Below are 72,089 nucleotides of genomic sequence, written 5' to 3'. Positions count from 1 at the left end.
AATTTTTTCCCTCCTTCCCCCCACCCTCTTTCCCAGATGGCAGGTTGACCAATACATGTTAAATATGTTAAAGTATATGTTAAATACAATATATGTATATATATATCCATACAGCTATTTTGCTGCACAAGAAGAATCGGTCAGGTTCCCTTTCTTTCAGCTCTGACTCTCCCCTGTAAAAGCTTTTTATTGCCTCTTTTTTATGATAGATAGCATTCATTTTTATAAGATTTTAAGTTCCAAAGTTTCCTCCCTTCTTGCCTCTCTTCCCTTTTATTTTCCAAAGAACATAGAAAGTTTGATTTAGATTATATGTGGACTATCATGTAAAACACATTTCCATATTTGTGAAATATTTCATATTTGTAAAAGAATAAACAGATCAATTGGAAAAAACTATAAGAAAGAATAAAGTTAGTGAAAAAATATGCTCTGATCTTCATTCAAAGTCTATTAGTTTTTTATTTAGTTATGGTTGGCACTTTCCTTCTTGAGTTCTTTGTACTTGACTTGGATCAGTGTTGCTGAGAAGAGTTGAGCCAATGATAGTTTGCTGGTACTATGTTTTCTTTGTTCTGTTCATGTTGCTTTTCATCAGTTTGTAGAAGTGTTTCCAGGTTTTTCTGAAATCTGCTTTATTCATCATTTCTTATTGCATGATAGTATTCCATTATATTCACATATCACAGCTTTAATCATTCCCAAATTGATAAGCATCCCCCCATTTTCCAATATTTTGTTAGCATGAAAAGGATCAAGGATCAAGGACTTTCCAAACACAGAATCGATTTCCACAGGATGTGGTAGAATCTGTTTCAAGCCTAAGAGGATGTGCCCTGGACAATAATAGAGAAATGGAGAAGACACCTTTTTTTTTTTTTTTAAGATTTTTTTTTTAGGGGGAGGAGGGCAGCTAGGTAACATGGTAGATAGCCTTCTAATCATTTAATGTGGAAGCTGCTAAATCTTGTGTGATCCTGACTGTGGCTCCATTATACTTGAATTGTTTCTTTCTGTATGCTTGCAACATTTCTCCTTGATGTGGGAGTTCCAGAATTTTACTATAATATTCCTAAGAGTTTTCATTTTGATATCTCTTTCAGGATGTGATTGGTGAATTCTTTCAATTTCTATTTTACTCTCTGGATCTAGAATATCAAGACAGTTTTCCTTGATAATGTCTTGAAAGATAATGTCCAGACTTTTTTTAAAAAACATAACACAATCATATAGATCAATAATTTTAAAATTATCTCTTGCATCTATTTTCTGGTCAGTTTATTTTTCCAATGAGATATTTCACATGTTTTTTTATTTTTCCATTTTTTGATATTGTGTTATTGTATTTTGATTTTTTATAGTCATTAGCGTCCATTTGTTTAATTCTAGTTTTTAAGGAATTATTTCCCTCAGTGAACTTTTGTACTTCCTTTCCCATTTGGACAATTTTGCTCTTTAAGGCATTCGAGTTTTCCTCATTAGCTTTTTATATTTCCTTTTGCATCACTCTCAATTCTCATCTTCATTTTTTCTCTATCTTATTTGATTTTCAAAATCCCTTTTGAGCCCTCCCAAGGCCTGAGAACAATTTCTATTTTTATTGAAGATTTTGGATATAGGACCTTTGACTTTGAAGTCTTCTTTTGAGTGTGTCCTTGCCACTGTAGTAACTTTCTACGATCAGAATCTTTTTCTGTTGTCTGATCATTTTCCTAAATTATTACTCAGTGTTTAACTTGTTAAAGGAGGGTTCTGTTTCCTAGGTGGAGGGCACATTGTCTCAAACTTCAGGGTTTTTTTTGCAGCTTTTTTCAGAAACCCTTCCAGGAATTTGACTACAAGCACTCTTTTTTATCCTGAAACTATTAGACATGCCCCTGCCTCTTTGTAGCTAAAAGATCTAATGTGTTAGAGCAACAGAGTCTTTTCTCAATGCCAGTAAAGAGACCTCTGGGAGCTGAGGCTTCTAGAAGCTGCTGCCACCAACTATAGTACATACTCACTCTTGGTTTGCTGGTGTCCCAAGGTCCTCTCACCCTACTGACAAACCTTTCCTTCCACCTTCCAGGTAATGTTTGGTGTCTCTAGGCTGAAAGATCTGGAAGTCACCATTACTGCCACTGATTCAGAGGTTACTAGGCCAGTTCCAGTTTTGGTGGCTCTGAGGCTGGGGCTAGGGCTGGGATTGTGCTGGTGCAGCATGTATCAGGACTGCATGCTAGATTTCCACTCTGTTGCCACAGACCTTTCCTGTTGACCTTCTAAGTTGTCTTTGGCTGGAAAATTGCTCTATTCTTTTTTTGTGTTCTGACAATTCTAAATTTTATTTAGAATTATTATTTATATAAATGAATTTGGAGAGTTTTGTGGGAGAGCCTTTACTCTGCCATCTTGGTTCCACATCTTCTCTGTAAAATCCTTAGGCACCAGACACAGATGTGTATGAAAGGGTAGCTACTCCTTATAAGTCTGAGAGCCCTGAGAATTGAGTTTAAGATTTTGGTTTTTTTTTTTTTTTTTGTCCTTTCCTTTTGTCCTTCCCTTTTGGGGAGAGGCAAGGGAGTACCTAGACCTGGGAATTTGAATCATATTGAACTTGGAGGTCAGATTTTAGGTTAGACATTTCTTCCTGTTCATTAGAATTCTGAAAAATCAAGATGCTCAGATAAAAGCCCAAGCGGTTTTGGATTTGAAATCAATAAGATAATAATCTCTAGGAGATGTGGAATACCTCTGGCTAGTTGGCCTTATAAGGTCTGTGAAATGATTTGGTCTGGCCCTACCAAAGCATCCACAGGAAATGAGCTGAAAGCTAAGTATAAGCAACTTCCTTGTGCTTGAATTCTATAAGTTGATAATATTGTTTGGCCCATGAATGATGTTAAAAATATCCAAAAGGCCTTTTGCAGAAAAAAGTTTTCTTACCTCCTGATCTATAGAAACTGAATCAAGTTATGAATCTAATCACGCAGAAAACAAGCTAGTATAAGGGGAGCATTATACCCTCCAGGTATTGAGGGAGAATGTTTATATATTGTTTTGACTAAACTTTGAAGTAAATGTAACTTTGTAAAAGCTAATTTGATTAATGAATGGTTAAATGGAACTGGGGTTGAGGGGATGCCTAAAATTGAGGGAACATAATTGTTGAAGCCTTGATCCAACAATAGAGGCTAGGAACTCCCAAATCCATTAAGGGTAGGCTAGAATCCTGAAAAAGGTTGAATCAACAGACCTGCTATTCAGTCATATGCAATAAGGGTAGTCACTGTTTTTTTTTTTTTTTTTTTAATGTTTTTAATAGTAATCTTTTTTAAAGAAATGAAAAAAAAAGTAAGGCTCCTTTTAGTAAAAGTTTTGTGAATCAGGAAAAATTTGCCAGAGATAACTAGCTTTGAGTTGGATTGGATTGTGCTAAAGCTGTAGTTCTGTGACTGGTAGTGAGGAGAGCAGGGACATTCCTTTGCACCCATAATACCTTTCATAAGAATTTGCCTCCACCTTGAGGACTGTTATAATAGTGCTGCCTGACGCTACTGAATACCAATTGTGTTTTCACCCTTAGCATATATGCCATGACATCTTCTCTTCTATTCTAAAGAAACTTTTGGGGAACTTTTGATTCATCCTGGAGCCAGATAAACATGGGTTTGGGGTTTATAGCTGAATGAGAATTGGTGGGCCCCTTCTTAACCATGGCCCCTTCTTTCAAAGAACTTTCAGGCTGGTGGGGGAAGGGGAAGGGTAATAAAGGAGGGAGAGACAAATCATACAAAAGTATAAAATGTGGGACAGGACTAGGCACATAAAGCCAAACAAATTAGAATGCAATGAGGGATTGAGGAAAGAGAGGGAGATCACTCAGGACTGGGGGACTTACCAAGAACTTTCTGACATTCCTCTAGGGGGAAAAAAAAGAAAAGGGCCAAGAGCTGAAGAGATTAGGCTGGTGGTCTTGAGAGCACCAAGATACTTTTCCCCTTAAGGGAGGCTGTAACTCATAGAATCTATGCATGAAAATCATTGTTATAAGATGATGATTTTGAGACCATCATGGCAGTTTCCCCTTAGGAGAGGCTGTAAACTTATAGAACATAGTCGTGGAAAAATATTGACAATATTTTTTGAAGGTTAATACTTCTGTATTCCCCAAGTAATATTTTGTCTACTACCATTTGTTTTATTTCCAGGATATCAAGTCTCTCCTCAACTCTCGATATTTGACCCTGAGGGGATGTTGTGGATGATCTCCTGATCTCCATGTTGTCTAGTGCTGCCCTTCTCTTGAGGAAGCACTGTGTTTGCTAACCTCTATTGGCACCAAAAAGATCAGGGACAGGCCTTGGGTTGTGTTAGAGATTGGATTTTAAAAAGAGAAGACTTCTTCTGCTCCCCTCCCTGAGTAACAGGGAAAGGAAACAAGAGAGCTGCTTCTCGACAGGAGCCTTCTCCAGACTCCAGATTGTAGTACTGGTCCTCTTTGAGAAATACAACAAAAACAATGAGTCCTTTCAAATATATGCTTTGGAGCAAAGAACTGACGCTTCACCCTAGTTAGAGCTTTGATAGCCTCCTGCCTAAAGAGTTTGAGTAATATCTTTATATTACTGAATTATGATTCAATCCAGTTCAAAAAACATTAAGATGACCTTAAGCAAGACAAGAGCCAATATGACAGAACAGATAGAAAGCTAGACTTGAAGTCTAGATATTCTATAACAAACACATTCTAGAGCAAAACTTCTTAAATTGGAGGTAGTGACCCCATGTAGAGCGACATAACTGAATGTGGGGATCACAAAACATTTGGCAATATTGAATGAGATGAGGTGAGATCTCTCAAGACAGTTGTGAAAACTGAGTAAGGCTTCATCTACTTCAGAGTTGGAGTAGACCTGAAGGTCCTTGAGCATTGACCTAAGGGTATATATACCTAAGTCCCCTTCTTGCAATCCTCCCATGACATAATTTTCTCCCTATTTCAATCAAATATGGGCAACTATGTACTTACTGGCCAAGTTCAATTTCTTGGGTAGTTCCCACATTTAGAATGTAAGACCCTCAGCTAATGAGGATGATGGTCAGTGGTGGGAGGAGTATTTGCATTAGGGACTATTTAAAGTGTAAAACCTGTCCCCAAAGGTGCCTCCTCCTTTCGATTGCTTGCTAGATGGAAGGGATGCCCGCTTCTCCCAAGAATGTATAATAAACTTTTGCTTTGCTCCTAAAGATCTCTGCAGCTTTTTATTTAATGGTGACCACTCACCATTCTGAACCACACAACAGTAAAAAGCTTCTGAATGGCAAAGACCAAAAATTAATCCAAAATCAAACTTGTAATGAATCAGAGGTGCTTTTGGCAGCACTTACCGACCTCCCTTGTAGTCACTATTCTTAATGTAACACATTAATAAATACACCTGTCTAAATAAGCTGCTTAAGGCTAGTGATTAAAATGATTCTCAATTGAAATATTTCCAGACACTGGAACTAATGGCATTAGACTCCTGAGGAATTTTCCCAGAACTCTAAGGGGTAGATATAATCTTGCTCTGGTATGTAAGACCCATCTGTGAGAATGAGAGTTGGGAAGATAAGGTCCTCAGAGCTTACATGAGTTTGTGCTTGAATCTCTTATAATATACAATGCACATTCAATAACTTGTAATAATTGTAATTTTTATATTGTTTTATTTTGTTATTGTTTAAGTGCTATTCAACTCTTTGTGATTTCTTTTAGGGTTTTCTTGGCAAAGCTACTGGAGTGGTTTGCCATTTCCTTCTCCAGCTCATTTTACAGATGAGGGAACTGAGGCAAACAAGATTTAGTTTTGCCCAGGATCACAGAGCTAGTAAGTGTGTGAGGTTGGATTTGAATGTAGGTCTTTCCAGCTAGGCCTAGCATTATAACACCTAGCTGCCCTATATTATTTGATATTATGATTATTAGGGTCATATCCTTATAGTTCATCCCATTCACATTTACAATGAAGATCACTAACTATATTTCCCATCATCCTATTTTTCCCAAGTTAGACTTTTCTCTCTCCTTTTCCCTTTTCCCTCCCTCAATCTACTCTCTCTTTTTTTCAGACCTGCCCTTTCTTATCCCTTTTCCCATTTACCTCTGCCTTCCCTTCTATTAACTTTCCTTTCTCCTTCCTACTTCCCTATAGGATGAGACAAAATTCTATGCCAAACTAAGTATGTATGCTATTCCCTCTTTGACCCAAATCTGATGAGAATAAGGTTCAATGTTCATTCTCCCTCCTTTCTTTCCCTCAGCTGTAATAAGTTTTTTGTGCCTCTTTATGTGATTTAATTTACCCCATTTTACCTCCTTTTCCTCTTAACCCAGTACAATCCCTTTTCCACCCCTAATTTCTTTTTTATATCACCACATTAAACTCACCCTTTACAAGTATACCCCTTCTAACTGCCTTGATAAAGATACAGTTTTGAAGAGTTACATATATCATTTTCCCATACAGGGATGTAAACATTTTAACTTTTAAAAACATAGCTTTTTTGTTCCATTTACTTATATATGTTCTTCTTGAGTCTTGTATTTGGAGATGAAATTTTCTATTCACCTCTGGTCTTTTCATGAGAAATGATTGAACATGTCCTATTTTGTTGAATTTTTTGAATTTTTATTGAATGTTTTCCCTGAAAAATAATCCTTAACTTTGCTGGAAACTTTGCTGCTGATTTTTGGTTGTAGTTCAAGCTCCTTTGCCTTCTAAACTATATTCCAGGCCCTCCAATCCTTTAATGTGAAAGCTACTAGGCTTTATGACTCCTTAATATTTGAATTATTTCTTTCTGGATCCTTGCAATATTTTCTCCTTGATTTGATAGTTTTGGAATTTACCTGCTATATTCCTTGAAGTTTTCATTTTGGAGTCTTTTTTTCCCCATTGTTATTTCTTTAATTAATTATTTATTTTTTATTACAGCTTTTTATTTACAAGATATATGCATGGGTAATTTTTCAGCATTGACCCTTACAAAACCTTCTGTTCCAACTTTTCCCCTACTTCCCCCATCCCCTCCCCTAGATGGCAGGTAAACCAATACATATTAAATATCTTAAATACATTATACATATACATATCTATACCATTATTTTGCTGCACAAGAAAAATCAGACTTAGAAATAAGGTAAAAATAACCTAGAAGGAAATAAAAAATGCAAACAGACAAAAACAGAAGGAGTGGAAATGCTATGTTGTGGTTCACACTCATTTCCCATAGTTCTTTTGCTGGGTGTAGCTGGTTCTCTTCATTATTGAACAAATGGAACTGATTTCGTTCATCTCATTGTTGAAGAGAGCCACATCCATCAGAATTGACCATCATATAGTATTGTTGTTGAAGTGTATAATGATCTCTTGGTCCTGCTCATTTCACTTAGCATCAGTTCAGGTAAATCTCTCCAGGCCTTTTTGAAATCATCCTCCTGGTCATTTCTTACAGAACAATAATATTCCATAACATTCATATACCACAGTTTATTCAGCCATTCTCCAATTGATGGGCATCTACTCAGTTTCCAGTTTCTGGCCACTACAAAAAGGGCTGCCACAAACATTTTTGCACATACATGTCCCTTTTCCTTCTTTAAGATCTCTTTGGGATATAGGCCCAGTAGTAACACTGCTGAATCAAAGGATATGTACAGTTTGATAACTTTTTGAGCATAGTTCCAAATTGCTCTCCAGAATGGCTAGATGCATTCACAATTCCACCAACAATGTATCAGTGTCCCAGTTTTCCCATATCCTCTTGGAGTCTTTTTTAAGGAGGTGATTAGTAGATTTTTTTTTCAATGACTATTTTACCCTCTGGTTCTAGGATATGAGGGTAATTTTCTTCTGCTATTTCTTGAAAGATGGTGTCCAGACTCCTTTTTACATTGTGACTTTCAGGTAGTTCAGTAATTCTTAGATTGTCTCTCCTGTATCTATTTTTCAAGTCAGTTGTTTTTTCAATGAGATATTTTGCCTTTCCTTCCTTTCCTTCCTTCCTTCCTTCCTTCCTTCCTTCCTTCCTTCCTTCCTTCCTTCCTTCCTTCCTTCCTTCCTTCCTTTCTTTCTTTCTTTCTTCTTTCTTTCTTTCTTTCTTTCTTCTTTCTTTCTTCTTTCTTTCTTTCTTTCTTTCTTTCCTCCTTCTCTCCTTCCCTCATGTCTCATTGAGATGTTCACTTCTATTTGTCCTATGCTAATTTTTAGTGATTTTTTTTTTTTTTGGTTAGCTTTTTTCCCCCCCCAACTTTTTGCATCTGATCAATTATACTTTTAAAGGAGTTGTTTGTTCAGTGAATTTTTTTCCATTTCTCCAATTCTATTTTTGAGAAGTTGTTTTCTTTTTTCATTTCACTAAATTTTTTAAGAAATTGTTTTCTTCAGTATATATTTTTACTTTTTATCAAATTTATTTTTTAAGGAGTTGATTTCTTCACTGTATTTTTTCTTCCATATCATCAAATGTATTTCTTTAAGGAGTTTTTTTTCTGAGAAGTTGTTAGCTTCTCTCCTCCAAACTTTCTTTCTTTTTTCCCCCTGAGGCAATTGAGGTTAAGTGACTTGCCCAGGGTCACACTGCTAGGAAGTGTTATGTGTCTGAGGCCAAATTTGAACTCAGGTCTTCCTGACTTCAGAGCTGGCACTCTATCCACTGCGCCACCTAGCTACCCCCTCCCCTTCTCCAAACTTTCATAACTCTCCTGCATAGCTCTTATTTCTCTTGCCCCCATTCTCTCCTCTCTTTTAAGATTCAAAAGAAGAAGACTTCAAGAGAGCCTTTTGAGCTGGAGACTAGTTCATTTTCCCCTTTGAGGCTTCACCTGAAAGGATTTTGCCTTTACTGTCCTTTTCTGGATTTGTGTTCTGAACTTCCCTGTTTCCATAATAGCTCTCTATGATCAGTGCTCTTTTTTGCTCATTTTTAAAGATTGAGGTTTGCTTCTAGGGCAAAGGGGAGATTTCCCTGAGCTTCTTCTACAGAGTAACAGGGCTTCTCACTGACTGCACTGCGGTCACTGATGCTACAGGATTCTCCACTGCACTGGGTAGGCCTGGCCAAGTCCTGTTTGTTATGCTAGGGTTTGCTAGTTATCAGAGTCCAGTGACAGGACATAGCTCAGGGTCATAATTGATGGCCTAGGATACAGTTGGCAAGACTAAGGTCTTTACCAGGTCTCAGTTTTTCTGAGGCAACACACATTCCATGATTAAAGGCTGTGTAAGAATTGAGACAAAACATGGCCTAGTTTGTCTTCACAAAAAATCAGTCTGGGAAAGAAAGGCCCTCAAGGTTTTTCTCTTAATATTCATAATCCTGTAGGCAACATCTATTCTCAACCTGGGCTAAATTCTGTCTAAGCTCAAGGCAGCAGAAAGTTGCTTCCGGCCTTTGCCTTGTCAACTCTTCACTGCAACAACTTTCACTTATTCTCAGTACCTACCTGCCTTACTAGATCTAGGAAGAGAGATGGAGGCCAGGTTTCCCAGGATATCTACTCTGTTCTTATCATTTTGTGCTTAATAAGAGGCACAGAATCAACAGTGTCAATGAGATGAATGTCTGATAAAATCTGCATCCCAGTTGCTTTGCTTTTAAAATACCAGCAATGGCCATTCTCCACTTCTGTTTTTCTTTGATGGCAGACAGCAGAAGGTGCTGGTGTCCATACTAACACTTGCCCTCGTGACCTATGTGTGAAGTTGTAATAATAAGTGCCCTCCACAGATGCAAGAGTTGTATTACTTTTGGTCCTGACCAAGAAAATAGGAAAGGAAAGGTTAAAATGGATCATCAAGTAGGCAGTTCTTTCTCATCTTCTGACAAAGAGACAAAAAAAAAATCTAGCTTTCTTTGTGGATTCTGTACCAAAGAACCATAGGAAGATTCTCCACAGTAGCACATACAACTGAAGGCAATACAAAATTAAAACCATAGTGTTAGAAGTGGAAAAGGCCCCAGAGAACACTAGTTCCATTCCATTATTTTACTGACTAACAAGTTATGCAAGTAGTCAATAGCAGGGTTATCATTTGAACTCAAATCCTATCATTCCATGTCCAGTAATGCAAGATTCCATCTCCAAAAATGAGAAGCTTCCTGTGGGCAATACTGTAGCAAGATTCCATTGCTTCTCACTTTTCCATAACCATACTTCTCCTCCTCACTGAGCTGTACTGCTCTGTCACATAGAGGTCTTACACAAACCTGTGGTCCGATTTCTTTCTAAAATATTCACCTGCATAGTCACAGAATGAGGGTAACCCAAAAAAGCCTGATCTTCCTTTGCTAGAATAAGCTATCAATGGGTGGCTGCAGTGGTGGGGCAGAAGCTGGTCCCACCATAGGATCATTGACAAGAGCTACCTTCCTGCCTCTACCCCTCAAAACTTTCACCCCCAATCAGCTGAATATACATGGTAGTAAAGAGGGAGAATATCTTGTCTCCATCTCATAGACATAGCACATAGTATGAAGAGTAATTTCTTCCAGCAGAATTCAAAATAGAATAGTACCTAAGCAGGAACATATTCAGAGCTTCATGATCCTAGGCTGCCCTGAGGCATTGAAGGCTATATTAACTCCACTACTTCAATGTTCTCTGCTCTCTTCTGTTTTGTCCCTGGGTCCCTACATAGAAGCATTCACAATATCAGGCCCTCGAGTCCAGCCTACCCTGGCCTGGGTAGGGGATGATGTCATGCTCTTCTGTCACCTCTCCTCCAAGATTGATGTTCAGGGAATAAATGTGAAGTAGGGCAGAGGTCCACCAGTTGTGCAATATTCTGTATGGGACAAGAGGTGGAGGAAGTCCTGGATCCTACTTTCCAAGGGAAGACAAAGATGTTGAGAAGGGATATGCCTGAGGGAAAGATAAGCTTGAGGAGCTACCAGGTCCAACTTTCTGATGCTGGTCAGTACACATGTTCTTTCCAATTAGACCCCTTTTACAATGAAGCTTTAACCTTGAGGTAACAGATATGTCCTACCGGGGTCATGATAGAGTTGGAAGTTTCATTCAGACTCTTGACATTGGCACAAATCTTCAGAATATGTAATGTTTTCTCAATGGAGTGTCACAAATATCTTGTGAGTCAGCATGCTGTAACATTGACTACCTAGGCCCCCACCGATGAATGGCCAGGTCTGTTACATTTCAGCCCTTCAGGGTTCTTTGGTACCCTTATGGAGACAAACAGAGATTTAGAAAGGGGCAGAAACAGAGACCAAGACCCATCCAAATGTTAGGGAAACACAGAATGGTTTTTCCCATGCTCAAGTCTCTGCCATCTTGTAGGTCAGCTGAGCAGGCACAAAGTAAAAACCCCTTATGTTTCCTGCTCCATTTCAAATATTTGTAACCTTATTCAATAGGCAGGTGTGCATTTTAAATCCAGTTCTTGTCTCTGGTGCAGAATATTCTTTTAGGGTCTTTGGAAAGCCATGCAACTTCCATTCACCTCCTTCCCTAGTGCTTTACAGGAGGGAATGTCAGAGCCAGCAATGGTACAAAATTATATATGATACCACAGGTTCATATGAAAACAATCATTCCACAATTCAAAGTTTTGCTGATTCAATAAAGCAAGGAACATTTAAGGATGATGACAAAATATTAGTACCTGTTTTGCCTTGGCCTTCTGGGGCCTTTCTAAACCCTCTATCTCATAAATAAAATAAATTTGTCTCAAAGACAAAAAAAATCTAGATCCCTCTGTTGGATGGAAGTCCAGGTTCCACTGAGTTTTTTTTAACCACATGGAGCTCTCCAAACTGAGAGATCATTCAGGCCTGGGGTTTTCACACTGACAGGTTGGGGAGATCTGCTCTTTGGTAGAAAACCAAAATAATTATTAATTATTCTCCTTCCCCTAAAGGCATCAAGTCTGGAGTGACATCCAAGTCTCAGACACTGAGGAGAGTATGGAATATCTAAGAACTTGTCTCAGTTTTCTGACCACCTTCTGTGTATATTAATCCAACCACACATATTCACTAAGTACTTCCTACATGCCCAGGTTAGTGCTATTGGGAAGACAAGAGAAGGCCACATGGTCCTTGTTGATAAGGAATTTGTTGTCTATGGGGAGAGGTTCAGAGGTGATGAAGGTACAAGATAATATAAAAACTAAATAAAGTATTAAGCAGAGGCAGCTGGGCTAGGCTTTTTGAAATATCTTTTCCAGTTCTTACATTGTAATTTGTTGAAGTCCTTGAGAACTTCAGTTTTGGGGGAATGTTTATAGCAGGGGTAGGGAATGTGTGGTGGGGCTGTATAAGGCCTGTGAAGTCATTTGCCAAGGCAACTGCAGGCAATGATGAGCTCCCACTGCTTGAGTTCTAGAAGTTAATAATTTTGTTTGGCCCATGAGTCATATTATAAATATCCAAATGGCCCATGGAAGAAAAATGATCCCCTACCCTTGGTTTAGAGAATGGTGGAGAAGAGGAAGATTGCATAATCTATGCAAAAAGCTACTATTCCTTGCCCCAGATTTCCTGAATCTTGATGCCCTCTAAATTCCCATTCCTAAGCTGAGTCACAGGGATAAGGAATCAGTATTATTATTATTATTATTAGTAGTAGTAGTATCTGATTTTCACAATAATGAAGTTTGGGAACCTATTTTCAGAGAATCTTGCCATGTCTCAGAAGACACAATAATGATTGTTGCTGTATTCCTGGTGGTATTCATTGTTGTCTTAGTGATTTATTTCTCCTGGGGAAAAATACAACTGAGAATTAGAGGTAAGAGAAAGATCCCATCCTTAAGCCTTTAGTTCTTCCATTATTTCCCAGATCCTTTAATAATTGTATGAGAAGGATCTGAGCATCCCCTGATTTGCTAGACTAGAGTACATCCCTTGAGTCTGAACATATCATCTGACCCTAGGCTGAGGCCTTGGGCTTTGCTATAATGGCAACAAACTCTAGAATGGTCCCTGTGCTGTGGGTTATGTCATAGATAATGACTATTCACTGAGAGTCAGGAGGATGGACACTTGTGGAAAGATCACTTAGGTATGTTCTCACCTTGGGCTAATCCTTCACACAGACTCATCTAAGAACTGGTTTTTGGGTTACTTTCTAGGTGTTTGTGGAGAGATGAGGCTTGCTGGGGGTGCCCTTTTTCAAGTAGTCTGTTCCCTTTAATCCTTGAATGTGGACTTGGGCTGAAGAACCAGCCCCAGTTAATTCCTGGATGTCCTAATCTGCTATCCCTTACCACTCAGCTACATGGCCCATACCCAGTCCCTTCCCAGGCCTACTCTACCCCTGGCTAACTTGAGAAATAAGTAATTTTGACTTGAATAATTTTAATCAATGATTTTTAGGTGTAGTTTAGATTTTCCCTCATTTGAGTATCACTTGTGAGAGAAATGATTATTTCTTATATTAATAACCAATTATTAATTGAAAATTTTTTCTTTTTATTTCTCTATTCAGAAATAAACTCCTTTAGGTTATGCAGAATTACATTACTGACTTTGGTCCAAAATGTTCTCTATTTAGACTATGTTATTTAAGTGGAATTGTTACCCCACGTAACTAGAAAATCTTACAAAGAGAATCTTAAGCCCATTATGTTCTACTCAGATAAGCTTGGGTGGAAAAGTTTTGAATGCTGCCAATAAGTTCACATACTTTGGCAATATACTTTCCAGGGATGTTCACATCAATAATGAGCTAGACATTGCCAGCACTAGCTCAGTGTTTGGGAGGCTCAGAAGGAAATTATGTGAGATGTGAGACCTTTAAAATGAAGGTCTAGAGACCTATTATGCTGACCTCATTGTTGTGTGTCTGTGAAACCTGAATGGTATACCAGTACCATGCCAGAAAACTGAATCATTTCTATTTGAATTGTCTTAGGAAGATTCTGAAGATCATCTGGAAGGATAAGATACTAGATCCTGAGAGCTTTTCTTGAACTAAATATCAAGTATTCAAACTCTACTGTAGCGAGTGCAACTCCATTGGGATGGCCACATATCCTCTGTCCTGAATGAGGTAGCTTCCTCCTCATGCTCTTGATCCTGGTAAACTGAATCGAGGCGGGATAGCTGGGACTTCCTCCAAGAGTCATATCCTGAATGTAGCTGGAAGCTATTTGGAATCCGGGTTCCTTTGGTTTGTTGCTAGGGACTGTATCCCTTCAATTGTTGGGCATTTTATTCCACCCTCTGCCAGGATGGTTTTTATTTGTTCAGTTTAATTGGTCTTTTCAATTCAAATTTATTTTAGAAAATAACATTTCTATTTTAAATGTGTTTCCTTAAAATTGTATTGGCTTAAAATGTTTGTGGCAGCCTTGTTTGTAGTAGCTAGAAGCTGGAAAATGAATGGATGCCCATCAATTGGAGAATGGTTGAGTAAATTGTAGCATATGAACATTATGGGATATTATTGTTTTGTAAGAAATGACTAACAGGATGAATACAGAGAGGACTGGCGAGAGTTACATGAACTGATGCTAAGTGAAATGAGCAGAACCAGGAGATCATTTTATACCTCAACAATGATACTGTTTGAGGATGTATTCTGATGGAAGTGGATCTCTTCGATAAAGAGAGCTAATTCAGTTTCAATTGATCAAGGATGGACAGAAGCAGCTACACCCAAAGAAAGAACACTGGGAAATAAATATAAACCTCTTGCATTTTTGTTTTTCTTCCCGGGTTCTTTATACCTTCTGAATCCAATTCTCCCTGTGCAACAAGAGAATTGTTCGGTTCTGCACACATATATTGTATCTAGGATATACTGTAACCTATTTAACATTTAAAGGACTGCTTGCTATCTGGGGGAGGGGGTGGAGGGAGGGAGGGGAAAAAGCGGAACAGAAGTGAGTGCAAGGGATAATGGTGTAAAAAATTACCCTGGCATGGGTTCTGTCAATAAAAAGTTATTAAAAATAAAATAAAAAATTATTGGCTTATATCACTTATTTTTGTCTTCTCTCTAATTTGATTGTTATGGAACTTTTCCCATAAATCCTGGCTGTGTGACTCTATGCTAGTCATCTACCTCTCAGTGCCCTTTATGACTAGAGACAGCAGAGGAGGCAGAGACCAGCACTGATATTGGAAACTCCTCCTCTAAAATTCCCTAGACCAATGAAATCCCAAACTGTTCTGTTATTTTACAAATCAGTTATATTTAATTTTAAAATGTTCCATTATTTTAAAAAATATTTAACTTAAATTCATATTGTTTAAAGTGGTTTTTATTATTTTTTATTTAAAAGCTATTATACTTATTTTATCAAGATATTGCTAATCCTTCTAAGAAAACTAATTTTGTTTCATTGACTGCAGAAGTATTTCAAAGAAGGACAGAGAAACAACAGGGATCAGCAAGAACATGGCCATATCTCCTGAGAACTTCAGCTTCCTCAAGGACTGCCAGGCCTTGTTTTATTGATGAAGGAAGGATAGGGTGAGGTAACATGACAGAGCAGAGCAATGACTATAAAAAGTCTTTTCTTTTGTGTCCCCTTTCCCTCTCTGTGATTTGCAGCAATGATAGAAAGATAGCCTTCTCTCCACCTACTCAACCTCAGCATCAAAGATAATAGATTGCAGCTTATAAATGTATAGGGAAGCTAGAGGGAACCCAGAATCTCAGGCTACTTTTGCCTTTCCATTTCCTTTTTAAGCAGAAGTCATTGACTAACCATATAGAAAAGTGAACATTTTCCTCCTCTGGTAGTGTCCTGAAGGATGGAGACTTCCTGAATTTAGGATTTGGTTGAGTCTCCAAGAAGGAGATTTCTGCAAGAGTCCCCTGCCCACAAGAAAGGATGACCACAACAAACTGCAGGATTACAGAGGGCCATGCTAGGCCAACCAGGAGAACTGGACCCATTTACAAAATCATTCAGTGCAAATCCAGGGTTCAACTGAAATACCTGTTCAGAGTGCCCATGCTGGATCTTTACCTTTTAAAGTCAATTACCATTTAATAAGTTCCTATCATGTAGCTGGCATTGTGCTAAGCTCTGGAAATCCAAAGAAAGGCAAAGAATAGTCCTTGTTTTCAGGGTGCAAATTATCTAACGGGGAGACAGCCAGCAAGCAGCTATAAATAAATAGGGTACATGCAGGATAATTTGGAGATAACTCTAAGAGAAATCAGTAAGATTAAGGAAGACTGATGGCTCTAGAGATGAGAGTAAAACTGAGGACTTTTTGCTATTCTGCTTCACTTAAGTCAAATTTATTAGCAAGTTAAGACAAAAGACAACAAAGCATTCTGCATGAGGTCTCTACAGAGAGAGGACTTCCAGAGCAAGTACTATGAATTAAACTTTGTCACACATATTTCTTATATCTGTGTCTCATGACTATTTTAGTTTAAGTTTAAGCCTAGATTTCCTATGTATGCTGTTTGTATTTGGGAGAAAGAGTGAACCAGGTATTTAGGAAAATGTTTTGGGCACAGAATCGGCCAATCTGAGTTAAAGAATGCTGTAATTTGTCTTGCTCCTCAGGCATACAAGATGATCTTATTTAAGAAAGCAACTTGAAAATGCTTTATTTTATTTCTGTGAATTATATACTAGAACTTAATTGTTATTTGTATAGGCCAATCTGTTAAAGTTTTTTTTTTAATTGCTAAGAACCTCTTAACCAGTTTGATGCTATTATAATCATGTCTTTGCTTTTTTATCTTGCAGCAAGTTTCTATATTTAGAGCAAGAGGTCAATAAAAAATATGAGCACAATGCAAGTATATAAGATCTTGTGGTTTTCAGTATAAATGTCATTCCATATCCCAAACAACTAAATTAATTAGTACTCAGGCTTATCATCAACCTGTAAATAATTATATAATGATGTATAATATGTTCCTGGAATGGCTCATTCTTTCAAAGTACTATGGAAATAATTAGACAAAGGTAAAAGAAGCTTGTGAAACAAAGATACAAACACAATGTTAAGTCATTATCTCATAGACTAAAGCTGGAACACATCTGAGCTACTATAATAAAATCCATGTGTGCAAGATCTGAAATATTCAGTTTAGAATTATAATCTTTTTCTACATTCTAAACAACTTAGTAAATGAGTATTTGGCCTAGCCATCTGCCTGTTACTAGATTTATACTTCTGTATAAGATAAGATCCTTAAATGTTTCAAAATTATGTAACAATAAATGGATATTGATGCAGCAGTTTTAAAAGTTTTGCTGGAGAGCCCCCTACCTGGCCACAATAGCATCTGCAAGAACAGTAAGCAAAACAATAGCCCCTGAGAGATGAAGCAATTGGCTCAGAGAGAACAGATTTGTCCTAGGTTACACAAGCTTAGCTTCTAAGTGGGGAAACGAGAGAAAAACTGATTTCAGATCTTCTTATTCCAAGACCCAGTCTCCTTTCCAAAGGAACAATCCCATTTATATAAATAGCCCCTTGTGAGCTCAAGCTTCCAACCCTTTCTGAATTGTCTGGTTGAGTAATAAATGTAGAAAATTATGAGATAATATAGTACCTAAACAGGTACTATATGGAAAATATATCAAAGCCTCCTTTATTTTACAGAAGAGGAAAGAGACACAAAGAGAAATAAGTGACGGTCCAGGTCACACCACTAGTAAGTGTCAGAGGCAGGATTTGAACCCACTTCTTCTCACTATACCACTTTCTTGGGAGAACAGCTGATTCTACTGCTCTCTGGGTTCTAGAGATAACCCTGAGGGGTTGGATTTATAGCAGTGCAGTCAGAGGAATGATACTAGCTTTCATAAAAGCTTACTTTTAAAAGTTTACTAAAACAGTTTGGTAGGAAACATTGTTACAAAGTAATCTCTCCAAATTGGGTGCAGAGTGGAGAGAGTGATTCCTTTGTCTACCTGAGGTGAGTTTGACATTTAGTACAGTAATGCTGGGGGTCATAGGCAGCCTAGATCTATGAAGGACCTGAAAATGATTTATAGAGTGACTAGCCTGAACTATAAGGACTATATAAGGAGGGGGAGATAAAATTGAATAAGCACAAATGGGGTCACAGTTCCTACATCCTTTCAGTATGTGGTTACCCATCTACTAAGGCATCAATCCAGGACTGTTGGGCTAAAGTTGTTTAAGGATAAGTTGCTTAAAATTTTTATTGTGTGAACACTTATATCCAAGACCCTCAATGTGTCACCTTGGGACACTAAGTAGGGAATGGATCTCCACAGTAGCTAGGAAAAAAGGAGGATTTGGAGTGGAGCAGTTATTAATGAGTTTGGTTTTTAAAAGCTGAGTTAAAGACATCTATGGAACCCTTTGTAGTTTTTAAGCATAAATCTCTCCTGTCTCTCTTTTGTACTTGGGTACATTTGTACTTTTTACAGGGGTGCCTAAGCATTAGTATCTGATTTTCTTTCTAATAAAACTTTTGTGCTTTCAATTCAGCTTGGACTCCTCTATATTTTGAGGAGTGAGCTTTGCCTGGATAACATTTTCTAATCTATTCCACTGAGCCAAAACTCTGTTTCTTAGCCAGTACCAGATTGTTTAGATAATTACTATTTTATAATACAATTTGAGATGGTATGACTAGGTGACCTTCTCCCTTTCCCCCCATTGACTCCCTTGATATCCTTGACCTTTTTTTCTTTTTTTTGTTCATTTATTTTTTTAAAAAAATTTTATTATAGTTTTTTATTTACAAGATATATGCATGGGTAATTTTACAGCATTGACCCTTGCAAAACCTTCTGTTCCAACTTTTCTCCTCCTTCCTCCCACCCCTCCCCTAGATGGCTGGTAGACCAATATATGTTAAGTATGTTAAATTATATGTTAAACACAATATATGTATACATAGCCATACAGTTATTTTGCTGCACAAGAAAAATCAGACAGAGATAAAATAAAAAATAGAAGGAAATCAAAAATGCAAACAGATAAAACTAGAAGGAGTCGAAATGCTATGTTGTGGTTCACACTCATTTCCCATAGTTCTTTTGATGGGTGTAGCTGGTTCTCTTCATTATTGAATAAATGGAACTGATTTGGTTCATTTCATTGTTGAAAAGAGCCATGGCCATCAGAATTGATCATCATATAGTATTGTTGTTGAAATGTATAATGATCTCCTGGTTCTTATCATTTCACTCAGCATCAGTTCATGTAGGTCTCTCCAGGCCTTTCTCAAATCATCCTGCTTTGACCTTTTTGTTTTTCCTGAATGAATTGTTATTTTTTCTAGCTCTGTAAAATTTTTTGGTATTTTGATTGGCATGAAAATGGATTAATTTTGATAGAATTGTCATTTTTTATTATATTGGCTTGATTTATCCATGAGCAATTAATATTTTCCTGATTTTTTCAACCCGAATTTATTTGTGTGAAAAGTGTTTTATAACTGTGATCATATAATTCCTGGTTTTGTCTTGAAAAGTAGAATCCCAAATATTTTACCTTGTCTACAATTATTTTAATTTCATTTTTTAATCTCTTACTCTTTGATTTTGTTGGCAATATATAGAAATGCTATTGATTTATGTAGGATTATTTTATATTCTACACATTTGATAAAATTGTTAATTATTTGCATGAGTTTTTCAGTTGATTTTCTAAGTATAACATCATGTCATCTGTAAAGAGTGATAGTTTTGTTTCTTCATTGCATTTTCAAATTCCTTCAACCTCCTTTTCTTTTCTTATTCCTATTGCTAACATTTCTATCAAATTATTGAATAATAGAGATGATAATGGGCATCCTTGCTTTACCTCTGATTGTATTTAGAAGGCTTCTTCTTCATCTCCATTACAGATAATACTTGCTGGTATTTTTAGATAAACATGATTAATCATTTTGAGGTAAACTCCATTTATTCCTATGTTCTCTGGTGGTTTTTTAAAAATAGGAATGAGTCTTGTATTTTATTAAAAGTTTTCCTGCATCTATTGATATAATCATATGATTTCTGTTTGATTTTGTTATTAATATGTCCAATTATGTTGATAATTTTCCTGATATTGAACCAGTCCTTCATTCCTAATATGAATCCCACCTCATCATTAGATGTTTGCTTTAAAGACAACTTTTCATAGTAAGAGCAAGACAATTCTGATAGGTACAAGTCACCAAAAGGGGATGAGTTATTGTGTCTTACTTTTCCCCAGTTGTCCTATGACAAGGAAAGAAAAAAGGGGATGAAAGCACTTGCAACTGGACTACCTGAGACTTCTAATAGACTGATTTATGCTACTGGGAACATTAGCCAGACTGGATACAATGAAGTCACCAAACTGAATCAACACAAATTTTAATAAAATACATTAAAATATAAAAACAAACACAAAACAAACTCAACTCCCCCCCAAATTTTTTAAAATGATATAAATATTTATGAAATTCTATAAACTATATCATACTAAACAAATACTTGGTTAGTTGTTATCCTTTGTTTTCCAGGGCCAAAATGACCTCACTATGTTGGGGTCAAAATACAGTGGGTCCACTTGTGATTGAACAATTCAATGCCAGTGAGAAGTTTACCCCTCAAGTTATACACAAATCTAGAAAGTGAGCAGTGCAGTTCTTAAAAAAAGGCTGCCCAGCCACTCAGGAGGTTAGAGGTCATTAGGAGAGATAAGTAGGTCCCTGCTAGTCTCTGTTTCTCTCTCTCCCCCTCCTCCTTGAGCTAGACACAATGAAATATGCATGCTGCAATGAAGTAAAACCAATTGTTTTATAAGGATTAATAAAACTTTGATTAAAGTAAACACAATATCTTTGTAAATGAAAAAAAAAACATTTAAGAAAAAGTAAATATAATTGATTATTTAAAGAATAAGGGAGTGGACTCGGGATTTTGCCAGTCTCTTCTGCTACTTCTAATAACCTTAGAGGCAGGTGCCTAAGCCAAAGTTACACATCCAGAATATGTGAAAATAAGGTAGCCATAAGAACTAAATTTGAGATATAAACTAATAAAATGCTAAGGAAGTAGATTTAAAAATAGAAATGTTTACAACAAATATGAACTGAATTGTTGTTTAGTCATTTCATTCATGTCTGGCACATAGTGGACTCTTTGTTGTTATTCAGTTGTTTCATTTGTGTCCAACTCCTCATGTCCCCATTTGGAGATTTCTTGGCAAAAATGCTAGAGAGCTTTGCCATTTTCTTCATCTCATTTTGAAGAATTGAGACAGTGTTAATTCACTTGTATAAGTCACAGAGATAGTGAGTGTCTGAGGCCAATAGATGAATCAGAGTGCTAGGGAAGGGGCCTGATTTCTTTCTGTTGGTCCCAGAAACTGAATTGGGAACAACCCATTAGAAGTGGCAGGAAGGCCTATTTAACCTTTTTTTCTGTTTTTTTTTTTCTGGGTTTTTTCTGGGAATGGAATGGAATGATTAATTTATTGTTTTACACCTAGAGAAAAAAGGGACTAGATCAGTACCTGACACAAAGTAGGTACTTCATAAATGCTTGTCAACTGGTTGATTTTTGCTCTGTGTTCTCACTTCCTTTTGCCAATTTTTAACAGGATGGTGGAGATGTCAGTAGGGAAATGGGCTATTGAGTGTATCATAGATATATATGATTGATAAAATTGGGATTTGGGGCTATTTGGGGATGGACATGTAATGTGCCCATGTGGGGAGAGATGGTAGTCTTAGTGGATGAATTATTTTTTGAGCTTATTTTTTGATCTCTTACTAGCAGGAGAGTCCAACTTTAATAAATGTTGAATGAATTAAGGATTCTTGTTCAATGAACCCTCAGTTCAAATTGCTGTTTCTACAGGAATGTGTATTATAGGTTATGTCTTCACTTGGGCTCTTAACAGAAGAGCTTAAACCATGAAATTTACGTTAGAGAGGCAGAATATATAATAGTTCTCTCTTTTTTTTTTATACTTAAAAAATGACTTGATATACTACCTTTGCCTGAGCAAGTCAAATACTGAACCATAGATGAAGAAACAATCTGCTGAGGCAGATTTCCTATCCTGGAAAACCTTTCTAATCTCTTTAATGAATAGTTGTCACTCAGAGAAAGCAGATTGCTCAGAAGTCCCTGCTGGGGGCACTCAGCGTCCCTAGAAATCACAACAATTTGAAGGGGCGGTTGCTGCCCAGGAAGCTCTGAACAGCTTTCCACACAAGAGGGAGACTCCTAGGTACAGAAATCTAGCAATTGCAAATCATTAAAGTCCCACTTAGTATTTGATTGATCTGTTGCTACAACAGTAACTAATGCTGTCTCCAATTGCCTTAATGATTCCTATCTTGACTGAAGCTTGAATACTGAAGTTATTCTAGGTATCAAAAAGGTGGTTTTCTATTTAATGTCAGAAGATATTTTTGTTATCTTAAAATTAGTTTATCATTTAGAAACCAGGAGGGGAAAATATAGTCTGATTTTGCATTCCCTTCAAAATGTGTGTTTGTGAACCACAATGATCAGCATACATTCCAGGATATATCCCTTCTAATTCTTCCTCCTTCAAACAATTAGTGACTCATGTAAAAATGTTTGGGAGTTTATTTTCTTTTTTATAAGATTAGTTTCATATAATAACATCGGAAGCTCATCAGAGAGGAATAAGACACTTTGAGATTCCCAAAGAAATATTTTTTAAAAATCTGAATGACAAATATAAGACTGATTGGGTAAACTTTTTACTAAAATGAATTCAGACCACACAGCTAGGTTAGGATGAAATGACAGTCATTTAATAAGTTGAATAAGAAATTAGAAAAAGAAAGCACTCTTTAGGAGGACAGGTACTTTGTTAATCAAGCTGGATAGATATTTATGTTTTTGGAGGTACTAGAAATAACTAAAAGTGTTTTAAGATTTTGCAAGCTAATTTCTCAGAAATTAATGAGGAAAGCTCAGCTAGATGGGCTGGAGGATTGCTAACCCTGGTGTCAGGAATCTTGCAAAGATTTTTCTGTGATCCAAGACAAGTCTTGGTAACATCCCTCAGCTTCAGTTTCCTATCTGTAAAATAGGAATAATAGCGATAATAATAGCACCTGCCTTCGTGAGTTGTGAAGATCAAATGAGACAACACATTTAGAGCGGTATATAAATGCTAACTGCTATTATTAATTATTCTTATTACTAAACATTATTATCATCACTGCTGCTGTTTCTCGCCAGTGAGCATAGTGCTTCATCTGGGCCAGACTCGTGTACTCTTGAGTGTTCCAGATGTGGACCACCGACTGCTCTTCTCCCTCCGCGCCCCCGGGGGTCACGGAGAGTTCTGGGCCTCGTTCCTGTTCCCTGCGTTCCTTCCTGTTCCTGGAGACACCATAGCTGAGTTCCAGGCACCTCTTTGCGCTGTGAGGGCCAGGATGCGTCGGGAGGAAGGCCTCAGGCGCCACGTGCATCCCCCCAACTTTAGGCCACCGCATCCCCAGCGGACCAGCACTGGTATGGAGCCGAGGCGTTTAGGAGCCCGATCCTCTGTCCAAGACCCGAAATCACTTTGAATGCATGAGACCGAGAGACCGCTGGAGAAAGTGCCGCCTCTCCGAGCTGCTGCCTAGGAGGATGGATAGGTGTGTGGATCCCGGTAGGGCGCGTGGGGAGAGCAGACTAGGGGATGCTGAGTGGGTGCTTGGGTTTAACTGGCTAAAGGGGACTGCTTGGGTGTGCCTCGGGCCTTCCCCGTCGGGGCTGGCCTCGGCTCCACTGCCTCGGGGGCCTCGCGTCGCTCTTTCAACCCAAAGTTCTCGGCTTCTCGGGCCTCGGGGGCAGGCTGCGGAAAATACGTTAGAGGAGGGAATTCGCAGCTGTTGCGGGGAACGGGCTCATCACAGAGGCTGGCCCTTCCAAAGCTCCAGAAAGCGTAGAGCAGGGGTCCGAGGGGGAGCGCTCTGATATCCCAGCGCGACCGCCCGAGACAAAGAGGAGGACGGACGGCGGGCCAAGCCTGTGGCTTGGCGGTCCCGGGGGCGCCTCTCCCCGGGGAGGCATAGGGCTTAATCAGCGCGGGGGACAGGCCGCCGCCTGCCGCCCGCTGCCCGTTAGCGCCGCTTCCCGAGCCAGAACGCCCGAGGGTAGCCCTGGGTCGGCGGGGAGCGTGTCCGCTGGGGTCTCCATGGCGATACTCCTCCGGCTCCCAGCACGCCCGCTTCGGTTGGCATGGAAGCCGCTACCTCGAGGGCCGGTCGCGCCCTCGATTGGCCCGATTCAACAGACGCGGGTGGCTTGAAAGTAATTAGCGCTCAGCCCTCCCGGCAGCTTCCGCAAAGAGCTGGAGCTGAGCGCCCCGGCTGGAATCTATTAACACACCCCGCCCCTCCCCTCCCCTCCCCCACCCCACTCCCCCGGCCCCACCCGCAGCTCCTCCAGCCCCAATCCCGGAGCGCACTCATTAATTGGAAGGTCTATATATATAGGCTGGACCAGCTAGCGCTGCGGGTTCCAAGCTGGTTTGGGCATCGCCTGTCTGGTCGGTGGGAGGAGGGCCGAAGAGCAGTGTCACTCCGGTGTCCAAGGAAGGGACGTGACCTTCACTTTGTAATGTATTGTTTGCCTTATGTTCGGGAGTGTGGAAGAGGGCTCCCGGGGTTGGGGAGGGAAAGACACGCGGTAAGGAGAGTAATTGGAAGAATCTCAAATTCTAGGGTTAGGCTGACGCTCAAATAAAATGAACATTTAGCGCTAGTTGTGAACCGATTTCTAGGTTGGAGGCTCTTTTTAGGAGGCAGATGTGCTTTGTGCATATCTCAGAATCTCTTCCGGCTCCCATCGAGGACTGCAAGAGACAAACTGGTGTGCTTTATTCCAAAACACTTCTCCGGACCCTTAATGCTCCCTCTCCTTACTTCAGTACTCGCTTTACTGGAGGAAGGAAGGCCTTTCTGTAGCTCGCTAAGGATACCTGTGCCTTTGTATAGGGGGGGTAGGGAAGGGAATGGAGAGAGTGGATTATCTGGCTTAACTATCTCTCCCTGCTCACAGTGGCCCGGGGAGACTGAGGCAATGCGTCGCAGCATCTCCAAAGGCAGGATTCCTCTGGGCCCCGCAGCCCGAAGCCAGGAGATCTGTCAGGTGGTTGCCAGAACCCAGCCAGTCCAGGACCCCCCACAAAGAACTGTGCTAGGGCTTCTAACTGAAAATGGGCAATACAGGAGGACGTGTGGCCAGGTAACTTCGAGAGCCCTGGGGGAAGCATCCTTAAGAGTATCTTTGTTTATCAAGCTTGGTTGGGTCAATGGCGTCTTTTGTTGGCTTAAACAAAAAAAAAAAAGTTCTCACTAATGTCGTTGCGAAACTTTTCACTTCAAAATATCTCTGTGGGAGTACTTCGAACTCCTTGATTGCCTTTACTGTAATCCCCTTTGAAAGATGATAAATGTCGTCTCAAAACCCCGTAAGGCCTAGTATAAAATGGATAGTTACATAAAGGGGAGTTATTGGAACAGGCAGAGTGTTGTTGTTTATGGTGGATATAGAACTTAGCCTGATGACAGGTCGACATGAGTTCACATCCAGCTTGTCACAAAGGGGCTAAGTTAGAGTCTGCACTCCATAATAGCATGCATTGGTGGAGGGAGGGTTTTTTGTTTGTTTGTTTTTTTAAATCAGGTGCTTCCAACTGCTGAAATCACAAGTCTGGAAAAAAAGTGTTGGACGATCACAGGAACAGACAAACATCACAGGCAGAAATAACATCAAATTCTTAAAAGAGAATGGAAGGGGATAAACATTTATATAGCACCTACTATATACTAGACATTGTACTGAGAGGTTTACAAATATTATTTATTCCTCACATCAACCTTTAGAGGTAGGTGCTATTATTATCTCCATTTTTATAGTTGAAGAAATGGAATTCCAGTTAAAAGTGGCTTGTGAAAGGGCACACAGCTAGTAAGTGATGACAGATTTAAACTCAGCTTTTCCTGCCTCCAGGCCAAACACTATTCATTGTACCAACCAGCTCCTTCTTAGACTAGTTATTGTGGCTAAAAATAGTTTCAATAATTATTATTGGATAGTTTACAGCTAATTCAAACTTTGAGGTCCAGAGTTTATCAGGAAAACTTCAAAAGAAATGGTTACTAGTCTTCTATTTTGTGGTGTTCTGATAATGTACACCCAGGACTTTTGTGGAGAAAAGATCTTTATAAATGTATAGAATGAGAATTGTTAGTATTATATACTGGTACTGATGGATACTAATCAAGAACTTAAGACTAGTTTTTTTTTTCATATTATCACATTTATGCTGGCAAGCCTACATAAATACTACTTAAATTGCACTTCTCCTTTCCCTATGAGTGTCTTTGGTTTTGATCTGTGGAAATCCTCTTATAATGCATCACACTTGTGGATGGGATGAGTGGAATGGGTCAGTGGCTTTCTTTAGGGAAGGAGAATGGAAGGTTTCTTGGCATACGGACAATCAAATCTGTGGCAGTTTCTTGATCAATGGAGGATTAATTTGTTAATATAAGAAAAAAGGAAACATTCAGATTGGATAGAACTGGGGGGCTCGTATAGATTATAACATAGCTGGTGTGGATTTGGGATTGTCAGATAGCCACATTGATATTAGGAACTCCAGCAGCTTTAATTTAGGAGTAAGAACAGTAACACTATGTTGGGTGTTATGTGATTCTCAATATAACCCTGCTAGGTATTACATCCATTTCACAGGTCATAAAACAGTCTTAGTAAGGGATAATGATTTTTTCCAAAGTCATGAATCTGAAATTCATTCATTCTGTGTCACTGTGTGTGTCTCTGGGTGTGTGTATGTCGTCGTATTTCTATCTCTGTGTCTGTGTCTCTATCTCTGTCTCTGTTTTTCTCTGTGTGTGTGTGTCTGTTTCTCTCTCTCTCTCTTTCTCTCTCTGTGTCTGTCTCTCTCTTTCTCTCTCTCTCTCTCTTTGTGTGTGTGACTCTGTATATGCCTCTCTCTCTGTGTGTCTCTCTATGTGTCTCTCTCTGTGTCTCTTTCTGTGTGTGTGTGTGTGTGTCTTTCTGTCTCTCTGTGTGTCTCTCTCTCTGTATGTCTCTTTCTGTCTGTGTGTCTGTGTGTGTGTGTCTTTCTGTCTCTCTGTGTGTCTCTCTCTCTGTATGTCTCTTTCTGTCTGTGTGTCTGTGTGTGTGTGTCTTTCTGTCTCTCTGTGTGTCTCTCTCTCTGTATGTCTGTCTCTCTGTGTCTGTGTCCATCTGTCTATCTCTGTGTCTGTCTTTGTGTCTCTTTCTGTGTCTCTCTATCTCTATGTCTGTCTCTCTCTGTGGCTGTCTGTCTCTGTGTCTGTCTCTTTTTGTCTCTCTGTCTCTCTCTGTGTGTCTGTGTGTGTGTGTCTCTCTGTGTCTTTTGCTGTGTCTGTCTCTCTATGTGTCTGTCTCTGTGTCTGTCTCCCTCTGTGTCTGTCTCCCTCTGTGTCTGTCTCCCTCTGTGTGTCTCTCTCTTTCTCTCTCTGTCTCTGTGTGTATATCTCTCTCTCTATGTGTCTGTCTCTCTCTGTGTGTCTTTCTCTCTGTGTCTGTCTCTCTCTGTGTCTCTCTGTGTCTCTCTGTCTCTCTCTGTGTGTCTGTCTCATTGCATCTGTGTGTGTGTCTGTCTCTGTCTCTCTCTGTGTGTCTGTCTCTCTCTTTCTCTGTCTCTGTGTCTCTCTCTGTGTGTCTGTCTCTGTGTGTGGCCGGCTCTTTGTCTTTCTGTATGTGTGTGTCTCTTTGTATGTATCTCTCTGTGTCTGTCTGTCTCTCTCTATCTCTGTGCATGTGTTTGTGTGTGTGTCTGTCTCTCTGTCTCTCTGTGTGTGTCTCTCTGTCTCTTTTTTTATCTTTCTGTGTCTATCCCTGTTTGTCTCGTGTCTGTCCCTGTTTGTCTCATGTCTGTCTCGTGTCTGTCTGTGTATGTGTCTGTCTGTCTCTCTGTGTCTGTCTGTGTCTGTCTGTTTCTCTCTCTCTGTGTGTGTCTGTGTGTGTCTCTCTGTCTGTGTCTGTCTATCTCTGTCTCTCTTTTCTCTTTCTCTGACAACTTTCATTTTCTCCTGTCTCTTCCTTCTCATATGTATGTGTGTATGTATATATAAAGGTATGTGTATGTATATATTTCTGAAAATATTTCTAAAGTAATGCTGTGATGACCATGTTAATCATCTGGTCAGAAACCTTTATTGGTTCTTCATTCCTTATGACATAAAATATAAGTTCCTTATCCTGGCATTTAATTAAGGCTCTCCACAATTAGAGTGCTTACCCCTTTTCAGTAAAAAAAAAAAAAAAAAATTACTCTTAGTGGTTTTTATATTCTAGCCAAACTGAACTACTATCTCTTTCCCGAACAAAACTCTTTATTTTGTCATGTCTATGCCTCTGCTCCTTGATTGCCATGTTTAATCTTCAAAAGTTCAATAGTTATCAACAAACTTTAAGTTCCTAATATTTTCACAGATTTGGGCCAGATGATGATAATATAAAGAAAAGAGAAATAATCTGTCTTCAAAGAGCTTAAATTTTGGGGTTCTGATAGTAGAAAATATATGTATATATTGGATTGATAAAAAGTTATTCCAAGTTTCTTATCTATAAAATGACCAAGAGAAAGAAATGACAAACCATTTTAGTATCTTTGCAAGAAAACCCCAAATGGGATCATGAAGAGTTGGACATGACCAAAATGGCTGAATAACAACAAATCACAAGAATGAGGATGCTAATCATTGGGGAGATATAGAGGGCTGAAACTCTGAAAAGGTGTACTTGAATCAGACAGCAGAACACTTAAGGTTAATTGCTTATTCAATGTGAGAGAATGGTTCTATATACATATATTTAGATGAGATGGTGATGAGTTGGCTCACCTCACCATTGGTGCTTGCTGAATGTGTGATGATGAGGTAATCATAGGCAAGGATTGGAGGGCTGAGGGAGAGAGGTGAGGGTCACTTGGCTGCAGGAGGAGGAGGAGAGAGGCTGGAGACTCGGACTCCAGAATCCATGATACATCTTTGGCAAGTCACGTGGCAGCTTGCCTGCCTCCTTCACTTCTCCCCCTATAGACGAGGGACTTTGATTGTTCCCCACTCTGACTGATCCTGAAGCCCTCCAGGGAGCTAGCCTGAACATTATAGGCAGAAATCAGGACTCTTGCCAGCTTCAGTCCTGGGCAATTTCATCTCTTTGATTGGTAGCTGTAGCCCCTTTGCTGAACTCTATAGTCAGTTCAGTTCAGCATTTATTAAACATTGACTATGTGCTTCTCTTAACTCTTCAGTTGCTCAGTTTCAATTGATCAATGATGGACAGAAGCAGCTACACCCAAAGAAAAAACACTGGGAAATGAATGTAAACTGTTTGCATTTTTGTTTTTCTTCCCGGGTTATTTATATCTTCTGAATCCAATTCTCCCTGTGCAACAAGAGAACTGTTCAGTTCTGCACACATATATTGTATCTAGGATATACCGTGACCTATTTAACATGTATAGAACTGCTTGCCATCTGGGGGAGGGGGTAAAGGGAGGAAGGGGAAAAATCGGAACAGAAGTGAGTGTAAGGGATAATGTTATAAAAAATTACCCAGGCATGGGTTCTGTCAATAAAAAGTTATAATTATTAAAAAAAAAAAAAAAACCTCTTCAGTTGCCTACCTGATTTTCCATCACTACAAGGGTGTCTTGCAAACACTAAAACAGGCCAACAAGCCCATTATGTAAAAAGTAGCACTTGACTGCACATTATAACCTTTGAGAGTAGTTGTGCAAAGGTATATAAGTTTTGGTAATAGAACACTCTGTATAGGAGGAAAAATAGCAAGTTTTTTGATCAGCAATATTTCATATTATTTGCAGTATTCTAAAGTGTCAGGTGGGATCCAGGATGAAAATTTTGTATTTTGTTCTGGAGGTAATAAGGTACTGAAAATTTTTGAGTAGGAGTATGTGATGTGAATCATTTATGTATTTTAGGAAATTATTAATTTGGTGGTCTGTGATGGATGTAAAGGTAAAAGATGAATTAGGAAACTACTGTAGTAATATGAATAAAAGGTGATGAAGGCTTGAACTAGGGTTGGAGAATGGAGAAACTATGATAGTACTGGAGAGGAATGGGAAAGAAGTTGTGGAGGCAGGTAAAATAAGACTTGACAATGACTTGAAGGAGTAGAAAGTGATTTGAAATTACTGGAAAGGTAGTTGTGCTCTTAATAAAAATGGAATAGTTATAGGAGGGGAAATGGGTTGAGGGTGCTGGTGGTGGTAGTGGAATATTTCTTAATTGGTTATATTGTGTTCAAAATGTCCATGATATATCCATCCAGGTAGGCATATCCAACTAGCACTTAGTAGTAACAGAGCACTATAGTTCAGGAGAGAGATTAGGTTTGGCTATTTCTTTCTTGATTTCCTCAACTGCTGATATCCTTCTCAAGCTACTTTGTATTTAACTGTTTTGAATATATTTCTATTTATATTCCCTGTGAAAAGTGAGAGTGAAAGACATATCCAAGAAATGGAGGTACTGGAGATGGGGATTGTAATTGTTAAAAAAACTGCAAGGGAGTCAAATTGAGATCACTAATAACATTGAAAAGAATAATTTTAGTGTTTGATTGGTGGGTTGATTGCAGAAGTTTGAAAATAAATTCTTAAGGGTCAAAGTATTTGTATTTTGGCTCACAGGTGCTTACTGTAGTGCTTAGTTTATAGAAGTTTAATAAATGTTTGAGTACAATTATTCAAACTGCTAAAAACAACAAGTTGTAGATGAATTTCCACTCTCTTTCTTTGGAGGTGGGAGCTAAGATGATGATATTGATAGATAGTATTTATATAATGCCAATCACAGGTCAGGCACTATTACGCTAAGCACTTTACAAATATATCTTATTTAATCCTTACAACTCAGAGTCACTTTATAAGGAACTTATACTATGATAAGGAGGAACAAATTAGCCTACAAGATACCTTTCTATTTTGAAAGGACAATAGAGGTGGTCCTCAGAATTCAGAGAAGGGGTAGAGAATTAATGATTCCAAACAATCTAGAAGGCCGAGAAGAACTGAAAGTTGAGGAAATTCCACATCCCCTTGCTCCCTGTTTCAGCTGTGCCTCCTCTTTACCAAGTGTTAACTGTACGCTTGATTTTGAGCCCTTGATCTGTGCTAATCCTTGTCTTAATCATCTCTCTATATTCCATGAATCATGAACCTGGAAAGAAACATTAGGAGGCACTTAATCCAACCTCCTTATTTTTACAGAGGAGAAAACAGACCAAGAGATTAAATGTCTTGCTCAAGATCCCACAGGTAATAACAGAGTCTAGATTTGAACCCAACTTTTCTGATGTCAACTTCAGTGTTACCTATTGTGACCACATACTGCCTCCTTCCCTTATTACTTACTAAGAAGTTAAATTCTCTTTACCTTTCCTTTACCTTGCTTTTTAGGTCCAGTTCTCCTTCAGTCCTTATTTGTACCCACATTTCTAGAAATGAATATGAGCAGTATTTCCATTTACTCCTTAATTTAGCAATCTGAACTCCTGACTATTGCACTCACTGTTGCAGTAGCTTTCTTGAAAGGTTATATTATATAGCATTTAAGATCAAAACATCTTCCATCTTGAAACCCTTGCCCTTTGTATGCCTATGATCTGGCACTTACCTATTTGCCTATCCTCATTAGTCTTTTCTATTTTTCCTCTTGTCTCTTCTTTCAGTTTCTTAAATGTAGCCTTACACCAGGGCTGTGACTCTTGCCAGCTTCAGTCTTGAGCAATTTCATCTATTTGATTGGTAGCTGTAGCCCCTTTCCTGAACTCTATAACCATTTCAGTTCAGTTTATTAAACATTGACTATGTGCTTCTCTTAACTCTTCAGTTGCCTACCTGATTTTCCATCACTACGAATGCAAACACTAAAACAGGCCACCATTTTTTTTTTAATCACCAATTCCCAAGTCAATCCCAAACAAGCTACCTATTTTCCCTTAATGGAATAACTAATTAATCATTTCTACTTAAAACTTGGCATTCAATCTTTGATCCCTTGCATCTAGTCAGTTTTATTGATTTTTTTGTCTCCCATCTAGAATTATTTTCCATTTTTGCTGAGCCACCATCTTTCCAGATTTCATTTCCTTTTTCTAATAGATGGCAACAGTCTGTTATCTGATCTTTAATCTTTTTCTTTTTTCCTCTGTTCTATAATATATCCTGCTTTCAGTAATTTCTAATTTTGATTGTCACTACTCTCCCCATTAAAATTTTTTCAATACTCCCTCATTTGTCTCCCAAATAAAATTCTTACTATTCATTTTGGGATTTAAGACTCTACAATTTGTCCCTTCCCAATTTTCCCAGCCTTCATAACCTTTTAAACACTCTTAATTATATCAGGTAGGACTATTCTCTTCCTGAACTTTCTCTACTTTAAGTTTGCTCACTATGTTCCTTGATTAAAATGTTACATTTCCTCCTTTCCCATCTAATAGCAATATTTTTTTTAAACTCTTGAAGTATCTAGCACCCTTTTTATGCACTATCCACCCTTTTTATGCACTATCAACCTTTGTAATGAAAAGATATTTGTGTGTTTTATCTTATCATAAACTGCTTAAAGGTGTGATGGCCAAGTGTTGGTATCCCCCATGGTGCTTAGTTTGCTAAAATGTTGTATTAAAAAGTAGGGAATTAATTGGGAAAAAGCTTAAGATTGCCTTTACCTGGAACTGTGTGATTTATTCTCATGAGTACAACTCAAAGATTAATTATTTAAAACCAAACAAACTTTCACCTTGTTTTTTTTCCCCTATCAGGCAAATTATTTGGCCCTTGCCTTGCCTCAGTTTCCTATACTATAAAGTAATGATATAATAGCATCTATTTTCAAGGTTATTGTGAGGATTAAATGATACAATATTTATAAATCTCTTAGCTTATTGTCTGGATTATTTATTGTTCTTTTCTTTTCTAATGGTAACAATGCAAAACTGATGTGAAAGTTCCTACGTGCGTGCGTGCATGCGTGCGTGTGTGTGTGTGTGTGTGTGTGTGTGTGTGTGTATGAAGTAGATGGGGGGTTGATGGTTGTCCTTTATTCTTGAAGAGGACCAAAACTGTGGCTGTCCAACTGTGGCTGATCAGACCGATATAAATTCAAAGTGCTTTGCTACAGGTTGGGCACAAATGGTCCATATGAACATTTGGGGTGACTTCTCTAAATCTGAACATCTCTTGTTTCTTTTGAATTACTTCAATTCTGTCTTGCTCATAGAGCATAGTACCTTTTCTGATGAGACCATCTGATACTGGATGGTCCTATGCCAGAATCTTCCATATCACAAATCAAACCAAAAGTTCTTAAAGGAGATCTTAAGAGTGTCCTTTAATTTTTTAAAAAAGTTTCTGTTTATTAAAAAAAATAGAAAAAAGAAAGAAAAGGAAACCAAAACAAACAAAAAAAAAAGCATTGTCATGTGCCCAGCAGTACATCAGAGAGGATTCTAAATACATAATAAATTTCCAGTTCAAGAAAGGATATATAATAATAGAAGAAACTATATTCATGAGTGTCCATCTTTTCTTTGCTTCCGTGTAAGTTGTTCTTTTGTTCTCTACTGCACACTTTTAAAACTTTATTCTCCCCCTTTAATCCTCCTACCTCCTCCAAGAAGGCTATAATTAAGCACAGGCATATTTGATAGATACATGCACACACATACATATGCAACAGCCTCCCCCCATACATATACATTCATACCAATCTACAGACAACCCCCATATCTATCTGTCTATCTACATGCATATCTACATATCTACATATATACAAGCACACATATACTCACACATTTACCCATATGCAAACATGAATCTAAAATAGTACTAATGACTGACATATAATGTAGATTTCTCTTTTAAATGAATTTTTAAAGTGACTTTGTCTAAGATCTGTGATTATTACTTGTCCTTTTTTTCCAAATAAGTTTGACTTCTGGTTCTTGTAATAGTATTTGTGTATATATCTTTTTTCCTATCCTTGATAATTCCTCTGCTTTAATTCTGCTCCTTAACTTGCCTTGCTGTTACTTGACCTCTCCTATCCATGGTTCCCTCCCTTGTCTTCTTCCCCCTACTTTTTCCTTTCTCCTCTACCCATCCTTCTCCCCCTCCCCCCTTATTCATTTATAGATTTTGGAGGGGGCTATACCATCATCCATGGTATATATACAGTGCTGCCTATTTAATCCATTCCCATTGTGACTAGGTTTTCAAAACTATGAGCCCTCTTCTCTCATCTAATAACTTTGCTTATTTTTCCTCTGCATTTCATTTGTATACATCTTTCTTTTGAATTACCTAGTTACTGATGTCAATCTTAAGCATATGGTATATATTTCTGTGTAAAAAATATAAATAATTTGTCCATGTTAAGTTCCTTGAAATCAATATTGTATATTGTCTCTTTGATGTTAAATATTATATTGAGTTTGGGTTTGGTTAAAAGTAAGTCCTGAAAATCTGCAAGTTCAATGAATGTTCACTTTTTTCTTTCAATATTATGGATAATTTTATTGAATATGATATTTTTGACTATAGGTCTATTCCTTTTGATTACTGTTACATATGATTCCCAGACCTGCAGATTTTTATTGTGGCTTCTGCTAAGTCCCATACAATTCTAATTGTAGCTATAGCATATTTAAATTGTTTTTTCTTGTTTCTTGCAAAATTTTCTTTTTGATCTGGGGGTTTTGAAATTTGGTAATAATATTCCTATGTGTTTTCTACAAAGGATCTCTTTGAGGTGATGACCAGCAGGTTTTTTTCTTTTTCTACTTTCCCCTTGTGTTCTATCATTCCAAGACCATTATTTCTTGTATCAAAGTTTATTTTGTGGTCACAGCTTTCAGGTAGCCCAATTATTGTGATATTTTCTCTTCTCGATCTGTTATCTAGTTTGTCATTTTTCTTCTAAGATGTTTCATATTCTGTTCTATTTCTTCATTCTTTATATTCTGTTTTGTTGGTCTCTTAAAGCTTCACTGGCTTCTTCTTGACCAATTCTAATTTTCAAAGAATTGTTTTCATCTTTAAGACCTTGTATCTCCTTTTCTAGTTGAATAACTTTTTTTTCATAATTTTGTTTTCTTGAATGGTTTTTCAAATTTTTTTCCTCAGTGTCTTTCATTTGATTTTTAAATTACTTTTTGAGTGTTTATATAGATTCTCTTTAGGTAGGGGCCCATTTAATGTTATTCGTTGAGATTGAAATAGTTTATTTTACTTCAGTACCCTCCTCTGAAGATGAACCCCAGTTTTCCCTATTCCCATAGTAAGTGTCTGTGTTTGGGTTCTTACTTCTTTGCTGTTTCACTTTTTTTAATGAGAAGAATTAGTGTAAGCAGCTCTAATTGTGGAGTGGGAGAGATGATGCTTTTAGCTTTCCTTTAGCTCTCCCCTCTGGTCTAGAACCCCAAACTAAGAGTTCCTCCCTCCTGCAAGTGTCTGCAGTCCCATGTTCCTGCCCCACTGCATGTGCACTCACAAGTGTGCTGGTTCCCTTTTGCCCAGGATTGCCTCTTTGCAAGACAGCTGACCTGGAATTCCTAAACATCAGAGATTCACTCAGTCTTCCCAGACATAGACATTGAGTAATTCAGTATGCAATTCAGAGGTGAAAGTTTCTGTGGTCCTGCTGAGGCTCTAGTCAAACCCTGGCTCCCCACATGATGTTTCCGTGGTGCTAAACTGGAGGTATTTGCACTTCACATTAGTTCACAGTCTGGAGGTTTTCCCCCAGATTTTGGGCTATGTCAGGAGGACCTTTGTTCTGTCCCAAGTCTTCTTGATTTTTCACCAATCTATGTTCACTCTGAGGCACAAATTTGTTTTGTTTGTGGAAAACTTGAAATTTACTGACTTGTTCTACCATCTTCCCAGAATCCTTTTCCAGAGTGTCCTTGTATTGCTTTTTCTGATCACCATATATAGCACCATAAAGCAGTTGCCTTTTGTGAATTCTCCATAAGATTATCTCTTTGGCAAATATATATTTGGCATTAGAACAATGTGGTCAGCCCAACGAAGTTGTGCTTCTGCAGTGGAGTTGGAAAGCTTGTCAATCTAATTTGAGAAAGGATTTAAAAGTCTGGTTTCTTATCCTGACAGGTGATCTTCAGAATCTTCCCAGGACAATTCAATGAAAGCAGCAATTCAGTTTCTTGGCATGGCACTAGTTTACTGTCCAGGTTTCATAAGCATACAACAACAACAACAACAATGTATTATAGAGGACTATGACTCTGTATGGTTGTTCAAGTAAGGATAGTACCTTTGATATGAAGACTACTGAGCTTTATTCAGAGTTGCTTTCCATCTTTGGTATTCATCTGATCCACTTCACTCCAGTGGTTCCATGCACAGCAGCTATATCCCAGTAAAATATTTTGGCAGATAGGCTAAATCAAGATGAGGATATGGGAAAGATCTCAAATCTGTCAGTGAGTTAGGGAGTTTCTATCCCATGTATACATGTGTGTGTGTGTGTACATATACATATAATGGCTTATCATAGTAATCTGATTTACCATATAAAGAATAACTTTGCAAGATACATGACATGCCTAAGACCAAGACCTAGTTGTTAGAAGCTAGATTTGAGACTTTTAGACATGTGATACAGTGTTTATATAAAGTAACTGGATAGTGTTCTGCTTTCAAAGTGCTTTGGTTGAGCCTTTGTAAGTTATTCAAGTTATTCTTGAGCACCCAATAGTCTATATATATATCATTGACTTTTGTGTTTAACTCTTGAATATCCTAAATTGTCTTGAGACCTTCAATTGAAGTGATCTTTCTTTTAATTTAAGGCTTTTTATTTTTTAAAACAAATTCATAGTTTTCAACATTAACCCTTAACCCCTGCAAAATCTTATGTTCCAATTTTTTCTCCTCCCTTTCCCCACACTCTCCCCTAGATGGTGAGCAATCCAATGCATGTTAAACTTGTGCAATCCTTCTATACATATTTCCACAATTATCATGTTGCACAAGAAAAATTAGATCAAAAAAGAAAAAAATAAGAAAGAAAACAAAATGCAAGCAAATAACAACAAAAAAGTGAAAATACTATGGTGTGATCCACACTTAGTCCCCACAGTCTTCTTTCTGGATACAGATGGCTCTCTCCATCATAAGACCATTGGAATTAGCCTGAAATTGAAGTGATCTTAAAATATTTAAACTTTATCTAGCTTTGCGTCAAAGTCAGTATAAGTACTAGATATCTAATCGTTATTAATTTACATTTATCCCTCTTTCCAATGCACAACAACATGAAAAGTTCAGCCCTAGTAAAGCACTTGGAATAATGGAGACATTAATCATGGTTTATAAATGACCCTGCCACACTCAGATTGCTTTTTTGGCACCTCATCTATTTTACCACATGACTTATTTTCCCATAATATACAAAGGAAATCTTTTAAACTAACTGTGCATAAATCACAGACTTCTCTATGCCAACTAAAAGGGAAAAGGATATCTCTAAATGTTAACTTCTGAAGTAGCCTTTAACACTTAAATAAATTCATAGTGTAATCATAAGCCACAAGATACTTAATGGAATAAATGAAATTTCCTTTGGAATAAGTCTAGATCAAATTGTAAAATTACCCATCTTCTGACCTGTTCACATAGCACTATTGACCTTCTTTTTGTGACACTTTAGAGTATCTTAATGTATCTTGCTAATTCCTGCTATTTTTTTTTTTACTATTTATATTTTATAGTTAATTCCTGACATAATTCAGGCAACTCTGTCTTTTTTTTTTCTTTTGGTGACTAAAGAAGGAGAAAAGATTGTTTTGCTAGGTATATGTTACACGTATAGTTAAATACATGATCCTTCATTGTTCCTTCTTCACTTTTTTCTTTTTTCTATTAGTTGCCCCACTGGGGACCCAACTGGAATTAGCCAGTTGGACAACACAGCTTTCTCTTCTCTTTTCTCTTTCTCTTCTTTTTTTTTCTCCTCTGTTCACATAGTGCATCATTTCTTTACCTGAGAGTGCTCTGCCTATCGGAATATAACTTTTGGTCACTGAAACCTTGAAAGATAACTTGGAGTTTATGGCCTAGGACTATGCCTTAAAACTAAATCTGATTCTCATGGAACCATCAACATTAGGTCAGGTCAAACCTACTTGATCACTGTTTGTCCCCTGATTGATTCAGAGTGAATGTAAACACCAGTTGCTTCTGTTTTGGTCAGAAATCTTAAGGGTCTTCCTTTCCTAAATTGATTTTTTTTCCTGACTAGGTAAGAGAGGCCATTCTCTACCTTATTTCTTATTTAGTCTCAATCACTGTTTGGGTATTGCATTAGCCAAACTGGGACTTTTAAAAAAGCCAAGCTCTCCCACTGCATTTAGGGCCATCTCCAGTCTTTCTGATCTATGTCTTTCCATTGAACCCAGATAGCTGTAGAGGAGAAAGTAATGGTGATTTTGCACAACCCTCTCTGACTTAAATCTAATTCACTTGCATGTCATAGTATTACCTTCCTGATGATATAGTCCCCTTCCAGAACAAAGGGCAAACAACACTAACCACCACAGTCACAATAACAAAGATTGCCTCTTCACTTCCACTATATTACTATTATTGTTCAGGTCCTCACTTTCACTTGAACTATTGTAATCACTTCCTAACTGACCTTGATGGGAATATCCTCCATTTCTGCTCATTTTAAATCTTTATACCATCTCTCATTCAGCTATTAAGTTAATTTTGTGATTTAAAAAAAATGTTCCCTTCTTAAAAATCTTTAGTTCCTGCTCTCTCCAAATCCTGTCTCTGCTTTCTCTCTCTTCCCTTTCTACTCAGCTCATCCTGTCCCACCATTATTCCTCTGCACATTTTTATTCTACTCATATCAGATAGCTAGCTCATGTCCATGTGATTATCCAGTCCATCTCTCAAGCCTAGATCATATTCTACACTATTTTGCTGTATGATTGTCAACTATTTTTTCTTTTTCTATGAGGCCTAGTTCAGAGGTACTTCCTCTGTGAAGCCTTCCATGATGCCTTTCCCTTCCCATCGAAATTTCCCATTTTAAATTCCTACCATTTATACTTCTGAAATTATTAAAACTTAAAACTGCACTATGATTTTTTGGGACAGTGTGATATACAAAACAGAATCTTAGATTCACCTTCCTTTCCCCCTTTCCTATTCAATTGTAAATTTTTGAGGACAGGGATTTTTTTTCTCTCTTTTAGTGTCTCCTGTGCCCTTAAATATTTCCTGTGTAAACTGAAGATTGAACATCATATGTGTCTTGACATGAGAGCTGGGCATTATTTTTACAAAGTCTTGCCCTGCTTTATCATATATAAGTAGTAAATCACCTTTGGATCTGATAAATAAAAGAAAATAATTTTGATTTTATTTTGAAAGTTGTTAGAAGTATGAGTTTATCTGGTGTTAAATAAACAACATATGACCTTTACCTTGTGGCTGTAGATATTGAAGAAGTGGTAAAGTTATTAGGAGTCATCTATTCCTCATCTAAGAAGAAAGGCTAGTTAGTGATCCCAATGTCTCTTGAAGCAGCCTGTTCCAATTTTGGTTGACTTTAATTATCAAGAAGTTTTTGATTACATCAACTGCTTTTCACAGGAACTTTTAATTAATCTCTCTTCTTGAGGTGAAGCACTTCCACTTAGTTTCTTTGGGCTATCCTCATAGCATGATCTTGAGTCTTCTTAGTATCCTAGTTGCCTTCTATCTTGGAAGCTCTCCATCTTGCCATGTGATTAAAAAAACTGGAAAATATTCCAATTGTAGTTTGATCCTTATAGATTACAGTGGAATTATCACGTTCTTTCTTCTGGATACTATTTACTAAAGATTACTTTAGTTTTTATGAGTATCTTGTCATCCTTATTACAATTGAGCACCCAGAGATCATATTCTCATAAACTTTAACTTAGCCGCACTTCACCCTGTCTTGTAGTTGAGTAGTCTATATTTTGTACTTAAGTGTAGGACTTGATTTTATCATTGTAAAATTTTCTTTTAATAGATTTTGTTGTAGAGGTCCTTTTGGTTTCTGACCATTTGTTATCCAAAGTATTAATGGTTCTCCAGTATCATATGATCTTCAGATTTGGTAATTATACCATTTGCATCTTCATCCAAATTACTTACACAGGGTTAGGGATAGAGGTCATTCTTTGTATTTGCTCAGTCAACGAGTTTCAAATCGTTTAAGATGCATTTTTCCAACTTCTCTGCAAAGATAGCATGAATGACTGACAGGCATTTTGCTGAAATATATGCTGAAATATATTTTGCTGAAATATATGCTGAAATATATATATATATATATATATATATATATATATATATATATATATATATATATATATATATATATATATATAGCAGTACTCACCCTTATCTACATTTTAGTAGTAATCCTGTCAAAAGGAAATTGAAATTAATCTGGCATTACCTGTTTGAAGCATTCAGTGATCACCACTCCCTTTTTAAGTGCTCACAAATTACCCTTTACCAAAATATACTAAATATGTGTCATTTTTTTTCAACATGGGAAACTTAGTCTAAACTAAGTTGTTCTAAACTTAATATGTCCTGGAATTTTGTCATCAAATTGGTTTTCCTTGCCAACTGATAGTTTAAAGTTTTAAGGGTATATGTTAACTTTGGGAAATGACAATTTTTAAAAATGATTCCCAAGTTTCTTCCTCAAAGGGACCCCATCTTTTTAATAACATATTCTTTCAATGATGTATATGCCTTTCTGCCATTGGTCACTACCAAGATTTCTAATGAGTGAGAAAATCAAGGATTACCCGAAAGGCTGTAGAGAACCATACAATAAGAGCAAAAGCTCTTCAAACAGTTATTCAAGAGAGGCAATACAAAGAATGACCTTTATTGAAAATTGGTCTAAAACTGCTTCCCAGTTCTGGGACACCACCATCCTACTGTTAAGTTAAGAAAACTTAAGTTTTTCATATCACATTCACTTTTTAACATATTTCTTCTATGAATGATTCTTCTGGAATGAATTGTCAGGACCTCTTGGCATGGAAGTCCTTGAGATGTGATTTGAACTATAACATTTGTGAAATCATCCTCTAACTTGAAAACCTCTAGTAAAGGAAAAACCACAAATTGCTGAGGTGCAATGAATTCCATTTCTTAGTTTTATTTATTAGGAGGTTTTTTTCTTTTGGTTTTACTCTTTGCAGATCATTGATAATATTACGGGTATTTCCTTCATTACTGGCCTCCATATGGACACTATTTGTCCCAACAATAACCATCTCCACTGGGGGTCGATTTCATGTCATTTCTTTTTAGAAATTTATCATAAGGAGATAAGTGTTGAGAACTTTGGAGAGATTTAATTCAATATCATGGGAATACCAATGGAGCAGATGGGCCATCTCTTTTATCCCTCACTATCACCATATGACTACTCCATCTTAATTTTTTGTTCATAAGTTTCTTTAACTTGCCACTCTTTTATTGCTACTCTTGAATAATTGTTTGAATTATGTAGCATTTTGCTCTTATTGTATGGTTCTCTACAGCTTTTTGGGTAATCCTTGATTCTCTCACTCATTAGAAATCTTGGTAGTGACTAACAGCACATAGGCATATACATCACTGAAATAATGTTGTTATTAAAAAGATGGGTCCCTTTTCAGGAAGAAGCTTGGGAGTCATTTAAAAAATTGTCATTTCCCAAAGTTAATCCAGTGTCCCTTGTTCTTTCTGCTTAATTCTGGACCTTGTTCACAATCCATTTGCAATAATATCTAACCACAATATATTTAATTTATGATGAGTATTATAGATGATAGGCATCCATCTATATGGATGAGAGACATTTTTCATATAATTGTTTTTTCCTGTGTGGATATATTTAAGTGCTTACCATTCCCAATTCAGGAGGTTCTACAATGTTCTAGAACTTGATGCAAATAATAATGAAATGTCATATGTAAAGAGGAGCATTTGGAGATCTTCACCATCTCTTGAAAATTCCTCAAAGTTTAGATTGTTCTGGGGACTTCCATGTTTTATGCTTCACTTTTGAGCAAAGTTCTTTGTAATACCTTTCAAGGAATCTTTTATGGTTTTTTTACTTGCATAGGACACACCTCATTGGAGAGAAATCTTTTTAATAGTTATGAAACTCATGGGATTTTATTGTCTGTCTTTCAGTCAGTTATGTGATAGTAAAAATGTGGTCTTTTATTGACTGTCATGTGGAATTTGGCCTGTTATTAATATTTCCAAAGATGCCTTTGATACATATGTAAATCATTCTTCTTAAAAACTTAATGAAGATGAATATATATGGGCTGATAGTTAATAACATTCTATTAGCAGAAGTGGGGCTGGTAATGAGGTTATTTTTGCTCATGGTTGTGAAATCTTATTGAGATACCTCGAATTGATTCCTCACCTTAAATTATCATCTCCAAGATCGACCCCGACTATCTAAATAACATAGTGTAATCCATCTGTTTTTCTCATCTTTACTTTTTTCATTGTAGGGATTTCACTGGATTGATGCTGAAAAGAATTATTTAAAAACAACAAATTTCACAGATTTTTTTCCTTCTTTTTTTTTTTTATCTATCTCCCTTCTGGTTTCATCCTTAGCCTCTTTTGGGATAGTTTAGTCGAATTTCTTATCAAATTGTATTTAAATTTCCCTTCCTCTGTTTTTTTTTTTTTTTTTTTTTGTGAGGCAATATTATATATAGAATTAGTATAATTTTTCCATAAGATTTTATAAACAAGGTTTATATTATAAACTAATTTTGTCATTATTTGTAGCACCTTTCTTCTTGGTGAGCAGATCAAATGTTTGTTGAAGTAAGGTGGACTCTTGAATCTTTAAAGCAGTCAGTTCATATCAATTAAATATATATGACATAGAAATATTAATATCAATGTTAATTTTTCGCTATTCATTTTCATTCCCCATTCAATAATTAGTTTAAATAAGTCAAATTTGTGTGGATTTTATTTGTGTATTATATATTTTCCTCATTTTTATTCTTTTGGCTAGAATTGAATCGCTTCCTATTCAAAATTCCATCAATTTCATTTTTTATGTAATGATTCCCTTGTATAATATCTTCTGATTCTTTTCTTTTGAAAATACACAGAGATGTGAGACTTATATAGAGTTTGGCCTCTTTCATCCCATGCTCTTTTTCCAACAGATTTAATTTTATTCTTTCTTCTGTCTCCTTTTACATCGATCATACCAAAGTATATGCTGATTTGATTTGGAGTCTGAGTTCTTTGTAGTTTTTCACTTTATTCAATTATGTAGATGTTTCTATTTTTCATAATATTTTTGTAAATAATTATCTCAAGCACTGCAGTAAGAGATTACCAAATATCTCATGAAGTGATGTTTTTAACCTTTAGAGGACTATAAATCCTCCTTTGCCAATACGTTTTATTTCTTTGTGAGAAGAATCTTTGAGCCATCTTTCCATTTGTCTGCATCTAATTTTTGTGTCTCCAGGATTTGTTTATAGAAACATCAAGATTCATATATCTCAGCTCCTGGAGGATCTCACTTTGATTATATTAACCCAAAGCTAATGTATTAACAGCTAAGTTAATATTTAAGATCAATCTAAAGCTATGATGTTTAGCATTGCTAAACATCATCTTATGCCTTCTGCCATACTGCTACTTTTGGCTACACAAATGGCAAATAGACTTTTTGTGGACTTTTCTTTTACAATATTCAGCCTTTTAGTCATGAGTTTCTTTGCTTTTTGCCAGGCTTGTCTTTGGAAAGTAGTTTTGCTGAGATTATATTTTATTTATATTAAGCATAAGATAGCTAGGTGATACAAGAAGATAGAGAACTGGACTTGGAGTTAGGAATACCCGAGTTAAAATGTGGCCTGAGACACTTAGTAGCTGTGTGATAGTAGTCCAGTCACTAAACCATAGTCGGTTTCAGTTTCCCTATATATAAAATTGGATAATTCCACCTATCTTTTAGGGTTATAGTGAGGCTCAAATGAAATATTTATAAAATGTCTTGCAAATCTTAAAGCACTATATAAATACTATCTTCTACTGTTTCTTCTCTCCATGTTTCATTAAAATTTTCATCTATTTGTTCCTTGAAAGCCTAAACAAATAAAAAAAGGTAATTTCTTTATGTATTGACCCTTCAGAACCTTGAAAGTATCATATTCTTTTGAGTCTTCTCTAGTGATTTTTCTAAAGGTCAGACCATATAAACATTGTATTCAGTAAACTGCAGAGATTTCCAGTTAATCTCTAGGACAAAATATAAACTTTGATTTGGAATTTAAAGTCAACCTCATTTTGTTTTTCTAGTCATTTTTAATGTATTACTCTTTACCCCAGCCAAAATAACATTAATGCTGTTCCTATCTTTGTGCTTTTGTATTTACCTGGTCTTCAAGCCTGGAATGTTGTCCCTCTTCACCTCTTCTTTTCAGAATTTCTTTCTCCCTCCTCCCTCCCTCCCTCCCCTTTTCCTCCTTCTCCCCTTCTTCCTTCCTCCCTTCCTGCTTCCCTTCCTCTCTTCCTCCCTTCCTGCTTCCCTTCCTCCCTTCCTGCTTCCCTTCCTCCCATCCTGTTTTCCTTCCTCCCTCCCTATTTTCCTCCCTCCCTCCCTGCTTCCCTTCTTGCCTGCCCCCTCCCTTTTGTCCCCCCATCTCCCCCGCTCTTTCCCTGCCCTCTTCCTCTTCCCTTCCCCATCCTTTCCCGTATGCTTTCCTTCCTCTCTTCCTGCTTCCCTGCCTCCCTCTCAACCTCCCAGCTTCTCTTCTTCTTTTGTCCCACCCTCCCTCTCTTCTTTCTCCCTCTCTCCTTCTCTCGCTACCTCCCCCTTCCTCTCCCTTTCTCTCCCTTCCTCTTTTTCTCCCTCTCTCCTTTCCTCCCTATCTCTTTCTCTTCTTCCTCTCTCCTTTTCTCCTTTCCTCCCACCTTCCTTCCTTCTTCCCTTCTTCCTTCCTTCTTTCCATCTTACTTTTTTTTCCTTCCTATATAATTATCTTTTCCTGTTATAGGGCAAGCTCTCTGAGGTCAGGAGCTGTTCTACTTTTGTCTTTTTTTTTTTTTTTAATGCCCATCATGGCACCAGATGAGTAGTAGACACTTAATAAATGTCTCTTGATTCAACATGTTTCTTTGACTAAATCTTATATAGCATGAATGCTGGTTGCCCTTTTAGATGTTCTTTAGTTTATTAATGTCCTTCTGAAATGTGATGCCCACAGCTGATTCCAATACTTCAGATATGGTCTGAGGTTAGAGTATAGCCAGGGATATTTTCTCCTTCATCCTGGACATTATCCTCTCTTATTATATTTTAAGTTTGCTTTGTTTTCTTGGCTCCCATCTCATAATTGACTTATTGAAGTTACAATGCACTAAACCTCCTGGATAATTTTCATAGGAATTATTATGTAATCATGCCTCTTAGAATTCTTTTGCCCCATTCATCCTTACTCAATATTATTCACTATGCCTTTCTTTCCTTAGTTTTCAGAATTCCTGAAATGAGTTATTGTCTTAATATACTAACCCTTTTTATACCTCTTCATACTCATCCCAATCATGAATTCACTTTAACCAAGTCTCAGCTGAAACCTGTGAAATGGATTCTCTTTCTGTTAGCATTTTTGGTTCTCCTTGTTTATTATTCATACTTTATGCATTTGTGTATAGACATCTAAAATTTTGTTAGTTCTGTTCTTGGAGAGCTTACATTCTATTAAGTCTGATTCTCAATGTTACAGAGCTAATGTTAGTGCCCAGATATAAACTAGGGCATTTTGATTTCAGGATCAGGGTTCTCTTTTCTACAATGTGCTATTGATAGAATTTTCTTTATCCATGATGTGATTTAGTCAGTGCTGTTTAGATTGATTAAAAACTGGTCAAAGCCCATGTTTACTGAGACTTAACTATTTAGTAATTTTACTCATATGAGAAATTGTTATGTAGCAAAATGTGAATTTTAGCTTAAATTGAAAAATTCTTCTGATTCCTAGAAAACAGAATATTGCTATGCTGAATGATAAGCTGTGGTAATGATGGAATTAATCAGACTGTACCCAAAGTTTTGGCCTTTGATAATGACTATTTAGTGTCTACTTCTGTATTTTCCCATCCCTAAGGGAAAGTTTAGACTAGTCTGCCTGGAATGATTCATTTTGGGTAAAGGAAACTATTCTACCTTCTTTATTGGATTCTTTTTATATCTCTCACTTAAAGTTAGAGAACAACACAGCTAGGATGCTGTCCATGAGGAAAATGATACATGGAATTCTTTCAGTCATCTTTGCAGAAAGTTGTTTGTTATCTATTAATTTTCAGAGCCTCCTGGAAATTTATCCTGGTTTGTCTCTCCCCCTCCAATGAAAGGGGTTTGTTTGACCCTATGAAGTGCTTTACTGCTGAGTCACTTAGAGAAGGGTGTAGAACAAGGTAGGGAAGAGACCTAGTGTTTTTTTTTTTTTTTCTCCTTTTATTATCTCTTTCTAAATCTCAATTTTCTTGACTTTAGGAGCAGAGGACATAGTATGAACTTTCACACACTCAGATCCCTAGGCATTATTTTGCTTTTGTATTATATAAGAAGCAAGTATGGAAGACTTTATTTGCTGAATGAAACTTTCCAGAAATAGTTGTCACTGACACTGTGCTTTTTAATCTACTTTATCTAGTTTTTGAGGCATTTTTATAGCAACAACAATTGCCTCTCTCATTTAATTTACAAAGCAAAACTCAGAAATGCTATCTTTATGAAGTCCTCTACCAAGATAGCTTGTAGTGGTTTATTTCTTACCTTAAAAGAAGGTAACACTTTTGTTTTTTCTTAGGGAATCACAACCATCAGGTGCTTCTCTGGATCAGAAAATGTCTTCCCTCCAGCTGGAAAGAAACTAATCTCTAACTGTATGGTCCATGTGCCAGCCAAACAAGGCTTTGATATCTATGTAGATGAACCAGAGCATGGGGAAACATGTAGCTGTAGCTGCACTGTTAGAGAAGAAATTGCATATGAAGATGTGTATGAAGTAGATACCAGCACCCTGAAATCAGATCTCCACTTCCTCTTGGATTTTAGCACAGGTAATTTTTCTTGCCTTGAGTTCAGGTACCTTGTTTTAATGATGTCTTTGACATTTTAAGCTCTCAATCTAGTTACATCAAATACAAAGAAGAAATGGCTCTCTTGTGACTTCTAACTGGGGAGGATTGGTAGAGGCTACCATTTTGTCAATGACTTATCTGACTGAATTTTGAACCCGTGCAGTTTCTCCTATGTTGGTGGATACATCTCTGCAATCACAGTTTGAGGATCATTTAGATATTGGTACAGATGTAATAAATGTGACTGAATATGCTGAAGAAATTCATCAATACCTTAGAGAAGCTGAAGTGAGTTGCACTTCTTTTCTTTTTCTCAGCAACCCCAGATCCTTGATGTTGAAATAATTGTCAGTAGTTGGTTATGACCACCACTAGTTTCCTAGCATTAGTCAATGGTTGTGTTAGTAGTGACGGAATGATGGTATTTATGAAAATGGTGGATGGGACAAGAAGGGGTTCTTCATTTGGACCTGGAACTATGTACTTTGAAGCTTGAATCTTTAGTAACATACAGTGTAATGCCTGGGCATGGAGACAGAAGATCTGGGTTTGAATCTCATGGCTGATAGTTACTAGCTGTGTGACCTTGAGAAATATTTAATAGTTATGAATTTTAGTCTTGAGATTTAACTCCTAAATTGTAGATGTGGAGGGAATTCCCACACCAATGAAATCAGAGGTCTTGCCACATGCTGTAGGAAACAGCCATGAGATCAGTTTCTCTTTCCTACTTCCTTTTAAATTTTGTTACATTTAGGGAGTAGGAATGGTTCAGATAATTCCATTCCATGTGCACTTCCTCTCTCTCACTCCAACTTAAAACAGTAAGGATTTTTTTTTTTGGAGGTACGATAATGACAGAACAAATCTAATTTTTAATCTTTTGCCTTCTTAACCCATTTCAGGTTCTTTGTTTTTGTTCTAAACTAAACAACCCACAGCTCCTTCGTTGTGGTCTTATGCCTTCTCTCATCTAGCACATTCTGAATTAATATCAAACCTCTATCAAAAAACAGATGAAATACAGACCAAAGGCCCACTACATGCGGAAGCAGCCTGATATCACAGAAGGAATGCGTACCATTTTAGTGGATTGGCTGGTAGAGGTGGGGGAAGAATACAAACTTCGAGCTGAAACTCTGTACCTGGCTGTCAATTTCTTGGACAGGTTTCTTTCGTGCATGTCTGTTCTCAGAGGGAAATTGCAGCTTGTAGGAACAGCAGCCATTCTGTTGGCTTCGTAAGTATTCTCTCAAACTTGAGTGATAGTGACATTTCTAAAGTGTCAAAATTCTTATTTTCTTTTTTTGAAGAGATAGCTGTTGTCAGTCATTAAGTTAGTTGGTAATTAAGAAAGGTTCTCATCTTCTGCAGGAAAGGATCCTCTTTTGTGGGATTACGTTTAGAGGTTTTTTTTTTTAATTAGTGCACTGATTTAATATGCTTTTGATCTAAACAAGGTAGCTATTTATAATAAAAAGTGGACATGTAATTTGGCTAATGATGAATTTAGTTTTATGATGTCCAAATGAATGGGTCATAGATAGACACAGCAGCTTAATGGTTTGATTATAATGGATAATAACATTTTTCCCCCTGAAGCCATTGGGGTTAAGTGACTTAATCCCAGGGTCACACAGTCAGGAAATGGTAAGTGTCTGAGATCAAATTTGAACTCAGGTCTTCTTGACTTTAGGGCTGGTGCTCTATCCACTACGCCCATGGGTAATAACTTTGAACAAGTGTTTTCTCTAGGCTTTTAAAAGTCAATACAAAGTTACTTATTTCTAACAAATAAAATAGTGTGGCAAGATATTGCTGGGTTCTGGTCTTTTTTGCTATTGAATGGCAATTTAACTTTCAGTTTCCATTTACTTTTTTTTTTTTAATGGGCAAGTACGTTTGAAACCCGAATGGCATTGTATAAAGAACCCAGGAATTATCTATTTATTTAAATGTGTGTGTGTGTAAGTATATTTCTATTTTTAATTTTATTTTTAATGGTATTTTATTTTTCCAATTATATGTAAAGATAGTTTTCAACATTCACCTTCAAAAACCCTTGTGTTCCAGATTTCTTTCTCTTTCTTCCCCTCCCCAAGGCAACAAGCAATTTGTTGATATAGGTTAATTGTGTGAAATTCATGTAAACTTACTTTTATATTCATCATGCTGAGCAAAAAAAGAATTGGATCAAAAAGGGAAAAAGCACAAGAAAGGGGGAAGAAAACACAAGCAAACAAACAACAAAAGAGTGAAAATACTATGCCTTGATCCACATTCAGTCTTCATAGTTCTCTCTCTGGATATGGATGGCATTTTACATCACAGGTTTATTGGAATTGCTTTGAATCACCTCACTGTTGAAGAGAGCCAAGCCATCACAGTTGATCATCACATAATCTTGTTATTGTGTAGAATGAAGAACACAGGATTTATAATGTGGCATAGAGTAGAATTCCAGTTTAGTTCTTTATTTGGCTTATATACAAAGGCACAATGTGCTTAACCTTTAAATTATTCATTTATAAAATGGGAGTATGTTTGTACTACCTATTTTCTAGGATTTTTTAAATTTTAGATTTACTTATTGTACATTTCTAAAGAATCAACTTTATATGAGGAAGAAAAGGAAGTACTTCTAGAATTTTTGTGAAGAAAGTGCTTTGTAAATTGTATAATACCAAATAAGTGCTCCATTTTAATTCTAAGTCAGGGATAAAAAATCTCAAAGCAATATCACAAAGATCTATGTCAGATGGAATGAAGGATTTAAGCATAGCAGTGTATATATCTTTTTTTTTTTTTGGCTATGTCCAAATCACTTTTATTGTTCAATTACAGGAAATCTGATCATCAAATCTACACTCTCTGGTCTTTGGGAATGTAAGCTCTTTGAGTGCAAGGATTGTTTTATTTTTGTTTTTCTAGTCCTAGCACATGGGACAATATCTTTACATATTAGACACTTGTTAAGTTGAACTAAAGTTGAATTGAATTAATCATAATTTTCCTATAACATAATTTTTTGGGAGAATTTCAGGGAATTAATCATTTAATTTTTAACTTACCAAGCAGAAACTTTGTTCAAGGGCTGAGAATTAAACCCTAAGAATTGGAAAAGGGGCTATTTGGTCTACCTAAGTATATTTTCACAATGTCAAACTTTTTAGCATTAAAATATCCTTACCTCTATCCTATGCAATTCAAAAAGATACAATGTAAAGAAAGTCAGATGCTGAAGGGCTTGTTATAAACAGAATACTAGCCTAGATAGTGGTGATTTAAAAAAAAAAAAAGATACAAATAAAACCTGAAGGAATTTATAGACTCTTAAGAGATTTATTGCTAAGGCCTTGCTAAAAGATGAGGATTTGTAGAGAACAGAAAAGGCTATAGAAAGGGAGCAAAACCAGGAGATTTTATTTCTAAAGTATTATCTTTTTGAAACTCTTTACTCTTCTCAGGAAATATGAAGAGATTTATCCACCAGAGGTTGATGAATTTGTCTACATAACGGATGACACTTACACAAAACGACAACTTTTAAGAATGGAACATCTGCTCTTGAAAGTGTTAGCTTTTGACTTGACAGTGCCCACTACCAATCAATTTCTTCTTCAGTACTTACAGAAGCAAGGAGTCTGTCTAAGAACTGAGAACCTGGCCAAGGTATGCCAGGCAACTGCTGAACATCAGGGAAGTCATAAGTAGTTTTTTTTTAGGCATTTCTAAGTTTTGCTCAGAGTTTCTCATTTCCTTTTCATGGGTTTGGGGTTTAGATATACTTTCTAACCCTGCTTTTTTCTAGTATGGTTAAATGGAAAGCTGCCTCTGCTTCAGTTTTCTTATCTATAAAATGAGGCTAATAATTATATCTATCTTGCAAGTTTGTGAAGATCAAATGAGACAATAATCCTAAAGCACTTAGCTCAAAATAACCAGCATATAAATGCATATTTTCTTCCCCTTCCCCTTTTCCCTGCTTTGCAATTTAGAATCAATTAACAGAATCAGAGTAATTAGAATGGATTCTTTTTTATTTGCATTTCAGTAGTATTTTATTTTTCCAAATATCTGTAAAAATAGTTTTCAACATTCAGTTTTGTAAGACTTTGTGTTCTAATTTTCTCCCTCCCTGCCTTACCCCCTCCCTTCCCAAGACAGCAAGCAATCTGAATTAGTTAAATATGTGCAATTCTTTTAAACATATTTCCATATTAGTCATGTTGTGAAAGAAAAATCATAAAAAGGAAAAGGCATGAGAAAGAAAAAGCAAATCAAAAAAAGGTGAAAATAGTATGCTTTGATCCACATTTAATTTCCATCATTCTCTCTTCTGTGAATGTGATTGTCATTTTCCATCCTAAGTCTATTGGAATTGCCTTGAATCACTGCATTCTTGAGAAGAACCAAGTCCTTCACAGTTAATCTTGTTATTGTATATAATGTTCTCCTGATTATACTCACTTCACTTAGCATCAGTTCATTTAAATCTTTCCAGGCTTTTCTAAAATCAAGCTGTTCATCATTTTGTATAGAACAATAATGTTCTATTCCATTCATATACCATAACTTATTCAGTCATTCTTCAGTTGTTGAGCATCAATAAATCTCTGCTTCAAGGATTGGAATCACAGTGATGAGCATTTATTTTTAAGGATTTGCTTTGTGCCAGGGACTATACAAAATGTTGATGATAACAAAGAAAATAATGAGTCCGAGGCCTCCAGGAACTTGCATTCTTTTGGGGAGCTAAGGGAAGTATATCTTCTCATATTCTATGTAGGATTTAGATGGCAAAGCCTAACAATCACAATTATTTGCTGTTTTTAATGTTGCCCCAACATCTTAAATGAGGTCATATGTTTTATGTTAAATGAGGTCCATATATATATGGACAATAGCATATGTTTTATGTTAAATGAGATCCATATATATATGGACAATAGCTATATTAAAATCCAGCTTGTTTTCTAACTGTGGTTTAGGGAGTTTTATTGTGTGTATTATCTATGTAGTTATAGTTGTACTGATAACTCCAGAGCTACTGCTACTAGATTGAAATAGTAGTCTATGATAGTTTGATTTTGCCCATGTTGTTTTTCACATTAGTATCTTTATCAGTGTGGTGACCTATTTTGACTTCATACTGATCTACATGACATCATATCTGGCCATCAGTTTAATCACTGTTAGGTTGGTGGAGGACAGAGGAGATTTTCAGAGCTGAGTTATCCCTATAGTAAGATATAATACTTCTTGGGTTGATACATCTTAGTCATGGGCCACTAAAAACTTAGTACCAACAATGCAAATGTCATAATAAGAAACCAATTACACATTTGTTCATTAATATTTAACAGTTTTTGATGGAAATTTGTGTTTAGTATGTTGCAGAACTGAGCCTCCTTGAAGCGGACCCATTCTTGAAATACGTTCCTTCACTTATTGCTGCAGCTGCTTATTGTCTGGCAAACTATACTGTGAACCGGCACTTCTGGGTAAGAAATAACATTTCTAGATCAGGGGATCCTAATCCTTTTTGTATTATGAACTGCTCTGGTACTTTGGGAAAGTGTTGAACCTCTTTTAGAATAAGGTTTTTAAATGCTTAGAACTAAATATATAGGATTGTAAAGGAAACCAATTTTTATTAAAATAAAGATATTATCTTTTTTTTTCCCCATCCAAGTTTACAGACTCCCCATTCCCCTCTGAAATCTGTCCATGGAACCCTGGAAGGGTAGTCTGAGGATCCCAAATTAATAACTACTGTTTCAATGCAATTTAAAGTGCAATTAGATACTTTACCTCTCTGGGTCTTCATGCATGCACACATGTGCTTGCATATACATGTTAAATACATGCCAGTATTCACATGTGTATATGTATGAATGAATACATGCATGTTAGAGACTTTTTAGACTCTCTTCTAAGTCAGGAATGGCCTCATCTTAAGTACTCGAGCATTGTAATCATAACCAAAATAAAGGGTGAGAAGAGAGGTAGGAGGCAAGAGAAGAAATAGTTAATTTGGAATGCTTTTGTTTTCATTATATCTGGGCTGGTCCATAGCAATCACTTCTTCCCTTTCTTGGGTGTCTGGCATATAGATGAATAAAGCTTTTATTAAGTGTTTACTATCTTGAGTGTTTATATGCCCACTTCTAGTGATTAGTTCTAGGACAGTGAGCAATGCATGCCAGTCTGTAGCTTACAAAATTTATTTTCTCCTTTCTCCAAAGAGGGCTTTCCTCCTTTTCCATGAATATGTTGGTTCAGTAAAAATATCTATTTTCCATATCCTAGGTTGTTGCCTGATTGAGTCAAATCATGTGAACTCAGTTAAAGTGCCTCTCTCATACATATTTTTCCACTTATTTTTGGATTATATTTCTGGTCAGAATCAGGCAAAGCATAGTAATTCTTTTCATTCTTCTTTTAAAAATATCATTACGAGCCAGGTACTTTTTAAAGTGTTCTGCTTTAGCAGGACTTAGAATCCTCTAATAAATGTGTTTGTAGGTGAAGTATCCTACTTTATGGGAAATTTGCCTCTTCCATCAAGTCAGATAGTCAGTAGTAGAAGCTAGTAAAATGGATTCGCTTTTCCTTGTCAAGTATGAAAACACAAGAAAATTTAATTCTAGAATAATTTCCTCATTCTTATATTATCAGTCTTGTAAATGGGAAGGATTGTGTTTTGTGTTACTATATACACAAAGACATTCAATAGCAACAATAAACACAAACCATCATAGTCATCAGAATCATCTGTAGATTTCTCATCTTATTTTTAAAATTGTGAAGCAAGTTTCTTTTTTCTTCCTCCCTGATTAGCCAGAAACCCTGGCTGCCTTCACTGGGTATTCATTAAGTGAAATAGTGCCTTGTCTGAGTGAGCTGCACAGAGCATGCCTTGATATCCCCCATCGACCTCAACAAGCAATTAGGGAAAAGTATAAGGCATCAAAGTAAGTTTCTAAAACTTCCTTGTGTCTTGAATCACTTTCAATAAAAGCTTGAATATGTGTCATATCAGCATCAGAGTCAGAAGTAGCATAATCTCTCTACGGCCATTATCATAGACATTAAACTTTTTAAACTAAGGCAATTTGACTGGAGAGGACCCACTTAACTCCTAAAGCTAGATAGAAAATGGGATTGTTTTTATATGTGTATGCATTTGGGGATGACCTGTCAGATTAAATTGTGATTTTGACTTTGAGGTGAATGGGTTCTGTTCTATTTACCTGTTTTTATATTCCTTGTTTGTTTCCTGGTGGGGAGAGGTGTGGTTAGCTACCTAGTTGAGTGATGGCACCAGACTGGGTGGAGCACCATGAGCTTGCTATACCATCAAGAGGCTCCCCGATTGGCTGAGAGTGAACCTGGGATTGGAAGAATGAACCAGTGATCTTGGTTTAGACAGCTCAAGTAGGCAATCCCCAATTTGGCTAAGGTGTGTTCAGAAGGGAAAGTTTAAGGCCACCAGGGCCAGTGAGAATTCAAATGGGCAGGATAAGCCTGAGGGAATGTTTTACTATTGAATACCCTGAAATTTAGGGTAACCTAATTAAGTGAAAGTATAAATTTATTACACACACTTCTAATTACCTTACCCTATTGAATTTTTGAATCTGTATGCATCCCTTTCCTTTGTTAATAAACCTTAGAAAATATCCTCTTGTGCTTCAGAGTGAAGAGAAAGAAAATAGGGGAAGGGGGTGGGACCCAGTAACAGTGGTAGCCACAGAAAGGGGCAAAATAGCTAGAAATAACTAGAGTCCAGTTGCAGCTGATCTCTGAACTCAGATTGAAACTGGCACCTGAAGTAGAGAGGTCTAGGAGCCTTAGTGACTCCAGTTGGACTTTACAAATCAGGGAAGTTAAGTAAAGGGTGTATGAAGTAACATCTCTAGGGTTGAAGATAAGATATGCTGGGCTAAATTTAGAGGAGGAAGCTGACTTCAAGTCAGTAAAGCCCAAGGCCTGGGCTTGTTTTTCTTTTTTATTTCTTTCCTTTTTTTTTATTTTGGAGGGGGGTTGATGGCAGGGAGGGGGAGGACCATTTTTAAATTATTGTAAACTGACTGAGATATGGCTTAAATGTGCCAATACTTGCTACATATACTCTTCTCTGGTTTAAGCTGCCGAATAAATTTTGTGAACTGTAATCTTTAGCCCATGATTACAAATTGATTTTATGGTCTCGTTGCAGGTACCTGCATGTCTCCCTTATGGAACCACCTGCAATTCTTCCTCTGAAATAAAATTCCAGAAATAAAGCATTTAATCTCAAGATCAACAGCGTTGATCTTTATATTTTTATAGGGCACTGCAGGTCAGGTCAGCAAGTGTTGCTAAACATAGCTGACACTTTTTAAAGATGTAAATGTATTAAAGGTCGTTGTGACTTTAAGTAGCTTGTAATATAAACTAATTTTTTAAATAAAAAAAACTTGCCTCATAATAATTGTCAAGCTTCACTTATTTACTATTATTAGTCTATTACTTTATTTTGGTTAAGAGTTAAAGTTATGAAATTTTTAAAAAGTCTGTGGAGCAAGATATTGGGTCTGGAGAGACCGAGGATCACCATGTTGGTTGAGGGTCTGTGCAGGTAACTAATTTCCTTTTCTGAGAACTGAACAGAAAGGGAAAGTGGTAAGTAAGCCCAGGTGGGCAGGTGAAAGGAAGACTTGTAAACCAAGCCTTACAACTCTTCTGAAGAAATTCAGAAGCAAAAAAAATGAGGCAGGATTGTCAAGCCCAGGACTTTTAGCATTATACCATGTTCCCTTTTTAGGGAAATGTCTGTTGAATCAAATTTCTTCTCATGCCCATTAAAATCATAATGATGGGAAGTGAAATCAAGATGGCAAGAGTATAATTAATTATTGAGCTCATTCAATACATGCCCTCTATATAATTAGGAAATGCACCAGGTTGAATTCTTACTGGAAAAAAAGAAGGAATAGTCATACTAAGTCATCTTTCTAGATCATAGCAGCTTAGGAAGAGAGGCATGTGGACACTGGGGCAGAAATTGGCCAAGAGTGCAGAGGTTATAACTAGAGGCAGAATTCTAGTTTCCAAGGGCTGTGAGTGAATATAAGGATAGGAAGGACCAAGCCACAAAGAGATCCCAGAGGATTCCTGAACCAGCAATGAGTACAGGAACAGGTATGGGCTGGAACACTCATTGTTTAATTTGGGGTCATGATTCAGGGGAGAGACAATTGGGCATGCAACAAAAAGTCAGGAAAACAACAATTTCCCGAATAAACACCAAAAATTGGAGGAGATATGGACAAAACTCAAAAAACAAAGTAAAACACTGAACTAATAAAACTAGCAGGTGGTTTTTAACCAATATCAAAAACATAAAAGGTGAATTCACAATCAATGAAATGAAAACAGGAGGTATTTTGCCCAACTATGTATCAATAAAACTGGTAATCTATTTGAAACAGATGAATATTTACTAAAATTATTCACAAAAATTATGGAGCAGGAAAGACAATATTTAAATGTCCTTATCTTAGAAAAAGTAATTGAACCATCCTTAAATGAGTTTCCCAAAAGGAAAAAAAAATTCCAGATCCAAATGAATTCACAGGCAAATTTTACTAAATATTTATAAAATAATTCTATATTATATAAATTGTTTGGAAAAAATCAGTAAAGGAGTCCTACCAAATTCCTTCCATAACACAAAAAAGGTATTGTTATCTAAATCAGCAAAAGTCAAAACAGAAAGATAATTTTAGACCGTTTTCCTAATGAATATTGATGCAAAAATTTTTAAATAGCAAGAAAATTATATCAATACATCAGAATGATCATATTATAATGACTAGGCTGGATGTGTTCCAGAAATGCAGGACTGGTTAAATATTAGGAAAAACTATAGGCATAATTGACCATATTAATTGCAATTTTAAAACAGTTATTTCAATAGATGCAGAATTTTTTGATAAAATATGTCATTCATTCTTAACACTAGAATAAATGGAACTTTTCTTAAAATGATAACCAGTGTTTAAAACCAAAAACAAGCATTATTTATAATAGGGATAAGTTAGAATCCTTTCCAGTAAGAGCAAAGTGAAACAAGAATGTCTATTTCATTATTAATCAATACTGTATTAGAAATACTCATTAATGCAATAAGATAAGAAAAGGAAATTGAAGGAATAAGCAGTCAATAAAGAAACAAAATGATTAATTTTTGCAGATAATGTGAGGATTAACTTAAAGAACTATAGTCAACCAAAATTTTGATCAAAACAATTTACAACTTCAGTGAAGTTGTCATCTATATAAAATAAATCCTCAGAAATTATCAGCATTTATATAAACAAAATCCAGCAGGAAGGGATAAATTTCATTTAAAACTATAGTATAAAATCTGTGAGAATATTTGCCAAAACACACAGGAATTATATGAACACAATTACAAAACACTTTACACAAGTAAAGATAGATCTAAATAATTGGAGAAATACTTCTCATGAGAAGCTTGAGCCAGGGTATAAAATGACAATGGCTAAATTAATTTATACATTTAGTGTCATACCAAACTACCCAATAATTGTAGATAGAAAAAAATTCATCTGAAGCAACAAAAGGTTAAGGATATAAAGGGTCAATGGGGAAAAAATGGAAAGGAAGAGGTCTAATAGTACCAGATCCCAAACTATATTACAAAGTTGTAATCATCAAAACAATTTGGTAATTGGTAAGAAATAAAGAAATTGAAAAATCACATTTAGGTACACAGTAATATAGAAGCAAATGAATACAGTAACCTAGTATTTGAAAAACCCCAAAGATCTCAGATATTGGAGCAAGAACTTGAATAATATTATTTGATAAAAACTTGTTGAGAAAACCAAAAAGTAGTCAGTCAGAAGCTAAGCATAGACCAACATTTCAGTCAATATGCCAAGATAAGCTCAAAATTAGACCAAAAAATGGAGGTATAAATAAATTAGTGGAGTAAAGAAGAAATTATCTGTCAATTCTATGAATAAGGGAAGAGTTCATGACCAAATAAGAGAGATTAATGGAAAGTAAAATGAATGATTTTTGATTTTATAAAATGAAAATTTTTGTACAAACAAAACTAATGTGGTTAAAACTTTAGGAAAAATGCAGGAAACTAGGAAAAAAAGTTTTCAGCAAGTTTGATAAAGATCTCATAAAATCTGTAGGGAATGATGTTTATAAGAATATTATAATTGATAAATGGTCAAAAGATGTGATCAGACAAGTTTTCAAAGGAAGATATTGAAGCTATTAATAGTCATATTAAACATGTTCTAAATCGCTAATAATGAGAGAAATGTAAATTAAAATAATTATGAAGTACTACATCTCTGAGATCAGTTAAGATAACAAAAAAGAAAATGAGAAATGCTGGGGCAGGAAAATGTTGGAGCAATGAACTAGTTCAACCATTCTGGAAGGCAATTTGTAGCTCCTCCCCAAAGGCTATTAAAGTCTACATATCCTTTGATCCAGTAATATTGCTGCAAGGGATATACTCCAAAGAAACCAAAGAAAGACTTATGTACAGGAAAAAGACTCACATGCACAAATATTTATAATGGTTCTTTTTGTGGTGGCAAAGAATTGGATAGTAGGAGGACACCTATTTATTGAGGAATGGCTGGACAATTTATGATATATGGATGTGATTGGATACTATTGTGCTATAAGAAATCATAAAGGGGATGATTTGAGAAAAAACCCGGGAAGGATTGCGCAAACTCTTACAAAACCAGGTGAGTAGAATGAGTAGCAGCAATATCATAAAGTTAATAAGCTTTGCAAGATTCAATAACTTTGATCAATGCAATAAGCCACTACAGTTCTATAGAGCTCATGATGAAATATGCTACCCAATTCCAGACAGAATCCAATAGTTTTCAATTGAAAACTAATTTTTCTCTTTATTTCTTTTTCTTTCTTTTTTGGGGGGCAACATGGCTAATGTGGATGTTTGTTTTGCATGACTATATATATTTATAATGGGTTTTATTTTTCTTGCTGCCTTATTGGGTGGGGAAGGGAGGAAGAAGAGGGAGAGAAGTTGGAATTTTAAAAAGAATAAAAAAAAATAAAAAATCTGCTTTATATATAAAAGAATATATTTTTCAAAAATTTTATTACAACATGTTGCCTTCATAATAGAGTTCATGAAGAAAAATAAGTTTAATCATAACTGGACTAAGATGCCTGAGCCACTCTGCTGTAATGTTTGTGTTTTAGTCTTGTTTCTACTCCTCTTTACTGGAAACTATGATATGCTGTAAGGAGGGAAAGCATTAAACAAACCATACCATACTGTAGTTAATATATTCAAGTGTGAAATCCCTATGATGAAATTAATCTCATTCTAAATGTAATGAGATACAGCCTGGGCACAGCTTCAAATGTAACCATCTACCTAGTATTTTTATTATGCTTAATAACTTTAATAACTTTTAAAATTAAAACTTTAAAATACCTTTAAAAACTTTTCTTTCTCTTCACTCCCAAACTCTTCCAAAGATGTGAAGAATAAAATTTCAAAGAATAAGGGGATTTAGGCACCTATTGGACCCTAAATAGTATTACAGGGAATCTTGATATGAATTGGACTTTTCTGACATTTTCATTTCATGTTTCTATGCCTTATGGTCCACATTAACTCAAGACAGTTACTTCATAGATCATGGAAATGTTATACATTTTCCCCTTTCTCCCTACTGTTAAGTCTGCCAGCCTCATTAGCCTAGGTCCTCTCCTAAATGATGAGGCTTTGTCTGGGAATGTACTCTCCAAATTTCTTTTGATCACACATTCTCAGTTTAAAAAAAGTGGGCATGTATCTTTAATATGTTATTAGTGATGTCTTCTATAATTATAGGAAAGTTCCAGAGAGGAATTAGGTTGTAGTAATGGAATCTTCAGTATAGACTGAAACCTATCCATCCCTTCTCATTCTGTTCAATGATTCATTCTTTAGAAATCCAAATAAATGAAGTTCTCTCTGGCTACTGCCTTGAGTGCACTTGTTCCTGCTGCTAATTGACAGGGTAGGGAGCAGGGTGTAGGGATGCTGGGGAGGGTGAAGGAGAGATTTTTGCCTGCTCAGCTACTATGGATGCCTTAGATGTGATTATGAGAACCCTCATGGAAATAACGGATGACAGAAGTAGTATAGTTGTGTTATAAATCATGTTTGTTGTGGCAAATGTGAGATTTGATACATCTTCCCATTCTCAGACTAATCACATACATTTGGGGAGTCATTCTTGGGGGATCCTCTTCCAAGACCAATAGTTTAGGGGCTAGTCAATTCTGAAGGCTGGAGTTGCACACGTGTTTATGAAGTAAGAAGACCAAGAGAAAGGAAATGCAGTTTTGCACTTTGAAGTACAAAAAAAGAAACTATTTAGTAATTGAGTAAAACTAGAAGGCAGAAATTATTTTGAAAATGCAAATGAACAGCCCCAGTAAAGATTACCTCTATTGTATATAGCATAATAGAACTCTATAATGAGATCTTTCCATGTTAATGTAGGGAGATAAAATTGACTCAATGGCGTTTTTGTCTTGAGCTCCATGGAAACTACAAGTGTGCACCAAATATGGCAAAATGACAAATATATGCCAAATACAAATGACATTGAGTTTTATGAATTAATCTTTAGGCAATTTCACCTAATGATACTTATATTTGTGGTTATTTTTAAGTACTACCTATTAGGTCAAATAAACTCAAAACTAATCTTGTCAATCCATGGTCTGGTGAATTTTCTCCTGGTTGACTTGTAGTGCTTATACACAAACTCACATCTATGTGATTTCCTTTCATTTTTTTAATGTCACTATACAATTACCTTCTTATTTTGTACTTGTCTACTGCATAATTTTGCACTTAGCATATATTTATATTACTCCTTTCTTATTCACAATTTTATTATAAACTAGTGTGAAGGGACCATATCTTATTTTTTATTGACCTCTTTTACATAATCTCTCTCTCTCTCTCTCTCTCTCTCTCTCTCTCTCTCTCTCTCTCTCTCTCTCTCTATATATATATAATATATTCCCCTCCCCCTTTAAGCTGTCCCTTTTAGGAAATAGAAAAATATTTGTTAACAAGCATTTATTAAGTGCTTACTACATGCAAAGCATTATGCTAAACACCCAGGATACAAAGAAAGGCAAAAAATAGTCTCTCATAATTTAATAATACAATATATACATTCACAGCTTATTTAACCATACACATACATACACACACACCCCTCTTAGTTCTAGTTGGCAAACAGAAGAAATGATTTTTTATAGTGGAAAGCAGTGTGAAGCCTGAATAGTCCTTCAAAATGTGCTGCTGTGTACCACTATAATAAGTGAATGAATCAGGGTGTAGAGTGTTTTTTTTTAAATTTACATGGGCAATGTATGAGCTGTATGAGGAGGCCAGACCTCATATTGTATTTGGCTTTGTGCAGCCCTTTGCTTATACTCATCTAATGAAGATGTAGCTTCAGGACTGCTTGTCATTCACTGAGCTCTGAGTCTAGGCTGGAAGTGGTGTGAGAAGAATGCAGGGGGCAAAGGAGATAACAGATGCAGAGGCCCTAGCTGTCTTCCTGCTCCTGTCTAAGAGCAGCTGGTTTTGGGATTTCTGACTTTGCAGAGAAATAACAGCCAATAAGAGAGCTTTCTCCCCTGGTAAGTTCTCTCTGGGTTTGCTTCAGGTAGGGAACAAATAGCAAATTACCTTCCCTGCTTTGTTATCTCTGCCAAGGACACACCTTAATTAGAATTGAAAGTAGGTAGATATCTGGTTAAGTATTAAGAGCTTCATTTTCCCTGAATGGCTAAGGGGGTTTGGATTGTTCAGGAATGGGGTAGTCAGTTCAGATTCCTAATATCTTTTAAATCAAGTTGTCACTCTGGTTTAATTCTATTAAAAATAGATAAGAATCCCCTTGAAGAATGAACTCCATTCTATTGATATAACACATACAAATAGTCATAAAACCATGGGCTCCTTTTTTCCTTTTCCTTCCTTCCTTCCTTCCTTCCTTCCTTCCTTCCTTCCTTCCTTCCTTCCTTCCTTCCTTCCTTCCTTCCTTCCTTCCTTCCTTCCTTCCTAACTTCCTCCTTCCCTCCTTCCTTCCTTCCTTCCTTCTTTCCTAGCTTCTTTCCTTCCTTCCTTCCTTCCTTCCTTCCTTCCTTCCTTCCTAACTTCCTTCCTTCTTTCCTCCCTTTCCTAACTTCCTTTTTCCTTTCTCCTACTTTCCTCCCTTTCTCCTTCCCTTTTTTCTCCTCTACCATCATCATGTCATGCTATTGAATAGTAAAAACTACAAGAAATCCTTAATTTAAAAAATTATTTTTTAGCATTTTAAAAAATTTTGAATCTGAGATTGTTGATTTCTTCAAGCAACCTTAATTCCAGCTTTAAATTAATCCAGTTTGGCATTTCTCATGATGTGCTCTGCATATAAGTTAAATAAGGTGGCTATATAATTTTCTTCAAAAGACCTGTCTTTCCCATTCTATTGTTTTCTTCTATATCTTTGCATTGTTCTTTTAAGAAAGCCTTTTTAAAATCCCTCCTTGCAATTGTCTTGCTATTCAGTTAGCAGTATCTTTCCTTTTTCCTTTCTTTCCTCAGCAATATTTATAAAGCTTCATCAAACAGCCCCTTTGTTTTCATGCTCTTATTTTTTCTTTGGAGTGTTTTTTGTTGCCATGTGCTGAACAATATTGGAAACCTCTGTCCATAGTTCTTCAGGTACTCTATCAGATCTAATCCTTTAAATCTATTCATCATCTCCACTTCATATTCAAAGGAATGTTATATAGGTCATGCCTATTTGTCTGATGATTTTCCTCTGCTTTTTTCAAAGATCTTTCAGTCTTTAAGTCTGAATTTTGCAATAAGAAGCTCCTGATCTGAGCCATAGTCTGTTCCAAGTCTTGTTTTTTCAAAAATTTATTAATTTAATATTTCCCCCAGTTACATTCAAAACATTAAAAAAAAAAAGCACTTGTTTTACAGGGACACTGATACATTATTGGTGGAATTGTGAACACATCCAGCCATTCTAGAGAGCAATTTGGAACTATGCTCAAAAAGTTATCAAACTGTGCATACCCTTTGATCCAGCAGTGTTTCTACTGGGCTTATATCCCAAAGAGATACTAAAGAAAGGAAAGGGACCTGTATGTGCCAAAATGTTTGTGGCAGCCCTGTTTGTAGTGGCTAGAAGCTGGAAAATGAATGGATGCCCATCAATTGGAGAATGGCTGGGTAAATTGTGGTATATGAATGTTATGGAATATTATTGTTCTGTAAGAAATGACCAGCAGGATGAATACAGAGAGGACTGGCGAGACTTACATGAACTGATGCTAAGTGAAATGAGCAGAACCAGGAGATCATTATACACTTCGACAACGATATTGTATGAGGACATATTTTGATGGAAGTGGATTTCTTTGACAAAGAGACCTGAGTTTCAATTGATAAATGATGGACAAAAGCAGCTACACCAAAGAAAGAACACTGGGAAACGAATGTAAACTATCTGCATTTTTGTTTTTCTTCCCGGATTATTTATACCTTCTGAATCCAATTCTCCCTACGCAACAAGAGAACTGTTCGGTTCTGCAAACATATATTGTATCTAGGATATACTGCAACATATCCAACATATAAAGGACTGCTTGCCATCTAGGGGAGGGGGTGGAGGGAGGGAGGGGGAAAAAAATCGGAACAGAAACGAGTGTCAATATAATGTAATTATTAAATAAAAAATTTAAAAAAAAAAGAACTCTAATGGAGAAAATAAAAAAAAAATAAAATTAAAAAAAAATTTGAACTCATCAGACAACTTAGCTTGTCAGATTCTTTTTGGCTCACAACTCTTTCACCTTACATATTAACTATCTTACCTGCCTTCATTTCATTTCCAAATTTAATAAATATACCATGTATGCCTTTATCTAAATGAAAACTTCAAAATCCATCATTTTATTTATATGGGTATAATGTTCAGTGAAGCAGATGATCTTTTGGCCAATCTTTCCAAAAAGGCTAGACTGATCCATGGGCTTCACATATATAGACCATTACCACATCAGAGGAAAACTCAAAGTTTTCCCGCTTGGCAGAATCTGACAGTGCTTGTGCTGGCACAGCCTTTAAGAACCACGTCATCTCTGTGCTATGCTAAGATGGTACATTTTTAACTACTTTGTGAAGGAAAAGTGAGCTGATTTTACCCACTACAAATTTGCGATTCAAAATAGTTTCACCCACCAATGCTCAGTTGTCATTTTATTCTGACCTTATTAAGTGCTATTTTCTTATTTCATATGTTGACTATTCAAACTTTTCCTCCTCAAGATTCTAATTCAGGAGTTCTTTTTGTGCCATGCACCCCTTTGACAGTCTTGTGAAACCTATAAATCCCTTCTCAGAATAATGTTTTTAAATACATAAAAATAACATATATGGGATCACAAAGCAAATCAATTAAATTGAAATAATAATTATCAAACTACTCCCCAAAAAGTTTGTAGACACCAGCTTAAAAAATCTTGCTCTAGCTACAATCTTACCCTTTATACTTAAACCAAATGATATCCTTATCACAGGAGAGATGTTTTAACTTTCTCCTTTTTCTCATAAAACATTCCCAGCAATAGCCATCTTTCTTTCTTTCTTTCCTCTTTGCTATCACTGTTTATTAAGACTCACCCTTTTACCTGATTTCTTACTTTTATCCTCTCTTGTCTTCTAAATTCTTCCTTTTTTCTCATACAACTTTACTCTTTCCCTAGTGCCTTCTTCCTATTTATCTTCAAACAAAATTAGGTTTCCTCAATCCTGCAAAAGACTCAATTTTCCTCTTCTGTACCCATTTAGCTACTTGAAAAACTATTTGGGGATCCAAAATAAACTTCATACTCTTCTATCTATGAAGCTTTGTCCATATTTTTCTCAGAATGACCTCTCCTCAAATCTCTGCCTCTTTGAATCCAACTTGAACGCTTTTTCCTCCAAGAAGTCTTCCTTTTATCTTCCCTCATCTCTATAGGAAAAAGACTTTTTCCTATCTTAGATCTCACATAATACTTTATTTGCTTCATTCAAGTACTTTCCATGTATTTTTGAGTTATAATTATTTGTGATCATGGACCTAATTTAGGATACTGCAATGTCCCCAAAGTGATATAATCAGTATATATTATCGAGAAACAAGACCTTATTATCCCTGAGTCTTGTTCTGGTTAGTTCCTGGAAGAAGTTGGAGAGCCTACTTTCCTGACTAGATTATGCCAGTCATTCAGTAAACATTTATGAAGCACCTACTATGTGTCAAGCTCTCTGCTAAATGCTGGGAATACAAAAAAAGGTTAGGAGAAAAAACAGTCTGTGCTCTCAAGAAAATCGCAATCCAATGAGGGAGACAACATGTAAACAGTATGTACAAACAAGATATGTACAAGAGATATTAGAGCTAATTAATAGAAGGAAAGCACTAGAACTAAGGATGATTGAGTTCTGGAATGAATGGAAATTTGTACATTCCAATAGTGTTGCTCTTTAAAATAGATCCCTTCAAAGGTTGTATCATTTTAAAATTACACTATTAATGAAAATTCTTTTTGACTATCCATTATTTTTAAATGGCTTTGCAACCACACCAAAAACAAACATTATATTATATTCATATAATATATCTCCTTGACTTAGGAAAGAGTGGACAGATGTATAATATTAGGATTCACAATCAAGAGCATCCTACAAATGACAAAAGGGGCAACTGTCTGACAGGCAAAAATTCACTTATGTGCTGCAGGTACCATACCTTGGTAGCCTGGGGGAATTTGTAAATGTGAATCAACAGAAATTGAATTGCTACAAGTCAAGGATTGATTGCATAGCTAGTATTTAGAGAAAAAGAAATGTTTGAGGTTTTTTCCTGAACACTTAAAATAATATTTATTCGTTTATGAGTAGAGTAAATTTTCTTGATTTGCAATGATTTCATCACCTAATCATGTTTAAAGGAAGTTAGAGTTTGGGGTAGCTCTTCTCCATGTGAAATATTGACAATTCTAAGTTATCTTAGAATTGATTTCTTACAAACCACCAACAGCCTCAAAGCTTATCTGAATGCTCTCTGCAGGGAAAATATTTGTTTTCTTCTCAGAACTCATTTACAAGATTTTTTTTTCAAATCTATACTGAAAGATTTCTTCCCTTTATTGTCCTCACCTTCATGGATAGATTGCAGTCAGTTTCATGATGAAATTGAACATCCAGGCATAGGAACTTATCTCCATTGTTTAAATCATGATTGCTAAAGGCTGGTGTGGCTCTCATCCCATCCTTGCACCTTGCATTGTTCCCTGCTATGATAAACACTGTGATTTGGTCTTGTTATCTTTTAGAAGCAAAAATCATTAACAAATAGCATTTAGGTTTATTATCTTTCCATGGGGAACAGATCATGTCTGATTCTGACTAAAAACGGACCTCTATTCACTTTTTTTTTTTTTTTGCATTCTTCTACAGACTCAGCAACCAGTCTCAAGAATTGTACAGAAAAGGCAGTGTTTAGGTTTATTTTTTGGGGGCATGTTATGGTTTACAGAATATTTTCTTTATGGCATTGTCCTAAAGGGGGAAGGGTCAATGTATTTCTTTAGTGTCTGCCATGAGCTAAGTGCTTCACAAATATTATCTCATTTATTCCTCATAAAAACCCTGTGTTGTTATTGAGTCAGTTTGATCATGTCTGACTCTTCATGACCCCATTTGGGGTTTTCTTGCCAAAGCCACCACAGTTGTTTGCTATATTCTTCTCCAGATCATTTTACAGATGAGGAAATTGAGGCAAACAGTATTAAGTGAATCCACATAGTTAGTAAATGTCTTAGGGTTGGATTTGAACTCAGATCCTTTTGATTCCATGCTATATGTCCTATCCATTACATCACTTAGTTGCTTCAAAACTTTGTGAAGTAGGGCTTATTTTGATTCTCATTTTACAATCAAGAAAATTAAGACAAATTGCCAAAGGTCACATGACTAGTATCTGAAGTTGGATTTGAAGTTAAATCTTCTTGACTCTATGCCCAGCACTCTATCCACTGCACATGTAGCTCATTCTTCAATGAGGACTTCATGAATATGGATTGATTTGCTCACATTTAGATCTAAAATTTTAGTGATACTTTTAAAGAATTCTTAATACCATCCCTTACTTAGGGATAGAGACTGAAGGCTATAGCATCTGACAGCCAATAACATTTCACTATCTCATTTGTATCCCAAATTAGGTCTGCTGGGATCTCAAGGGCAGGAGGCCCAGGGTTAGAGATAGTCTTTTCTCACTACATAGTGAGCACTACAGAGCAACTGTCAGATTCATGCTTAGGTTCAGGAATAATTGAGACTTGGAACTGGTTGGTGTCCATGAGGAGAAACCAGAAGAAATTAGCTATGTCATTTCTGAAAGTCTCTGCTGGATCAGTGACTGAACTTGGGTATGGAAAAATTGAAATTTAAGTCACTAGAACATCTGCATTACACATGATGATGAAGAAAACAGTCTCTAGATTCTTAGGTCTTTCTATTTTCTGTGGAGACTTTTCTCTCAAAGTTTTTTCCCTTCTCTTTTCTGTTGCTTATGAAAGAAGATATATTAATATGTATTCTCCTGAAATATTTTATTGAAATAGAATCTTAACTGTGTAATTTAAAAAGCTTGAAACTAATGTATATCTGGTACCACCCCCTACTTATAGGTGGGTACACCAGAGAATGGTCATTCCAGTTTCAAAGCACTACATATATCTGCATCCCCTAAAATTGTAGCTCATTAGTCTCATCCCTAAAGTATTTTAATTTAAAAGTCAAAAGATACAATTCACTTAAGTAAAAATAATAATAGAACATTTCTCTCCAAATCCAGGGCATGTATCAGCAGCAGGAGTAGATACACACAGGAATTATAGTAGAGGAGGAGATATACAAAGAACCATAAGATCAAGGTGTACATTTGAATGATTGTACTCAGAGAGAACATGTGTGCACAAGGCTCATTTGTGGAGGGATGACATATCTCCAACATTTCATGGATGCTGATGTATTCTATAGATGTTTCCACTAATATATAGTCTCTGCCTGATGCTTCTCAGCTAGATGTGCTCAACAGGGTGTCTGTGGTTTGTGCCCGACTGTGCTCTGTTGGGTGCTACTTTTTGGAGCTTCTCTCTCTCTTTGCCGTTAGCTCTTACACCAACTGAAATCTTTAGCTTCCTCTTCCTGTAAGAAAGAGCTGCTGCTGTTGTGCTTTTATACTTAAAGTCCACACAGCCTTTCTTGCTATAGTCTTAGAAAAGGCAGAACTTGCTTTGGACTGGTTTAAAAAATTCTCTTAAATTCTCCTATCTTCTTGTTTTCAGAATCATCTCTCATCAATAGAAGAATTTCAGGTCAGGCAAAAAGCTCTTTAGAACAGACAAAAGGGTACTCCCAGCTACCTAATCCCTTCAATAATAATCCTTTCTTTGAACTTTTTTTTCCTTAGTTTGGGTTCCATTGTTAGAGACCTTCTTAGTTTTATGGGAGCATTCCATATACCTTCCCATGTTGACTGAAGATTTTGTTTTAAATTTGTTCAGTTGTGCCCAGTTTTTCAAACTCCATATAATTTTTGTTGTTGTTGTTTTTGGCAAATATACTAGAGTGTTTTGTCATTTACTTCTCCAGGTAAAGAGATATTAAATGACTTGCTTAGGCTCACACAGCTAGTGAATGTCTAAGGCCAGATTAGAACTCAAATTTTCCTAATTCCAGGTCCAGCACTCTATCCACTGAGCAAGCTAGCATATTCTAAACTAGGTAGTCATTATTTGCCCAAGAAACTTTCAAAGACCTTAGGGAATTGTACTTCCCATGATTTCCAACACTAAACCTCATTTTCTACTCTAAATGAGTGGGTTGTGAAAAGGCACAGAGACAGAGCTAAGTTCAGGTCAGTGTATATTATATCAGTTTAAGTAGCATTTCTGACTTTTTATGAAATCAAATTTGGAGAAGGCAAAAGGCTTTTTTTGCTGAGGCAAAACCAGACTCTGCCAATCATGATATTATTGGAAGGTACTATATTGCAAAATCAGCTTTTTTTTTTTTTTTTTAACCAGTGGAAATACTGATGATAGTTATATCCCTGAGAAATAAAAGTCACTGATAGGCTGAACTTGACATTAACAATTACATTCTCTGTCTCTAAACAGGAGCTATAATTTATACGTTGACCTAAAGCAACAACACATGATTTTTTAATTTAAAATTTCTTTTTTATTATGAATTTAATCAATAAATGCAAACATTTCAGCATAAAAAGAAAAGAGGATATGGAAATATGAATTTCTGTTGTGTGCAGCTTGTTTTAAAATTAAATTTAACCTGATAGTGACAAAACAATTTACTTATTATGAATTAACAATTTATTACAAAATTATAATTTACTTACTTCAGAACTTTTATTTTCTTCTATGTATTTTTAACTGTTTTATGATTCTCTCTATTCTCTTTATGATTCTCTCCATCTCTATCTACTTAGTCTCTTGGAGCTAATGTATCAGAAATTATTTCAGATTATATAACTTCACAATGATTTGCTAATTTATAATATGGCAACATTTTCCTTTCAATGCTTTGTACTATGTTTGAGACTACTCCACCCCAATGGATTAATCCCCTTTCTCACGAAATTCTACCTCTTTTGATTCTTTTATCTCTTCTTCAAGAGATAGGTTATCTTTGCCTATAATTCTCTAATTATCATGTCTATATAAAATCATAGTTTAGTCCCTACTGTGTAGATTTCCAGAAACCAAGGAGGAATTTCAGCCTGTTCTTGGATAAAGACACAGATGTGATTCATAATCAGATTTCAGGGGAATGTAGCATGTTGAGGTTTTAATTCTGGCCAAATGGGAAGGAGGAACTAAAAATGTACCTGCCAAATCAACACAATAATGTTCAGAGCTTGAAAGGAATCTGCAAAATTCAGACAGTAGACAATTGAATAATCTCAAAAAAGCCTTTTGTTTTTTTGATATTAGCTTTTCAGTCCTGGAGAAGGGAGATAAACCCATTCTTTGCAGAGAAGTGTTTCTTTTTAGATTTAGAAATGTTTATCCTATTTATAAAAGACCAGAGACAAAAATTGTATCATTTTTCTGTCTTCAAGTAGAGGCTATATGAAAACTTGTCAGTGGTGTTACGTCTAAGATTCATGCTTTAGGCAAGGGGTTAGACTAAGTGACCTATGACAATTCCTAACAGCTCTAAGTAATTATATGAATTTGATAGGAGAAATAGCAAACATATTTAATAAGTCAGAATCCAAAGAGATTTACATAGGCTGAATGATGGAACAAATTTAATAGGATAGTTTTGTTTACTTTTGCTTGGATCTATGATTTCAATGGTGTAGGGAACCTCCCAATTAGAAAACTTCTTCCACCAATGTAAATCTTCAATTTATGGTCTTGTAGTTTTCTGGGGGCTATGGGACTTGCTCAGGGACACAAAACCAGCATGTGTCAGAGGCACAGAGCTTTGACACTCCAAGTAAGTTCTCCATTCACACTATACCACACTCTGTCAGTATCAACCTGTAACTTAGTAGAAATAAATATAATAACCTGTCCTTGGGATGGAAAAGTAAACACATATAGGTTGAGGAACATGATGAGGCAAGAATTCCTGTGGAAAGATTTGGGCATTTTGGTGGACTGCATGATTAATTTAAGTCAATAGTATGAGGTGGCAGCAACCCCCAAAGTAAATAAAATCATTGTGTTCATTCAGAGAAGCATAATATTTAGATTAGGATACATTGTATATTTCTCTATGTCTATTTCCTCCTCTTTCCATTTTTAATGCATTATATCCTGGTTAAACCATTTACAAAGGGTGATATTCAGTTATGGGTACCACATCTTAAAAGTTGCTTTTATAAGCTAGAGCACTTCCAAGAAGAGTGACCAAGATAGGGAAAGGCTTTGAGGTCACATATGAGGATTACTTGGTGTGCAGCTTGTTTTAAAATTAAATTTAACCTGATAGTGACAAAAATACAATTTACTTATTATGAATTAACAATTTATTACAAAATTATAATTTACTTACTTCAGAACTTTTATTTTCTTCTATGTATTTTTAACTGTTTTATGATTCTCTCTATTCTCTTTATGATTCTCTCCATCTTTATCTACTTAGTCTCTTGGAGCTAATGTATCAGAAATTATTTCAGATTATATAACTTCACAATGATTTGCTAATTTATAATATGGCAACATTTTCCTTTCAATGCTTTGTACTATGTTTGAGACTACTCCACCCCAATGGATTAATCCCCTTTCTCACGAAATTCTACCTCTTTTGATTCTTTTATCTCTTCTTCAAGAGATAGGTTATCTTTGCCTATAATTCTCTAATTATCATGTCTATATAAAATCATAGTTTAGTCCCTACTGTGTAGATTTCCAGAAACCAAGGAGGAATTTCAGCCTGTTCTTGGATAAAGACACAGATGTGATTCATAATCAGATTTCAGGGGAATGTAGCATGTTGAGGTTTTAATTCTGGCCAAATGGGAAGGAGGAACTAAAAATGTACCTGCCAAATCAACACAATAATGTTCAGAGCTTGAAAGGAATCTGCAAAATTCAGACAGTAGACAATTGAATAATCTCAAAAAAGCCTTTTGTTTTTTTGATATTAGCTTTTCAGTCCTGGAGAAGGGAGATAAACCCATTCTTTGCAGAGAAGTGTTTCTTTTTAGATTTAGAAATGT

General features: G+C 36.3%; 1 protein-coding gene across 3 annotated transcripts; it reads left to right on the top strand.

Annotated features, from left to right (window-relative positions):
- Positions 1–24,305: 24,305 nt before the first annotated feature.
- Positions 24,306–55,660, top strand: CCNA1 (cyclin A1). Of its 3 annotated transcripts, none has more exons than XM_051987431.1 (9): positions 24,306–24,515; positions 24,960–25,145; positions 46,908–47,160; positions 47,345–47,469; positions 48,198–48,421; positions 50,649–50,853; positions 52,572–52,685; positions 54,025–54,158; positions 55,406–55,660. In XM_051987431.1, the coding sequence occupies exons 2-9, from the start codon at positions 24,981–24,983 to the stop codon at positions 55,455–55,457; spliced, it is 1,272 nt and encodes a 423-aa protein (XP_051843391.1). In that variant the 5' UTR covers positions 24,306–24,515; positions 24,960–24,980; the 3' UTR covers positions 55,458–55,660. The 3 variants fall into 3 exon arrangements, with proteins under 3 accessions (XP_051843391.1, XP_051843392.1, XP_051843390.1); XM_051987430.1 differs by having other exon boundaries at positions 24,406–24,520; XM_051987432.1 differs by lacking the exon at positions 54,025–54,158 and having other exon boundaries at positions 24,354–24,520.
- The last annotated feature ends 16,429 nt before the right edge of the window (positions 55,661–72,089 follow it).

This window comes from Antechinus flavipes, chromosome 3, assembly GCF_016432865.1.
Source record: "Antechinus flavipes isolate AdamAnt ecotype Samford, QLD, Australia chromosome 3, AdamAnt_v2, whole genome shotgun sequence".
Taxonomy (NCBI): domain Eukaryota; kingdom Metazoa; phylum Chordata; class Mammalia; order Dasyuromorphia; family Dasyuridae; genus Antechinus; species Antechinus flavipes.
The sequence above is the reverse complement of the archived record's forward strand: the minus strand, read 5'-3'. Positions and strand labels throughout refer to the sequence as shown.

Coding starts and splice junctions, on each gene's coding strand:
- CCNA1 (XM_051987431.1), top strand. CDS start 24,981: ATGCGTCGCAGCATCTCCAAAGGCAGGATTCCTCTGGGCCCCGCAGCC. Junction 47,470..48,197: donor AATACCTTAGAGAAGCTGAA/GTGAGTTGCACT, acceptor ATCAAAAAACAG/ATGAAATACAGACCAAAGGC. Junction 54,159..55,405: donor GAAAAGTATAAGGCATCAAA/GTAAGTTTCTAA, acceptor GTCTCGTTGCAG/GTACCTGCATGTCTCCCTTA.